The 72,089-nt window shown below is 39.3% G+C and overlaps 8 protein-coding genes across 8 annotated transcripts; 3 read left to right on the top strand and 5 right to left on the bottom strand.

Moving 5' to 3' along the window:
• Window positions 1–12,021: 12,021 nt before the first annotated feature.
• On the bottom strand, window positions 12,022–12,549 carry LOC135707705 (cuticle protein 7-like). Its single transcript, XM_065229616.1, has 2 exons — window positions 12,502–12,549; window positions 12,022–12,423 (listed from the first exon to the last, which is right to left on the bottom strand). Exons 1-2 carry the CDS (start codon window positions 12,508–12,510, stop codon window positions 12,022–12,024), a joined length of 411 nt encoding a protein of 136 aa, XP_065085688.1. The 5' UTR covers window positions 12,511–12,549.
• Window positions 12,550–22,453: 9,904 nt separating this feature from the next.
• On the bottom strand, window positions 22,454–22,982 carry LOC135707798 (cuticle protein 7-like). Its single transcript, XM_065229721.1, has 2 exons — window positions 22,937–22,982; window positions 22,454–22,855 (listed from the first exon to the last, which is right to left on the bottom strand). Exons 1-2 carry the CDS (start codon window positions 22,943–22,945, stop codon window positions 22,454–22,456), a joined length of 411 nt encoding a protein of 136 aa, XP_065085793.1. The 5' UTR covers window positions 22,946–22,982.
• Window positions 22,983–28,646: 5,664 nt separating this feature from the next.
• Window positions 28,647–29,291, bottom strand: LOC135707216 (larval/pupal rigid cuticle protein 66-like). The gene is made up of 2 exons (XM_065229013.1): window positions 29,216–29,291; window positions 28,647–29,159 (listed from the first exon to the last, which is right to left on the bottom strand). The coding sequence occupies exons 1-2, from the start codon at window positions 29,222–29,224 to the stop codon at window positions 28,647–28,649; spliced, it is 522 nt and encodes a 173-aa protein (XP_065085085.1). The 5' UTR covers window positions 29,225–29,291.
• Window positions 29,292–29,568: 277 nt separating this feature from the next.
• LOC135698728 (cuticle protein 18.6-like) lies at window positions 29,569–30,129 on the top strand. The gene is made up of 2 exons (XM_065218861.1): window positions 29,569–29,616; window positions 29,674–30,129. Exons 1-2 carry the CDS (start codon window positions 29,608–29,610, stop codon window positions 30,127–30,129), a joined length of 465 nt encoding a protein of 154 aa, XP_065074933.1. The 5' UTR covers window positions 29,569–29,607.
• A 6,751-nt stretch (window positions 30,130–36,880) lies between these two features.
• Window positions 36,881–37,250, bottom strand: LOC135698799 (cuticle protein 8-like). Its single transcript, XM_065218959.1, has 2 exons — window positions 37,242–37,250; window positions 36,881–37,177 (listed from the first exon to the last, which is right to left on the bottom strand). Exons 1-2 carry the CDS (start codon window positions 37,248–37,250, stop codon window positions 36,881–36,883), a joined length of 306 nt encoding a protein of 101 aa, XP_065075031.1.
• Window positions 37,251–38,339: 1,089 nt separating this feature from the next.
• Window positions 38,340–38,769, top strand: LOC135698887 (cuticle protein 19-like). The gene is made up of 2 exons (XM_065219066.1): window positions 38,340–38,348; window positions 38,416–38,769. Exons 1-2 carry the CDS (start codon window positions 38,340–38,342, stop codon window positions 38,767–38,769), a joined length of 363 nt encoding a protein of 120 aa, XP_065075138.1.
• Window positions 38,770–52,353: 13,584 nt separating this feature from the next.
• Window positions 52,354–52,904, bottom strand: LOC135707539 (cuticle protein 7-like). Its single transcript, XM_065229422.1, has 2 exons — window positions 52,846–52,904; window positions 52,354–52,771 (listed from the first exon to the last, which is right to left on the bottom strand). Exons 1-2 carry the CDS (start codon window positions 52,852–52,854, stop codon window positions 52,361–52,363), a joined length of 420 nt encoding a protein of 139 aa, XP_065085494.1. The 5' UTR covers window positions 52,855–52,904; the 3' UTR covers window positions 52,354–52,360.
• Window positions 52,905–67,005: 14,101 nt separating this feature from the next.
• Window positions 67,006–67,499, top strand: LOC135708130 (cuticle protein 19-like). Its single transcript, XM_065230126.1, has 2 exons — window positions 67,006–67,062; window positions 67,138–67,499. The coding sequence occupies exons 1-2, from the start codon at window positions 67,054–67,056 to the stop codon at window positions 67,432–67,434; spliced, it is 306 nt and encodes a 101-aa protein (XP_065086198.1). The 5' UTR covers window positions 67,006–67,053; the 3' UTR covers window positions 67,435–67,499.
• The last annotated feature ends 4,590 nt before the right edge of the window (window positions 67,500–72,089 follow it).

Raw genomic sequence — 72,089 nt, forward strand, 5'->3', positions numbered from 1 at the left:
AGAACAGCAACAAACATCGACCTTCTGAATCGTCTGCTTGAATCATCTGATCCGTTAATTTCAACAATAAGACAAGCCAAACTGCCTTTGCTCGAAGATGCTCAAACTTTTCTAGTTCCATCTACCAATGCATCGATGCACAGTGGTGCAAAAGGCCAAATCCATGAACTTTTTTCATTAGCACCTTTTACAATGATTTTTTTTCAATAGAGTGTCTTGGGAAGAGTTTTTATAAATGACAAGACCCATTGAATGAAGTTATGTCTTAGTTCGGAACTTCACCACAGCTGACACTGCAGAATCTTAATTTTTAGTTTGACCAGATAGAGAGATGAAGACTTGAGCTAAGTTGTCGGTTGCTTTATAACTAAAAACTTTGTAGAAGACGCCATGTCTCTATCTGCTTGTGATTTTGAGTTATGAAGCGTTTTTTATAGAAGGACCTCAAAAATCATTTTTTTGTAAATATTTCCGAAATTATTTTTTTTAGATGACTATAATGTACTAATGTACTATAATAACTATAAATACACAACTTTACTAAAGACAAAAAGGTTCTATCTGCAAAACAGAAAAAGTTATAGGCAACATCAGCTCAAAATAGCCTAATTTCAAGCATCAAAAAACATCAAATAGGCAAAAAGGGGCAGACGCCTCCTCAATATGATGAAACTATACTGAAAATACTATCATTTCATCAAGTAGTCATCTGTTTTCCGTTATATCCACAGGTCCCAGATAAAATTTTGTAATTTAGATATTTTATTCCATTGATTATTATAATATTACATTTATTTTCATTACCCTGATAAAGAATTTCCCGTTGAAAAAATTATTTTAATATCAGCCTTGTTCAATTGGAATCTCTATTTTCGTTTGACTCCAAATCAGTGTCCTCGAGCTGGCGAATTGATTGTAGATCCAGCATATTTCTAGCATCCTTAACCAAATCCATCTATCGCTTGTCGCTAACATCTCTTAAACTAGAAATGAATGGATTTGACGATTCTAGGAGCCGATGGATCAAATCTTCATTCACTGTCATCCTAGAGATCTTCCCGGTATGGTCGATTCAGTATCTTTAAAATATGTTTATATTAGTTGATTAAACGCAATATTATTAGAAAATATCTACCTCTTTAAGTCTTTATAACTATTTATTTATTGATGGACTCCTTCGTGTAACATAATGCACAATAGTCGCGGAATGGTGTTAACTCTCCTCTCTTAGTTTCATTTGAGTAGCATATGCTAACTCAGACAATGGATATTTGTTCCTTAAATCTGATGTCTTCCATCTTCGCTGCTCTCTTCGAATGCCAGTAACTTTCTGTCACGTTTAGCAGATGAGAATGACGAAGGAATGTCATTAATACTTTTCGAAGGAAGTTTAAATGAGCTGGTAACGTAATAATTGATATTTTTTTTTTTCTTTGGTTCTGTTATGTTTTTGCCATAGTTTTTTAAATAAATAGTATAATTTGTTTAGCTTCTATGGCAGCTGCTACCATGAGCTCAGGTTCAATTCCATGATGAGTGAAAACTTCGTTGCAAACGGAGGCAACCTTTTCATCTCCTATGATTTTTTTCGAAATGGAAAACAGCTTTCGTTTACCGATTTTAACTGAAATCCAGAATCGATAACCTCATTTTATTGTTGTTCAGTATATTTGATGACTGGTAGTTGCTCAAAAACCATTCGCTAGCAATAAAACACAAAAATTAAATGAAAACAGAATATCCAGAAAACAAAACGCAATTCCATTCTAATATGTAAAAAAATATTTGACTTACCTTCTGTGCAGTTGGACATATTATCACAATTTTCAGAACGAATTTTTACTCTGCTGAACGCAAATGCAACGAACGTTTTATACCATAACGCAGTTAAAAACTGGTTATCATGGGTTGCTTTGGCATGTCAAAAACTAACAAACAAAACATGGTGGGTGGTTAGAATGCTGTTTGTAAAACATTGGTCAGCTCATATGGATACAACGGGATACAAATGACTACTAGATGAAATGATAATATTTCCACTATCGTTTCATCATATTGATGAGTAGTCTGTCCCTTTTTGCCTCTTTGAAGTTTGTGGATGCTTAAAATTTGGCTATTTTTTAGCTGATGTTGCCTATATCATTTTCTGTTTTGCAGATAGAACCGTTTTGTCTTGAGTAAAGTTGTGTAAACTTCAAATGATTTGTGCCAAATCAGTTTCTTACCAAATGAGATCAAATTTTTAGAGCCTAATCAGGACCCAAATTAAATTTTGAAATTTTCAAATTTTGCATCAGGTCTAATAGGCACAAGATTTCTGGAGTCATGGCCTGTTGATCAAATAATCAATATTTGTCGGTGTAGATTATACCATACAGGTGGGTTCTTCAGCACACTTAACGCGAGGGTAAAGTGTTTATCTCTACAGAAGCTTGGGAAGAAGAGAAATGTTATCGTCAAATGTATCATTTGATAGGATTTTTGTCGTATTTTTATTAAAAAAAACTACAAGGGCAATGGTGCCGTAAGACTACGTACAATATTGATTGCCCTGAAAAGAACCTTTTGATTTGAATTTCAGCTAGGACATGTTCAGAAATTAAACTCTTGGTGGCGCTGAAAAGGCTTAAAGCCTTTGGAAGATGATGATGACGTGTAGGCAGCTGGATCAGTAAATCGGTTCAATGATTGGGCACTCGCAAGAGTTTTGGTCCGTCTGCTGTTGGACAGGGGTTGAACTGGTATCTGCGACTGGTTGGAAGGCCGCAGAATATCAGTGTCCACCCAGGTGAAGCTCCTCCCCTTTTTAGTTTTTCTCGGAGTTGATTCTCTCATCAAGTAGGTTAATCTTAGCCTTTAGCAGAAAGACGCTTAACACTTTTTTCGGCGAATTTATGATCCTGTTTCACGTCATGATGCTTCTCTTCACGTGTTCAGATAAACTAGTATTTTTATTTATTTTCTCTACTGCGCTAAATCAAACGAGTAGAAATAAGAAAATGATAAATATTTAATCGAATAGCTGGAAAAATCTTAACGAGAAATTCGTTAATCGAACAATTTGACTTTTTGCATCCCTATAAAAAAGTGTAATTTCATGTTTTTGATAGTCCTTCGAAAATGTCGAACTGCAGAATTGCAACCAGCAAGTGTGACCAAAGAACCAAAAGCGGTGCGATGCTAGTTTTCATTGCTATGACGACAACTGTGTTAAGGGGCTTAGAACCAGAGGAGTGAAAGTTAATTCTCTTCATCTATTTCCTCTTTTGATGACCTTCACTAACATATTTCGCACTATTTCTGCTATGCTCTTCTACCTGAAGATCAATGAATGTGTTTACCGTCGAGTTATTAACGAACCAGAAAGTCGATGAAGAGAATAGATCAAAATCAATTGCACCCCTGCTTCCAAGTATGGTTACAAGATTACAACTCTGCAGAGCATTTTGTGTGGTCTTTGGGGGCGTGTGGTTCTGAATAGGGCAATGTTACGCCATAAAAAAATGTTACGCAATTGCATCCTCCCTATTCGCACACGCCCGAAGATCGTAGGCGGTGGCATTCGACTTGTTTCGTCTACTAACGACTCTCTGATGACATTGTTGAGGAAGCAGCATATGCATGTACGTAATTGGTGGATTTGTTAGTTATTTCGACGCTTTTGATAGTTTTTTGTTAAAAATTAACAGTTGAATTGCTATAGATGCGTAGCAATATTTCTGATCAATTGGTGATAAAGTGATTAAAATTGTTCCAGGGGCAGCTGGATTATTAACATTCAAAATCTTTCATAATTTCGTGACATGTTCCATTTTAGGTTTTTAAAAAGAGTACCTCCATACAGAAATCACTGTCTTACGTCAAAATATAAGATTTGTAAAAATCAGCACCAAAGTTTCAAAATTTGCCTCGTTAAAAATTGTGACGGTGCATATAATTCCACGGACTGATTTGAGCGATGCTTTTTATTGCACTCAACAGTGAACCTAATTTCACGCACTTTTATTCAACTGAAATTTAAATCTTATGCTGGTTTCTAATTTGCTGGAAAGTCTTGAAACACTTCAAGGATACTGTTTTGATTGGAATGATGTGGAAATAACAGTCAGGAATCATAAAATAGCCCACCGCTTATGGAATTCTAACTAATAGGGACTGTAGCTTGAGCTTGAGCTTGAGCTTGATTGACCGCCCACAGTTGCTACTCTGTTATTGCCAGATCAGCTGTAATTACACAGAGAACCAATAGATAATGCTTGGGACTAGCAATCATCCTCAATGTGTTAAAACTGGTGATCTTAAATTAGGCAATACCAGCGCCGGCCGCGCCCGAACACAGGTCAAGAAAGGAATGGGAAGGATTGTGTTGACATGACACTCGTTTTGATGGAAGCCGAGAACACCTCTGCACTTCCACGAGGAATCACTGGGATGTTGGATAAGAGGGTTGGGTTTGCAGCAGGGTTCGTTTTGGTAAACGATAAGCTGAATTGATGTTCTAACGATCATATAACGCGAAGGAGCTTGGGACTAAACCCACGGTCTTCTGCTCAGTAAGCAAAAACGTTTGCCACTAGGCAGACGAGCACCTTTTTAATCACCGAGTTGCTGTTATTACCATGTAGTCATATTAACAAATAAAAGGATTGACGAATCTTGAATGTGGATGGGCCTGAGATTAGACTCATGATGTTCTGTTCAGTAAGCAAAAACGGTTGCTCTAAGGCCACCGAGCCCCTCATATCACATAATACCGTTGCTCAAATTTTTGTATCCATTCAAACCCGGAACCAACGACAACAACGAGCTTCGCAAAATACACGACACACATGCGATTTTACCCCAAATCTCTTTGATATGTAAGGACCTGGGACCGCGTTTTCCTGCTCAGTAAGCAGGCCACTGTAACCGACGATCTCTCAAATCCGAAAACGGGTTAAGCGAGTTATAACTTCCTTCTTCCACTAGCAGGTCTGTTTTTGTTTGCACAGACAGTCCCACTAGTTTCCGATACATTTATAGGGGATAGTAGGAGATTAAAAGAATGGAGAAGAGTTATAGAGGTTTTTTTGTAGTTGTTTTGCTGAAAAGAGAGAAACAGAACTAAACGAAATTACACCTGTTGAAAAAAGATAAGTCTATTATTTTGGTTAGTGATCGTTTGGATTTGGGTCACCCCACGTTGTGTTTAGGTTAGTATAAATAAATAATACTATATAGTCATATAAATCACCACAGCTCATTATCTTCAGCGTTATCGGCGTTTCTGGATCTTTAGTTGCCTCTGTGATATACTTATTTGCGGCATACTATTTTGGGAGTGTATATGAGCGTGTACCATGTACGGTAGCTCATCTCTCATCGTGATGGTGGGACATAGTAGACAAATTAGAGAGAAAACAAGGAGGTATTAGTATTAGTTATATGTAAACAAACAAAACAAAAGAAGAAAAGAGGAAAGAAGAGCAGAAAAATAAAAAGGGGGTAAAGTAGATAACAAAGAAAAGAAACGTAGGCAGATTATTAGAAAAGGCATTATCCGAGACTCAGCAATCAAATGTCACTCCCGCCGAGCTCTCAGCGAAACCCCCTTCCCGCCGAGACCCGCACAGCCGAGCTCGATAGAAAAAACTAAGTGTGTAGATAGATTAGTAGGAAAATAAATAAAACTACTTTATGACTCAAAGTGCAATGAATGAGCGTTAGTTTCGGGATCATTTCAGTGTTAGAGTTATGTTAGTTTTGATCCGTAATCAGCCCTGCCGACCCATCAACATTAGTTGCAGGCAGTGGTTGTTAGATAATGCGGCACTGTAACTACTACTATTTTGGAGGTATGATTCGTCAAGTTTATACAACTCAATGTTTCAATTGAGGCAAACTATCTATCTTACAATTACAAAAGCAAACCTAAACTTACAATTATATGCAAATGCAAAATGAAACTTGACAAATCATCGTCAATCCCCTTATTACAGAGCAGGGCCTGACGATTTGAATCTAATTTTGATCATTGAACGGGCACCATATGGTACATTTTCTCACCATGAACCTATCATTTCCAGCCTATCTGAACTATTTAATAAATGGAAGCCATCACATGGGTTACGCTCCCCCTAAGCAGGCCCTCCGCATCCTGTCTCTGTCTTATCTCAAATACAAAATGCCAATGGTATGAATGTATCTATATATAACTTGGAAATGACGTACAATCAAATAAACTCGTAACCCACTCACTTGGTCAGGCTTCAGAATCATCCAGTGGGCAGTGCGCTCTACACGCCAAGTTACCTTTTTTTTCAAATTTACCGCAAATTTGATATTTTACCCATTGAGTGTTGATTAGTCACAATGAAACATTGTGAGAGAAGTTGAGGTTACTAGTGTATTAAATAATCTAGGTCCTATTTAAAATTATATCTGAAAAATCCAAATCTGGCCAACGCCCACCCTAATCCTAAACCTGTTCTAATCCACCTGAAATGACTAACGAATGGAAGACTTTGACTACCCAGCCATGCAATAGTCTCATTCCGTGCCTTATGGCAACTTGATGATTCTATTGCGCTCATCTTCTGGCACCACCCAGGGGAGACTTGGTCCTGTGCCCAATGCTTAACTTATCTCCATTCCACTCAGCTACTCGCAATTTCTTGTGATATAGTGGGCGGAATATTATTATATGAGACAATTCAATGCAGACGTCTTTCCAAATTTGGCAGATCGACAGGTAATCGGTGAGTTACCACGATAGTTGCTATTCAACAACTCGACAACGTTCCATCGTCAACGCATGCTATGAGAATTTCCCATTGCAGACGCCAACGAAATGACGTCATCGAGCTATCGATCAACTACCCTGGTTATCGCCTGGTACCTTATAGCACGATGCTAGGAGGCGAACCGGAAGAATCGATGAGCTACCTCCACCCGGAATTCTAACTAATAGGGACTGTAGTGGATTATCTCATTTGTTTCAATATATAAAGCTGTACTGTCTGCATTAAAGTTGTTGAACTAGATTGGAAAAATAAGCTTGTGCCATTGGATCTAGGTTTAATTGAGAACAACGCCGATAGAGGCGCTTCACTATCATATTACTTATGACGGGACCTATAATATATGGAATCCAACATATAATATCTCGTGATCATGCCTATATATACAAGTTTCCGTGTGGCGCAAAGTTGTTCAGGTGACCAAGTCCTTTTGGAAGGTGCTCATACTAGTTCTGAACTAATACGTGGCGCTAGTGTGCATGCGATCTTCCTGCACAGGCTGTATCTTGAGATCCTGGCCATAATAGGCCATGTAAAAGTCTTCATGTAAGTTGTTGAGATGACCACGGTCTTCTGGATGATATCAGAACTCTCTCACTACGTGGCACTAGTGTGCATGTGAACTTCCTGAATATGCTATGCCCCTGAAAAGTCTGTCCATTTAGGATGATGCTTTGAAATGTGGGTATTTTTTAAACATGGATAATGTATAGCAGGCTGAAAATCGACGTTGGACGCCATTTTGTAATCCAAAATAGTGACCATCTGTTTTATAGCAAATTCGTTTATTATCGGTGAAACCAAACTTTTTATCAGTGCGAACCTCAACCTGAGCTAGGTTTAAAAACAAATGAGAAAATAAACGTTTGTCAGAAAACAAGCAGACCCAATCTGAATAATAAATGAATTCGCTATTAGAAAAACTGGCAAATACCCTTCAATATGGGTATTTTCCAAACAAAGAAAAAGTGTAGAGCTCGAAAATTCTTGGACGGCAATTTGAATCCTAGATGGTGGCCATTGATTTTTGAAATACTGTTAAATACCCGACAATATGTGTACTTTTAGAACGAGGACGACGTGTAGATGTCAAAAATCATTGTCCGCTGCCACGTTTGCGGTAGATTGATTGACTGAATGTGCAGGAGGATTAGGAAATTTTATTAAAACTTATTTAAATACAACAATCTAAAGTTCTGTGGAACAGGTTGGGTAGTCCATCACAAATGAAATAACGAAGCACTATTCTACTCAAGTTTTGATCATGGATTAGGATCTACCTCAGGAATCTATCAATGGTCCAGGTAGTTAATCGTTAACGTCATTAATAATCCTGCTATGAATTAAACCAGTCAAAACCTGCTGAGAATAATCTATTACTTCTTGAAGTACAATGTACCAAGTTCTCTTAAATTGTTGTACATTTAGACTATAGAGCAGTTCCACGTCATATTATAAATCTGAAAAAAAAACTCGACCTTCTCCAATTTGTAACCAGTTGGTTACAAACCATGGATTTTCTTATGCATGAGTTATTGTTGATTGGGAAAATTCACGTTTTGTTAAACCTAAAACAGTAGACATATACATAGCGAGAGGGCTGGTGCCGCTGCCAAAACACTCAAAGGATACTGAAGGGAGGAAAATCGTAGCCTTAACCTAAAAATGGACGCGCATATGCTGAAAAGAGGCTTGGCAAAATTGATTGAAGAGAGCCATCTAACAAATGGAAAATGAAGCAGAAGTAAACAGGCGTCCGTGTGAACAAGACCATAGTGAAGTGCAGTGAAATGGTTTATACCCCCCCCCCCCCTTTTAGGGGCTCGAGATGGAAAGACTGCCTCCGTTCAGGACCAATTGTGCTTTTGTACATCTTGTACACCTCGTACCGTATAATAAAACATTCTCAAGCGGCTCGGCTCGGAAGTCAACACGGCTTCTGAACCTGATCGCTAATGATCCTCTATCATCCATTAGATCTTATGATGGAATTTTTAGAGATCTAAAGGTTAGTTTTAATTATATCAAGGATGTTCTAACGACTTTATGGAAGTCCAGGAGCAGATCCAGTAACTTCTGGAAAAAATGCGAGAATCCTATAGAATTTTCGGAATCTTCAGGAATGTACAGAAAACTCCAGAGAGCTTAAGAAAATATCAGAAATATATCAAAACTTTAGAGAACTTCAGAGAACTTCAGAGAACTTCAGAGAATTTCAGAGAACTTCAGAGAACTTCAGGGAAGTTTAAAGATTTTCAGTGCAGTTCCATTCATTTCAAGACCGTAAGAAGAACTTCAGAAGATTAGAGGGAGCTCCAACGAAGCTCTGAGAACATCAGAACTGATCAGAGAATATAAAAGCAGAAAAAAAAAATTTGAAGAGGTGTTCCAGAATATTCAAATTCTTTTGCAAAGATCTGAGAGTTTCAGGAAAATGTAGGAAAAATTAAGGAAGTTACATGAACTTCAGGATAATATCAGTTTTGTGAACTTAAAAAAAATACAGGAATTTCAGCGAAGATCAGACAACTTCAAGACAGTTCCATTAATTTCAAGAAAATTTCGACAATTTTTTAGATGTTCCTAAATCTTTAGGAAAGTTTAGAGAACTTCAAAGAATATTAGAGATTTTAAGGAAGTTACTTTATAATCATGGAAGTTTTTATCGCATCGAGGATGCAAAGAGAACTTCAGAGCAGTCCCATTGATTTCAAGAAAAAAACAAGAACTGTCAAGGAGCTCCGAGGAAATATGAGATACTTATATTGCATCACCTAGAAAAGTTTAGCATCGCCCAAAGAGAATGTCTATAACGGGTGCTCAATAAAAAATGAGAATGATTTCAGTGCAGTCCAGCGCTCGTGTGAGAGCATCGCGACTAAGTTGCGTCGTACGGCTGACCAGGGTCCCTTCTCCAATATTCATTGACGTTTTTTTTTTGAAGAATAAACATTATATTTCTAATAAAAAATACTGAATTCGTTGAATTTATTTTTTTTACAAGCTGTGTGACTGAAATTTTTTAAATTTTTTATTGAACACCCGTTACGTGGGGTGATGCTAAACTTTTCAAGGTAATGCAATATATAATATTAGTGTTGCAATACTTCTTCAAGCGAGTCCATACTTATGACCGGGAGTGTACATATGCAAGTAATTTCTGATATTGTTTATAAAGAAAGAAGGATTAATTATTTCCATTAAATTCCACTATTAGTAATTAATTACCCTTGACAGATCCACGTATTTCATCTACAATGTGTTTACTTCTTCAGTGTCTTGTACTAATCCTTAATTATTAGTTCAAGGCACTAAGAAGTTTGCACAGTGGTCCAGAATGCAGATGTAGGTGAAATGATATGTTTTGAGCCTGAAATTGAAACTTTAGACTAAAAGTCTCTTTTACAAAGTTGTTTCTTATAGTTAGGCCCTCATTTTTATGACAATAAATTCTAGGGTGGTTATTATTATCATTAAAATCAAAAATCTAACTTTTTTGTTTGAATAAATTAAGGTATATATTCTTCAACAAAGTTAAAATTAAGCTAATTTCAAGCAACTTTGTTGAGAACAATTTTTTTGTATCTCTTAAATTGACCGATTTAGAACTATTTTCTTGAATTGAGTTAGGGTGTCTCTAATAAAAAATAGTTGTGTTGCTCTAGTTTTCTTATTTCAAATTTCTCAGCAAAGGTGTCTTGAAATAACATTTAGATCCTTAGAAGACGCAAATTTTTGCTTCTTAGAGCTTGTCGATATCTTTCGCCGATCAAGAGTTATTGACGTTTTTCTACTTAAAATATGCCCTTTTCAAATGTTAATAGTTTTGATTGCGGCAAAAAAAAAACAGTTTTTTTACAGCATTTTAAAGGGCGTATGTTATTCCCAATAATATGAAAAAATTGGAGGCATATTATTTTTCAAACTCGTGTAAAATCAATTTGAATATATTCATTTTTTTTTAATATATTTGGGTATACCTTTTTTATTAGAAGAGATAAAGACAGCAATAAAACATTTGTCTTAAAGAGTTTTAAAAGTCTCTAGAAGATGACTTTCACGAAAATTTAAAAAAAAACAGTAAGTGCTAAAACCTATTTTTGTTTCAGGAACACTCTAAGTCATCTCCGAAAAATTACTTTAAAATGAGAACGTTAAGAGATAGAAAAAAATATCTTGAAATCAACTTAGCTAAAACTTTTTCAAACAACACATGTTTTAATTTTGTAAAATAAAAAAAGTTACTTTAAAAAATTCTCTAATTTGAAGACCCCCTTGAAGTTTGCAAACACCAAACGAAGGGAAGTTTTAAGTGTGAATAAATTCAAATTGATTTAATACGAGTTTGAAAAATAACAAACCTCTATTTTTTCATATTATTGATAATAAAATACGCCCTGTCAAATACAGTTTTTTTTTTGTTTGACCCAACCAGAGATATTAACATATGAGAAGGGCATATTTTTAGTTGAAAAACATCAATGACTCTTGATCGGCGAAAGATATCGACAAGCACTAAGCAGCAAAAATTTGCGTCTTCTAAAGATCTAAAAGTTATTTCAAGACACCTTTGCTGAGAAATTTGAAATATGAAAACTAGAGCAAAACAACTGTTTTTTTTTAGAGACACCCTAACTGCATTGAAGACGAAATACGCGTATCAGTCAAGGCTAAGCAATTAAGGTAGAGGAAATAATTTGAAATTACTAATCCTTGCCATATTCTGTAAGCAGGAAATTCCGGAGACGAACCAACCCAGGGCTGAAAGTCTCCTTAATAAAGATATAAAAAAATATACAGGAATTCCACTATAGAAGCTCCATGCATCAAGAATTTCTGATTTTCAACTCAAACATACCAATAAACGGGCCTCATAAGGAAGCAACCCACTTTTTAACCCGAACTGACCCAGAAGCCCATCGGAATGAGTATGACCACAGGGAAAAAACAAATATTCTGATATTTTTCCATAAAACAAGATAAAGTTCGCCATTTGAACTGAGAATTTCTTAAGATTACTTCGAATATTGAGTGAGTGGAGATATTTTGAACTTAAAATTTGTATGTTGGACCGAAGTGGGTTAATGCCTGCTCTATTCCTCGTATGGACTAAGAAGGGAAATTCAACCCCCTATTGGATGAACGCAAATCCAGCATGTATATTAACGACAATAGTTTTCTCTTTATTCAATAGCTAACTATCACTAAATTAGTTGTTATCAGTTCTAGTTCACAATTTAACTTAGTACTGGTGATTCTTCGAACTGGTATAGCTATCACCTCCATAGTGATGAGCGGTCGGGGCCGGCACGTAGTGAGCTGGTTGATGCACCTTTGGAGCTGGGCCATGTCCGCCAACTTTCTTAACCTGGATCTGGATTCCTCCATGGGCATCGGATTCGTAATCAACAACGCGATGACCACCATCGGCTTCATCCAGGGTGTACTGTCCCTTCACGTGGTCTCCGTCGCGATGCTCCCATTGGGTCTTGTGGTCACCGGTGTGGCCATCATTAACTCCATATTCGAACTTGTACTGTGCGGGATGATGGGCGTCCTTGTGATCGTAATATTCTGGTTCAGCCACCTGCTTATATGGCAGGGCCGCGGCAAGAGCAGCCAAACAGGTAACGGCTAGGATGATCTGCAAAGAAATCCAAACAAACGAGAGTAAATTGATGCACAGTTTATTTGAATTTATTGGACTGCTTTGCTTTCCTACCTTGTACATTTTGGACCAACGGATTGATTTTTTGTTTTGCTTGATGAAGCTGATTGGAAGCTGTGAGCTGACTGATGATAGGTACCGATGATCCGTGAATATTTATAGCAGGTTTGAGGTGATTGATAAATGCGATCAATTTGGATCAATTTCGCCAAAACGATCGCAATTTGACATCACATGTGTCGTTGGTGTTGCATCTTTTGGAAAAAACCTGCGTGATTGGTCTCTGATGCAAAGGTTTTTGAGAGTCAGCAATTGATGATAGAAAGACTGAAGTTTTTCCTTTGGCATCTAAGGTTTAAAAAAATTGTAAATCGTAAATTCAAGGAAATTGTTTAATCGAGCAAACACGACTAACAATTTGTCTCAATATACAGAGGCTTAGACTGAATTTGACAATGAAGTAAGAAGATCAAATCGTAAAGATTGGAAGTACACCTGTGACATATTGAAAGTTCTCCTGTTACTGCATTACTTCAAAAAGTCAGATGACTCCTTTACTTCAACTAATAAGGAAGCCATTGAAGTGATAATGCAAGCACATTTTCCAGGTTCGCTTCTTACTAGTGAGCGTAATATACACCCATAATTACTGTTGGACAATGAAGAATCAACTAGCTTCCTTTCTGCTTTTTGTATGTATCAGGAATGCCCAACATAGATACTGATAATTTAGCCAATACACAGTTTTGCTCATTTGGACCATTCAAATCTTCCGGTTTGGACGGATTTATACAGTGCTTATTTAAAAAACCAAGAATATAATAATTCCTAGTCTAGTTAAACTATTTAATGCGAGTTTCTTTTATTAGATATATTCCTGGCGGCAAGTCCGAGCAGTATTTTTACAAAAAGCTAGTTAAGTCTATTAAGACAAGTCTTTTCCCAAATCATTTGAATCAATTATTTGGTCCTCAATTTACTTGAAATTGATGAAGAAACTATTCGATGAATACATAAAATTTGAAATTCTCCAGAAAATATCTTTGAACAAGACTGTTTATCAGTAAGGCAAATCAACTAAAGCAGCTTCACATACACTAGTTACATTAATTATAAAATCATTCGAAGCTCAAGAAGTGACGATGGCAGCTTTTCTTGATATTGAAGGAGCGTTTGATAATGAGTTTGAAAATATCATGAGAAAACGAAGGTTTAATGAAAAAATAATTGAATTGATAGCAGAGGTGCTATCAAAAAAAGAAAAATAATTATAAGAAGAAGAGATGACTAAAGCTCTTGGATATATATTTTTTCCTTGTTTTGTTTACTGAGTATCAATGATAACGACGTCAGGAAGGCAGCTCTCACATCTGGAACCTACCTTTTGACCCATCAGCTAACAGACCGGGGACCAACGGCATTTCTTACCCTTTCTAACGAAAGCGTTATCAGATAGGTGATAGATAGTCACGCTTCCCGAGCAAAGCTGAAGCTCAAATTGAAATCAAAATTTGCTGTTATGATGTAACTTATTTTGAATACTCTAGTTGATCTCATTTTGGTTGACTTAACGGTTAACACAGCAAAAATGAGAGCAAAATTTTATACTGTTGAAGCAAACGGAAAACTAATCCTGCTTTCAATAAAATCAATTTGATTACTCATTTTGCATTCATAATGTTTAACTGAATACGGGCCTGGCATAAATGGTTAGCATCCATGCTTCTCTCGCTGAAAGACTTAAAAGTTGAATAAGTCAAATCTCACCCCGGACAAGTCAGGAATGACCTAAAATGTGTTAAACTAAACAAATAAACAAGAATCATTAGTTCAACAACAGATGAACTTAAATTAAATTTTAAACAAGTCGTTAAGAGCAGAACTTCAAGTTAAGTTGCTTTGATTTAAAAAGTTTTGACTGCATAATGAAATCACAATATGATATCAGGCTTATGTCGCGACAATTGAAATCAAAATGAGTTTTCATTATGATAGAAACTGCAAACTTTAATATCTATTTGCTTTCATTTTGTTAACCGACTTTGCTCGGGTTACCACTATACTACCGGCGCCGCTCTCTTGGATACTTAACAATAAATGTAATAGCTCCTACTTGAGCTTTGCTACTTGTCCTTTCTAAATTAAAATAAATCGGTAAATTTTACGAAACTGTCTGAAAGAATGCAAATAGCATTTTGGTGTAAAACTGAAGGATTGTATATTAATCTTATGAAAAGTCTTTACTTATAAAATAAAATGAAATAGATGCGAAGCCATGTTTGAGTAAAAAAGACCTGCTTCGAACCTAATTGGAGTTGGGAACAGGCATGGCAAATCATTTGCATTCATTTCGTGCATTCATTTACATTCATTTGCCCCTAACTTTTTTCATCAATAGAATTCCGCAAAATGGTGTATGGAGCTTTTGTAGGTTTTGTTATAAGCTACAACTTTTGTGAAAACTCAAATCCGTATCTCTTATGCATGATGAACCAGAGCAAACATAGTCCACTACTGTTTTTCAGTGAATGTATTTTACATTCACTGAAACACAGTAACGAGTTCTTCCCGCTCTAATTAATGATGCATAAGAGATACAGATTTAAGTTCTTAATAAAAGTTGGAGTTAATAACAAAACCTACAAAAGCTCTTTACATTATTCTGTGAAATGCTGTTGATGAAAAAAGTTAGAGGCAAATTAATGTAAATGAATGCATGAAATGAATGTAAATGATTTTCCATGCCTGGTTGGGAATGCATCCATTTACGCCGTATACGTTAAAAGCAAATAATAAAAAGATAAATTACGATTATACGAAAAATTAGGTCGACTTAAAGTTGATATTAATTCACTAATATTCTTGAAAACGTAGTTAACCTCAACACTTACCGAGATTTTACAGGAATTTGTTTTCTTATATGAGCAACATCTCGATGTACATATGAAATTAGTAAACGGAAAAAAAGGTTTCATGTAGTTTCCATTGACAATGCATATTACGTTTTTCCATTAACAAAACCGATGATATCTATCTGAATTTCACATAACATTCATGTGATCACATGAGTTCAATACGATAAATCACTTAAATTTCATTTGACACATAAGGTTCATGTGATTTTGTGGTGCAATCCCCAATTATCATTTCATGATAAAGTTTTGTGAAATTCTAATGAATATTTTCCATTGGATGTGTGTTTTCATCTTTGACTTTTTTTTTCTTTATTACCGTGATTTTTAGCCGTAGGCTATTTCATCACGTTATATAGCAGATGGTCAGGCTAGATCTTGCCTCAACAAATAGGTTTCAATTTGACATTAACGTGACGTATAACTGGCTCTGATTACCCAACGAATGAGACAGACAACATTTAAAAAAACTTAATGTAAAGTGAGGATTACATGGGGGCTGTGGTGAGGACTGAGTGCGCGAACAAGGTAGAGCTCCACCGTAGGAGACAGTGCCCCGTCCGGCGAAGAAAACCCGAAGGCAAAAAAAAAGAAAGGTGAAGAAAACACGATCAGTGCAGCCACCGACGGAGGGCTAGATTCGATTATACAAGTGGGCGTCCTTCAGAAAGGCGATCAGCGCAGCCAACGTCGAGGGGTCGTAACCAAGCAGATTCTTAACGTTCTCCGGGAGTCCGTGTTGTTCACGTAGCTTCTGGAACTCCGGGCAGACACACAGCACGTGTTCCACCGAGACGGGGATGCTGCAAATTGAACAAACCTTGCGGCAAGGTGTCCCACCGAAATTATACGAAATCCTCGCATGGCCGGAAGTCTTGAGATGATCCGCTGGTCCTTGTACTTTTGGCTGTCCAGCCAGAGGCGTACGGTTTCCTTGATCTTCCTCAGGAAAGTGGTCCGCGGCTGGAACCATTCATGCTGTCAGGCTTCCATAATAGTATTCGCAATCCAACGCCTGACGTACGTTCTTGGTGTAGCGGGGACGGGATACACTAGATCCCACCAGTCTGTCCGCAGCCTCATTTCCGGGAACACCGCAGTGTCCGGCGATCCACGTAAGTACGGTTGAAGGTGGGGCGTACCGTGTAATGGCTTGTATCCAGGGGTGGCTCGGGGCTTCGGCTTCCAGCGATTGGATGACGCTGTGTGAGTCAGTTAACACGAGGATCGGTTGATCTGCCGGAGTGATGGTTGCGGAAAAGACGGAGCACTCCTCCGGTAGACTTTACCTCGTTGCAGTGTTCGGTTCTGCCACTCCGAGTCCAACTCCAGCCTGCGACCGCGATCTTTCCGTAAAGCGATGAACGTGCCCCGGATAAACCGACCCGAGAAGCTCTGCAACAGAACGTCTCAAAGCTACAGAGTTATCTTCGGCTTGTAACCCACTCTTAATCCGCTTATCTATTTTGACGACGTTTGATCGCCAACTCTTCTCCCATGCCAGTGGACCCTTGCCACCGGGGGGAGATAACGGTTGGCTGCAGTGCGGAGGGCTCTGTTCTCCTCGTTGAGGAGAAAGACCCTTATATTATTTGAGTGTATATTGCTAGAATACGTAGATTTTTTGTCGTTGTTTGTCACATTCGAAAAGATTTATGAGGCTGGGAGGCTGAGTTTTCTAGAGTTTGAGTTATTTAAACTTAAATTTGGGTCGATATGATGTGCCATGTAGTGTGGAAATCCGTTAGCCACTTAGTACTGGTCCTTTTGCACTACATCAGCGGGGGAACGAGCACATCTTAGTGAGAGATTCAACTTTCCACCACCTAAATATGGGGAAATCGACAATCAAAAAAGCAATCTATGAGCTTATTAATACGATTCTAAGCACTTCGTGCTCAAAAAGTGTTGATGAATCACGATCAGGGTTGCTGAAACGATTCAAATAGGAAGGAATATCGAAATAAAGATAATCGAGAAATGTAGAGTACTGTACAACGAAGCCAAGTACGATGAATTGGCGCTAAACACTAACACTGTTGTTACGATTTTACAAATACAGTTTTTAATTAGATATATCAAGCAACATATTAATTAGATTTTGCAAAATAATTACACACCTGGGGGAGAAAAACTTCTCTAAATACAAAACAATTAGCTGATACTAACCTTTTTGCCTTTCTCGTACACCAAGGTGTACCAAAAGGCGTGATATCACTTGAAAAACACAATATCGTTTCAAGACCCGGAGAGACGAATGGCATATACCAATAGACTCATCTCAACGGGATTGGAAAATGTTTATGTATGTGTGTATATAGGTATGTATGAAAGTATGTATGTATGCATGTATGTAAGGTCGTTTGAGTGTTACTCACTTAATTTTCGCAAAGATAGCTTGACCAAGTTGAGTGGAACGAATTGCAGAAGATGTGTTTCAGATCCTCATAGATCGCTTTTGATGTTTCCCCGATCGGAATTATGGTACCGAAGATATGAACAAAAATGAGAATTCCAGATTCCACTGGGGAATTCGCAAAAGATTGATTTATCAAAAACTCATCATGCGACACCCCAAATCACATTATAATTTTACTTTTAAATCAATGGTGGGTCTTAACAATGATCACAATGGCTTCTTTCAGATGCACCGGGTACCTCCGGGAAGTGGACAGATTCTGACATTCGCCGAATTGTTTCGTGCGATACCTCAAATTACACGGAACTCAACATAATGAATAGTGCAAGTATTATATTGATTTTTCTTAACTTATAGATTTCCTGATCCTATGAAAAAGTTCGTTTCCTCTTGGGTACCCTTTGATTTTTCTCGATTTTTTTACACATTTTTACGACTCTTAGTCAGGTACAAACCGGCGAAAATGTCTGCTTCGTTCAGCACTAAAACCATAGAGGTAACTCTAAGACTAGAAGGTCCCGAAGAAACGTGCTCAAGTTTTTGGCTCAACTCTGATACTATCTTCGGTCCCAAGCTAATCGATGCACCCCTCGAAACATAGGAAAATCCACGAACCCCTCATTTTATCTGTCAAACTTTCATAGCGTATCAAAACAAACATAGTATAGTACTAGAATTTCGACTAGAATGGGGTACGTTAATCGATTTGCTTGAGACCAAGTAGTGAGCCAATTTAAAATCGTTAATTTCCACCGGTTGCTAAAACTGCATCCGGGGGTGGGTGTTCTCGAATAAACAGATGGAATAGGATTAAAACACTCTACTATAATATAATACACTGTACTATAGACAGTCAAGTTATAGACCGGCCAACGTGAGTTGACGTATCCAAACAAACCGTCAAATCGTATGGAAAATGTTCGTTTTGGATGCAACATGGCAGCACATTGACAGGTCTATAACTATGACCGTCTATAACAGTGACAGCTCGCTCGTGTAGTGGATTTAAAATCGCGCAAATTTCTAATGCGTGGTCCAAAATGCATCGCACGTGTTATTTGATTAAAGATGTCAAACAGTGTAACCAAATAAATTTTAAAATTTTCCCTTGATTTCTAAAGTCTGTAAATATCTGTGAAAAAACCAAAAGGTCTGTAAATGTCTGTAACGAAAAAAATGTTTGTGAAAAAAATAAAAGTCTGTAAATTCACAAACATATCTGTAAATCTGGCATTTCTGGTTATGACACTCAAAACATTATCTATAGATGATCTATGATATGATCTGACCATCGTAAAACACGTTCGAATATTCTTGTTTATGGTGGCAGTGGAAATAGGAATAGGGCTAATTGACATCTTACCATAGGTTTCTGATGATTCAAGTAATGGGTTAACAATCTGCCAGTTGATTCATCATTATCATATCATACGACACATCATCAAATCATATTTATTATGTGTTACACTTCCACTATTTTTACAACCCAAAACATTCATAACAAGGACTGGGAACTGAACCCAGCCACCTTCAGCATGATTCTGATTTATAGCTGTCTATTAACCGACTGATCTAATTCAATGACATTCATATAAAAAATCATAAATAAAAATGGACACCGTGAGGACAGTTTCAGATTTTCAAAAAAAAAACTTTAGGATAAAGGTAAATCCATTGTCACTATGCAGGGGTTGGCAAGCATTTAAAAAATGTATGAATGAATTCCCTGAATTTCTCAGAACATTTAAAAAGTTCCCGCCAATTTACTGAAGCAAATTGAACTATCTTGAAGTCCTTTGATCTTCTCTCATCTCACTGATGAGCCCACCATTTACCAGACATTTTCGAAACAACCCTAAAATTTTCGAAATATTCCATGTTTCCTTGAAACTTCTTGATAGTTTTTACAATTTTTTTTTGAAGTAAGCGATAGTGCTATAAAGTACTTTGATATTCCTCGAAGTTGTCGGATCTTATCTGAAAGATAAATATACTGCCTAATAATTTCTAAACATGGACTTCTCTTAAGGCGATACAAATTATTGACTGGATAGCTGACAAGCACTGCCATTTTCAATCTTCTGAGTAGTAAATCTCGGACAGTATTGTAATTTCAAGCATGAAATTTGCTTCTCCATGTTTGATGCGTCACACCAAACCTGGGGAAGCAGTTTTGTTATTGTTTGTTTTCTGGTTGCTAATATTTATACTCTAGAAAATGCAAAGTGGCATCAGAACGAAGGCTTCCAGATCGTATAACCTTATGATCTCGGAACTTCTTGAAGGTTCTCTGATCTACGTTAAAGCTCCAGAATTTAACTTATGTTCTCGAAAATGCCATGAACTTATTTGATCTTCTTTAAAAATGTTACCGTATTTTCCCGAAGTTCATGAAGATTCCGCAATTTTTCTAAAACTCTCGGAAGAATGCTAAAAATTTCGAAAATTTCCTAAGTTTCTCAGAAAATATTGAACTGTATTTTTATTGAAGTTGCATTCGCTAGTGATACGTTACAGCAAAGATACCACTAAACATATTGTAATAAGGGCCACCCACATTAGATCCGTTTCCGATTACATAGATTCGACAGTTAGACAATAGATTTAGCTGTTACTTTGCTGCAAAGCGACAGATCTGGACCTAATGAGGGTGGTCAGAATATGCACAACGGATCCAATGTGCGTGAGCCTTTAAAATATCCTGAAGTACTTATATGAAGATCTGAAATAAATGCCAATTTACGATTAATATTTGCTCCAGAACAGTTTCAAAAAAATTCTAAACTTTTTTTTTTGTTTTTCTGGACATTCTTGACATTCTCGAAATTTATTAGAGGAGATCTAAATATTCCTGAAACTCTTGAAATAGTCCTGATTTTTTCCGAACCTGTCCTTACAGATTATTGAACTTCCCCAAATGTCTGGATTCCTTTCCTAAAGTTCTCGGAATATCCCTGAATCTATTGGAACCGTCCTTAAGACCTCTGACCTACCATGTTGGTCTCAAAACCTACACACTTAGAAATAACTACTTTTACATGAGACGTAATCCATTTTGGACATAAATCATTGGTCGTAAACAAAAATTTCATGTAAAACTAAGTGTTCTTAAACCGAAACAACTGCTAGTCGACGAAGAGAACGTTTGATTTAATTGATTTTCACGTTTCTTTCAACTGATTCTTATGTTAAAAGGCCCGCTTACATGTGTCGGTCTCAGGGAACCGAAATTTACATGACTTTTTAGCAGTGTGTAGGCTTCCTGAGTTTCTAGGAACTTCTTTAATGTTTTTACTAATTTCTTCAAGCTCTCTGGACATCTCTGAATTTTTCATGACTTCTTGGAAGTTCCCAGAACTTTAAAAAAAATGCTGTTGCATTGTTTTCTTGATGCTAATGGAACCGTCTTGAAGTAATTGATGCTTGCTAGAAGAGCTCGGAACTTTTCCAGAAGTCTCTTGTGTTCCAGCTGTCTCTTCAAACTACTTCTCATCATTTTAAAAGTCCCTGAAAGTTTCATGAAGTAAATAGCTGCCCTGAAGTTCTCTAATCTTTTCTGAAGCTCTCACATTTCTCCTGATAATGTTCTTGGAATTACACTGAAATTATTGCAACTGTTCAAAACATTTTCGGAACTACTTGAAGGCTCCCGCTGTTATCCTGAAATAAAAACAAAACTGTCTTAAAGTTTTTGAAATTTATGTAACATTCTCGGAAATGCCCGTATTTTTTCTGATAATCGTGGCACTTCACTGAAGTTCGCAGAATTGCACAGCAGTTCACGTAACTTCCCTAAAGATCTAAAATCCCCGCTGAAATTTGGCAACTTCTGAAAAATTCCTGCAATTTTCCTAAATTCAATGTTAAAATGAAACAAAAGTCATTGAAAAAATAAAAAGGGAGGGATGAGCGGGGGTGCATTTTTTCAGGGTACACACTTAGAAGTAACTAATTTTACACGTACAGAGTCCGTCTTTGGCATAAAAGATGAGACGTAAACAAACATGTCATGTAATATTAAGTGTCCCAAGACTGAAAAGTTAGTTGCTCGACGAAAAGTACGTTTGATTGCGTTATATTTCACGTCTGTTATGACTCAAATTTATGTCAAAATTGACGCTCGTATATGTCACTCTCAGAGCACCTAAATGTACATGATGAAACAAGCAGTGTGTATCATCCAGCTTGGGGATGGTCGCATCCGTATAATAACGTTGTAAAACACATACATACATTTTCTTTGCAACACAGTTATTCCGAGTTGTCTCTAATAGGAAACTGGTTAATTTAGATTTGCTCCTGATTTATTTGACGATCACTTAAGGACCACCTACATTAGATCCAGATCTGATGCGGTACGGTAAAGTGATATCTAAATCTATTGTCTAACTGTCACATTTATGTCAATGCAACGCAAATGGCAATCTAATGTGGGTGGTCTCACTTGCTACCATTAAGTGTGCTGCTCCCAGATTAATAGCCAGATTTTATTTAAACTAAATGCATAATAAACTCAATGTCTGCTCTATCCCTGGTGTGGAGAGAAGGGTAATTTGATGTTCCCTAACAGATGAATTCAGAAATCGGCATGTATATTAACAACAATAGTTTTCTCTTTATTAAATGGCTAGCTATCACTAAATTAGTTGTTATCAGTTCTAGTTCACAATTAAACTTAGTACTGGTGATTCTTCGAACTGGTATAGCTATCACCTCCATAGTGATGAGCGGTCGGGGCCGGCACGTAGTGAGCTGGTTGATGCACCTTTGGAGCTGGGCCATGTCCGCCAACTTTCTTAACCTGGATCTGGATTCCTCCATGGGCATCGGATTCGTAATCAACAATGCGATGACCACCATCGGCTTCATCCAGGGTGTACTGTCCCTTCACGTGGTCTCCGTCGCGATGCTCCCATTGGGTCTTGTGGTCACCGGTGTGGCCATCATTAACTCCATATTCGAACTTGTACTGTGCGGGGTGATGGGCGTCCTTGTGATCATAGTATTCTGGTTCAGCAGCCTGCTTGTATGGCAGGGCCGCGGCAAGAGCAGCCAAACAGGTAACGGCTAGGATGATCTGCAAAGAAATCAAAACAATCGAGAGCATATCAATTTAGAACAATTTATTTTAATTTATTGGACTGCTTCGCTTTCTTACCTTGTACATTTTGGATCAACGGATTGATTTTTTGTTTTGCTTGATGAAGCTGATAGGAAGCTGTGAGCTGACTGATGATAGGTACCGATGATCCGTGAATATTTATAGCAGGTTTGAGGTGATCGATAAATGCGATCCATATTTTGATCAATTTCTCCAATTTGACATCACATGTGTCGTTGGTGTTGCATCTTTGGGAAACACCTGCTTCATCAGTCTCTGATGCTAGGGTTTTGTCATTTTTTGGGAGTCAGCAATTGATGCTAGAAAGACTGAAGTTTTTCCTTTGGCAATCTAAGGTAAAAACAAAATGTAAATCGTAAATCGTATAGTTATGGAAATTGTTAAATTGAGCAAACACAACTAACAATTTGTCTCAATTTAAAGAGGCTTAGACTGAACACGACAATGAAGTAAGAAGATCAAATCGTAAAGATTGGAAGTACTCCTGTGAAATATTGAAAGTTCTCTTATTACTACATTATATCAAAAAGTCAGATGGCTCCTTTACTTCAACTAATAAGGAAGCCATTGAAGTGATAATGCAAGCACATTTTCCAGGTTCGCTACTTACTAGTGAGCGTAATATACACTCATAATTACTGTTGGACAATTAAGAATCAACAAGCACTTACTGCTTTTTGTAGGGTAGAGCGCTACTTCGTCGTAATCGCCCATTTCCGTTCTATCGATCAGAAAAGATCAATAATATCAATGATTTCACTGTGCACAAATCAATAATAGGTTTGTTCCGATGCGTTAGTTCATTAGCTTCAACATTAACCCTATTTGAGTGCATTGTATGAATATTTACGCTCATTGTTCTCGAAACAAAAAAAGCGCTCATAGCGAATCCCCTTTTTCTACGTTTATCCGTAGGACGAATTTAGAATCAAAAAGCAGTATTAGATTTTGAACAATATCTCAACAATTTGTGACTCTTTATCAAATCCAACGGAACGTATGGAAAGGTGGATAAATTTAAAAGTCATCTTTGACAGAAATATTCCATTTTTGGTTTAAATTCGTTCAGAAAAGAGAGGTAAAGCACGGGTTGTCCTTAGTAAGACGGAAATTAGACCAAAAACCCTATGTATCAGGAATGCCCAACATGGATGCTGAAAATTTAGCCAATACACAGTTTTATATCCAATTGGCTAAATTTTTATCAACTGACACTCCGACGTATGAATAATTGCAAGCAAGAGAAGACGGACGACGAAGTCGGAATCGGCCCATCCATAGCGTAGATGCTGGTTTTCTGCTACTGCTCATAAAATTATTAGATACATAATAGCCATAAAATTCAGTCGTGTCTCATTGAAGAAATTGCGGAAGATCATACCATGTTGAAAACACTGGTTCTCGTAAGAACACCGACAATTTTGTCCTTCCGACAATAGCAAAAGTAGGGGGTGCGACGCGAACACTGGCGCGGTAACCATAACACGGTGATGAAGGAAATGCTTAGTCAGCCCACAGGAGTGCCAATTTGGGATCAACGCCGGTAAGATCATCATTAGGTCCAGTATGCCATGAAACAATCGACACGACATGGCACAATGAATTGAATACCTCGCTATAGGGCCGACAGTCGTGCTATTCTGCTCCTTGAGTAAAGAAGGATGACACCTTCTTGAAATTGTGAGTGGGCTAATGGTGCGGCTGCCACCGCCCCGGTAAAATCTTGGCAAGTCTCCGGATACGTTCAAAACTCGTCACAAATTGGTGGTTGGTGAGTAGTAGGCTCTGATGTAACATTCCTGACTTACGTCAATCTGGCTCTGAACACAGCCCCCATGAAGGACCGTGTCAACCCTAGCTGTTTCCCTGTTTGAATAGATAATCATGGGATCACGATAGGCGACTACATACAACCAGTGCAGATAGTGGCTCGGAAGAGGGACTCAACAGAATAGCGACAAACGGAAAAAAAGAAAAATGAAGTAAACGAAAAAACGGTAAGAAGCCAGACAGTGAAAACGGAGGAGCGGGATATTGCGGAGATCACCAGTGTTGAATCTGGTGGCCACAGCAATCCCAGCAGCAGCAGTAAGCCCCAAGGGCTCCAAGATCTTGTGCTAAGCCAGATGTTCACATCGAGCAGTAGCACACCCCAAGAAGTACTGCAGATTGGAAAGACCAAAATAATGGAGGTCAGGAGGAGAATCAATAAACTCCATGATTTCGACAAGCGTAAGAGCAACGTCCACAAGGCAATAAAGGTGACTGGTATCAAATCCGCCATGACTACTACCGAACGTGAGCAAGATGCGCTGAGGATGAGAGCCAAGGCTGCCAAGTGCATGGGTTTCGGTCACCAGGCGAGGAACTGCAGGATCTGATATGTGCAGGAAATGCGAAGAGAAGGGTCACATTGCAAGAGGCTGCACGTAGCAACCGAGGTGCAGGCTTTGCAAAAAGAGGACGGAAATGTCCATACAACGGGAGGCTTCGAATGTCTAGCATACAAAAAAGCGATGGCAAGCCAACAGTAATGGAGGCAACCCAAATAAACCTCAATCATTGTGACACTGCACAGCAAGTTGTGGCAGTCGACAACATAAACAAAGTGTGATGTTGCAATCATTGTGGAACCGTATCGAGTCCCTCCCGATAATGGTAACTGGGTGCCGAATAGAGCTGAGATGGCGGCTAGTTATGGGCAGATACCCTATTCAAGAAGTGGCTGCGAGCTCATACGAAGGTTTCGTGATCATTAAAGTCAATCAAAGTTTCATCTGTAGTTGTTACGCACCCCCCCCCGATGGACCTGTTCCATGATGGATTTACCGAGGAGCTGATCGGACGAAGACCGTAGTCATCGAAGGAGACTTTAAGGCTTGGGCAGTGGAGTGGGGAAACAGATGTTCTAATGCAAGAGAACACAGTCTGTTGGAAGCTCTGGCAAACCTTGAAGTAATGCTGTCCAACGAAGGCACCACCAGCACTTTTCGCAGAGATTTCCGGGAATCGATTATCGACGTAACATATCCATAGGGACCATCAGACGATCCGATATGGCATCGGCCAACGGAATACTGTGGCAGTACGGAGGACGAGAACTTGTGACCGGAAGTGGAAGACGAAGGCTTTCGACAAGGATCTTTTCGTTGAGGTACTCCGTGTGAACAGGAACCCGTTGATCTGAACGTGGACGAGCTGACAGAAACGTTAGTGAGAGCGTGTGACACGACCATGCCGAGAAAACTGGAGCCAAATAACAGACAGCGTCCAGTTTACTGGTGGAACGAGGCACTTAGAACCCTTCGCGCTACTTGTCTCAGAGCCAGAAGACGTGTTCAGAGAGCAAGAACAGAAGCAGACAGAGAGGAACGAAGAGGAGTGTTTCGAGCGGCCAGGGCCGCACTTAAACGAGAGTTAAAGCAGAGCAAGTCAAACTGTTTTAAGGAGATGCTGATGCCAACCCCTGATGGCGAAGATCAGAGGTCAAACGATGTCCGCTGAAATGTGCCAGAGAAGCTGAAAGTCATCGTGGAGGGACTTTTTCTGAAGCACGGTCCAACGAACTGGCCACCTACACCGTTCGGAAATAACGTCATTACCTACACCGTACGGAGATAACGTCGAAGTCACCAACGAGGAACTCGTAGCAGTGGCGAAAGGATTGAAGGTGAAGAAAGCTCCCGGCCCGGATGAAATCCCCAACGTAGCGGTGAAAGTGGTGATCCAAGCGTCCCCGGACATGTTCAGAATTGTGCTGCAGAAATGCCTGGACGAGAGTCACTTCCCCGACAGGTTGAAGATACAGAAGGTAGTGTTGCTGCCGAAACCAGGAGAACCGCCGGAGGATACCGGATCGTGCAGACCTATATGCCTGCTGGATACACTCGGAAAACTCTTGGAGAAAATCATCCTAAACAGGCGGACGAAATACACGGAGAGTGAGCACGGTTTGTCGGAGAGGCAGTTTGGATTCGGGAAAGGGAGATCAACGGTGGATGCGATTCGGACAGTGGTCAAGAGAGCTGAGAAGGCGTCCAAACAGAAGCGGAGAGGAGATCGATTTTGCGCCGTGATAATGATCGACGTCAAGAATGAGTTCAACAGCGCCAGCTGGGAGGCCATCGCCGAAGTACTGCATATACAGGGTGATTCGTAATAACTGTCACTTTTAAAATCGGTCATAACGATTAAACGCTTGTATTATTTTTTGATATCAGTATATTCCAGATATATTACATATATAACCTTCAACTTAGCATACTTTAATTCAAATCTCACTCCCTTTACCTTTAATTACCAACCACATTTATCACGAAAACGAACCACAGCTGGCACGCAAGTTTTAGTTCACTTTTGAAGTCCTGGCGATGCGTCTGAGCACAGTTATTGAACGGATTTTCCACGCATGGTTCCTTTTTACCTCTATAATGATGCGAAAAATAAATGTTTCATTCTTTCGAAGAGATTTCAGTGTCTAAAAGATAACACACGATTTTATACAAATTTATGACATGCTCCATTTTCACGTCCAAGACTGCTTGAAATCGAAAACGAATGAAATTTCAAATCCTACTATCAATACAAGCTGACAGTGGCACACACTTTAAAACAAAAATACTTGAACATATACCCATTTTACCCATTTAGAATTGCATATTTCTGAAATCGGTGACAGTTATTCTGAATCACCCTGTAATGAGGGCCCCTGACTATCTGTGCAGGATCCTGAGGAGTTATTTCCAGAACCGGGTTCTGGCCTACGAGACAGACATGGGACAGAGATTGCTTAGGATCACAGCGGGAGTTCCACAAGGCTCCATCCAGAATAACTCTTTCACTCCGATACCAGTAGACAACAAAGATCATGTGGTGGAGTGTGAAGCGAGAGTGATGTATCAAATCCCACATACTAGGGGAGTTGGACTGTCTCTATCACATTACTCCTATGTAATCTTGATGAAGGTAGCATCAAGTCTACGGTACTATAGTGGTAGAGCACCCGTCTAGCGTACTGGGAGGAGTGGATTCGATTTCCACCTGTAGGCAGTGGTTTTTTTTGTACACCATTCTCGCAACATCTCTCCACGCAAACACATGGTCTTGCCTTCTAATATCGTTTTCAAGAAAATACGAAAGATACATCGAATTTTCATTAAGCACATCGACTAAGACCAGTAGAAAATAAGCATTGAAGCACAATTTTTAAATATTTATGGCATCGAGTACTCAAATGCATCTTACATTCCAAGTGATTCAAGACAAAGATACCCAATCAGAAATTGTAAAACTTATTTATCCATAAAATTGAAAGCGTGTCATAATTGCCAAATTATTAGGATTGTTTTTTTTTCTAATGATAGGCGTAAGAGGGGCATAGTGAACAGGTGAGGCATAGTGAGCATCCCGTGCACCAGATTGGACTTCCGGTCGTTAGGAACAAATTGGTTGGTGGTAGGATCAATATCAAAATGATATTGAACCTACTACCAGTTGATTTGTTTCATGCAGCTGGAGATCCAAAGCCAAAGGGTGGGATGCTCAATATGCCCCACCTGTTCACTATACCCCTCCTTCCCCTATTAGTGATGATATTACTTTTCATGTCATGAGAATAGTGATGTATCCTTTTAAATGAAAGCAAGACAAATCATAATTTATATTATGCTTTGACATTTTTATTGATTCGATAATTGTTTCAATACTTCCAAATTAAATTAATTTTGAAATCAATTTCCATTGCTTACTAATAGTTTTTCTGTTTGACGTAGCTGGTGGCATACATGTCTCCGTTCCCGTTCTTCCATCCATTACCATTTTTGTTGCTACCGCTGGAGCTGGCCTGTTGATCCACCCAGCCATTTTGTTGTTGCGGATATGACTTTCCATTGGACTGCTCTTCAAATCCATGTCCATTGCCGTTCTTTTGATGATCCTTTTCTGCTGATCGAACAACGAAAGGAGTACCGTAGGACTGCGGATGAACGGCATGACCTATGCGTTTCACAATCGCCTGGAAACCGTGCCATTTATCAGCCTTGTACTGAACGTAGCGCTTGGTGCCATCGGCTTCATCCAGAGTGTAGCCACCCTTGAGACCGCCATGTCCATCGCTGACTTCCCACTGGCTCTTGTGATCACCGGTGTGGGGATCCTTAACACCATACTCGAATTTATACTTGCCATTCCAGCCCCAGTCGTCCGAGTGGTCCTGGCTGGCCGAACAGATGATTGCCAAACAAGATGCTAAAGTTATAATCTAGAATAAAGAGGGAATTGAAGTTCGATTGCGTTATATTAACGAAACAAATATACCTTGAACATTTTTATGATGTTATTCTGCAAAAAAAAAGGAACAAGAAACTTGCTTGAACCGAAGTCAATCGGCGACTGATAGCTCCCTAATCTTATCAGTTGCCTTTTATATGTTTGTCCTTTCATTTTTTTGAGTGAAATAACCACAGCTGTTGAATTCCATTGAGGAAAATGTCATCAATGATCTCTAAGTGACTTACAATTGCCTTGCTTATCGATTAGAAAGCAATCAGTTCAGAAAACAATAACATTAGCATTAAAATTCAAAAACTCATTCTATATAATTGACCCTACGAAGGTACCACTTATATAAAAGGCCTGAGATAAGATCAAAGTGTTATCAGTTGTGAACTAGTTTCGGTTCTGTCAACTTTCGAAGAGCTCTGATAGCAATGTTCAAAGTGAGTTCAAGACTTCGATCGCAGCTGTCCTGTTCTAATACATCATTTATCCTATAGATAACCGTCCTGTCTGCATGTCTGCTAGCATCGTGCTTGGCTGGGAACGATCACTCGGACGATTGGGACTCCGGTGCAAAGTACAAGTTCGAATATGGCGTCAAGGACCCCCATACCGGTGACCACAAGAGCCAGTGGGAAATCAGCAACGAGCACGGTTTGAAGGGTGGCTACACTCTGGATGAACCCGACGGCACCAAGCGCTACGTTGAGTATAAGGCCGACAAATGGAACGGTTTTCAAGCGATTGTGAAACGCATTGGACATGCTGTACACCCACAATCGTACGGTGCTCCGTTTGTGGTTCGGCACGAGGATCAGCACCAACAGAACGGCAATGGATATGGCTGGAACGACCAGCAGGCCAGCTCCGGCAACTATAATCAGAATAATGGATGGAAAAACGGAGGCGGTGAAATGCTTGCCACCAGCTATGCGAACCAGAAAAACTACTAGCCACCGAACGAATCAACCTATATGTGTACCTCAAACTCTAAGATAAATGATTCTCGAGATCTTGGTTCGGAGCCAAACGAGACGACCAGGCGTAATTAGTGAAAATGGCTATTTTGTGTTCGTTTCTTCGCTTTGTTAGCTAGTTTTATGTAATCAGATGTAATTGAATATGTTTTCTTTGCAAATATAAGCCCACTCGCGGTCTTGCTATATACCTGTAGTATGTGTGGACCGAAGTGGACCAGTTGGAAAAATGAAGTATCATGAGTGAGTTTATTTTTATTTTTGCGCCGTGGACATTTGAAGTTGCTGGTGGTAGGATGGCGTTAATGTCAATTGGATGGTGAACAATGAGTTGAAGCAGATATAATCCGCAGTGAACCGATGTCACTTGCGGTAGCTTTAGTTGATTTATTGGGTATAATGGGGTGGCATAAGGGTAATCGATTAATTGACTCGCTTGATCGAACTGAGAGCAGCTGGAAAAGATCGAAATTTCTCTCTGCCGCAGAACCTGTTCGACGTGAATTTTGAGCATGGCGTTGAATCCAAATCGGTGCGGAATTAAAAAAAAAATAATACAGTTGAATTTATAATAAGCATTTGTATTTCTTAGATATCGTTATCCAAGCAGGGGGAAATACATCAAGCTATTGATGCCCCGGTGCTTCATTGAGAAAAAAAGCATTTAGAACACCCTCCAGTTTGATCCATAACTCCAAAATATGATTGATGAAGGTTTAGAGGTTGTGCAAATGGTTTGCAGTTTAGGTTGCGCAAATGGTCAGTGCTTGTTTATCGTTGTCACGGCATCCACATATTCAATTTTGACAGCATTCCGACAACTTGAACCGGAGATAGAGCGTTAGTAATGAAAATCAAAAACTTACCCTACAAAATAGTCGTTATCTCCATACAAACTTCAAACCATTTTTGTGACCTCTAAACCTTCATCAATCTTTACCTTTTTTTGCACAGGCTCACATTTTGGGGTTATAAATCAAACTGGAAGGGGGCATATTAGATCGCAAATATTTGTTTCAAACTGAAGCACCCTTAATGCCCCTGCACTTCTCTTCAGTTCAATTAGTCGGCGTTTCTAGTTCGCTGATCGTCTCTCCACTTTCACTGTAGCTCAATATTTGAAAAGCTGTCCTGTTGACTGCATTGTACCTGCCCTCGTCTCTACGCATTTCTTAAACATCATTCTCCATGTTGATGATCACATCGCTAATGGCATGCATATCCATGGCAGCAGGCGAAGACCACATGTCTCGGCGTTTCCACCACACTCCGTGCAGAGGGGGTGACCTTGCGTTTCCGAAACGATGCAGGTACTTCCTGAAGCAACTATGACTAGAAATTTTGACCGGTAAATCAGTTGATGACTGTTTATAATCATCATTGTGAAATGATTAACCCAAATATGCCCTCAACAGAATTAAAAATATATTTCAGAATCCTGCGAAGTCATACAAAATAAGTTCTAATGTTCATATGTAGTCTACGATTTTATTGATTGACGAATTAATAAATAAATAAATAAAAGAAAGGAATTGCGTTAGGTGATAGTTTACCTCTGCAAGCTTTCTGTTCACCTGGATCGAGATTGGTATTGTCCTATGAGTCCACCAAAGTAAAATTTTCATAATGAAAACGCTTTGCTAATGTCATTTTCTTGGACAATCATATAAATATATATATATTTTTTTAATCTGTATGAATCTTGAACATTACCTTTCCCCCCTACCCTTACTTAGCATTTTCACATGGTTTCAGAAACTACCTAGTTATAGATTTTTTTTTTCTGAATGTCACAGACCGAAAGCTTTTGGACCAAATTATACAAATTAAACTTATAAAAACTAAAATCTTAAAGATTGTTGGATTTTATTTTTTCAAAATACTGCGACGTGGATGGATATTGAGTCTTTGATATTCCAATACTCTGAAGGGAATTTCAATTGTGATTAGTATTCCAGGGGAATTTTATGGAGAAGTCAGTGATTTTCTGACGACAATTTATATGCAATTCTTAAAAATATGTTTTGCGTCACTTTCAAGATGCTGTAACATTTTGCCTTTGGGTTAATTTTAATGAAATGTAGGGTGAGATGGCCTCAGCGTATATTGTTTACACTGCGTGAGATTCATTGTGAAATTTCTATTAATTTTGAAAGTGTTGCACACTTACCTTGGTGTCCGACCATTTTGCCGAATGCCGTTTGGTCCAATACTTGAAAAGAGATTTCCAATTTTTAAACACACTAGATTCCAAAACGGCAGCCTTAATAACGATCAAAAGCTGAAATTTACTACCCGAGTAGGAGAAAATAACTAATGAATACCTTATTACCAAAATTTGGTGTTGATCAGCATGACATAAGAGGTAAAATACCAACAAATTGCATGCAAAATACTCTGTAAATACCCAAAAATGATATTTTGGTACAAAAAAAAAAAAATAAATAAATAATTATGTAGTATTATTTTGGTATTGCATTTGCCAAATTTCGTATTGGAATGGTATTGTAGGAAATTTTTTTGTGTGTTATATTTTGATATTTTATCTCTTATGTCAGGCTCATCCATACCACTTTCCCTTCGCTTATACACTGTACACAAACATCATCCTCTGATTGAATGAAACCCCAGACCATTCAAAACAAATCACCGAAATCGCTTTTTCGAATGATGCCTGCAACCGGATGACGGTTGTTTTGAAATCAGATTATTTTCCTCTAGTCTGATGTCTTATGAGAAGTTGTTAAGCAGAAAGTTGGCCACCTTTTGGGACGATTCAGTTTCCGGTAGGACACAAGTCTGATCCTGTCGAAGATCCGGAATATCCGTAAAAGTGGTCAATTCATGAAACTGATCCTAGAGCTCCGCGGATTTTTCGAAACCACTCATAAACGTCTTATAAGAAAGAATTCGGGATTGTGACCAGAATATGGGCCCTGGGGATTACGGGATGGTTCACGCGAAGATCTGGAACATCCGTAAAAGTGGTCGATTCATGAAACTCATCCTAAAGCTCCGCGGATTTTTCGAAACCACTCATAAACATCTTATCAGAATGAATTCAAAGTTATAACCGAATAATTGACCCTGGGGACTATGGAATGATCCACTATAATATCCGAAAAAACCGTAAAAGTGGTCAATTCATGAAACTGATGCTAGAGCTCCGCGGATTTTTCGAAACCACTCATAAACATCTTATCAGAAAGAATTCGGAGTTGTGACTGGAATATGGGCTCTGGGGACTACGGGATGGTTCACCGGAAGATCCGGAACATCCGTAAAGTGGTCAATTTATGAAACTGATCCTAGAGCTCCATGTTTTTTTTCGAAACCACTCATAAACGTCTCATCAGAATGAATTAGGAGTTGCGACCGAAATATGGGCCCTGGGGACCACGGGATAGTTCACCGGAAGATCCGAAACATCCGCAAAAGTTGTCAATTCATGAGACTGATCCTAGATCTCCATGAGTTTGCGAAACCGCTCATAAACGTTTTATCAAAATGAATTTGGAGTTGTGACTGGAATATGAACGCTTAGACGGAAAATGGACCATTGGGACCATGAGATAGTTCACCAGGAAGATACTGAACATCCATAAAAAAATTCAGTTCTTGAAACTGAGCTTAAAGATCCGCTTTTTTCGAAAGCACTCATTGGCGTCTTATCAGAATTAATTTAGAGTTATGACCAGAAAATTGACCCTGGGACCAATGCTCAATGGTCCAAAGCCGTATTCATGAAGACAAAAATATTAGCAACAAACCTCTCGTAAAAACATTGTTCTTAATACTTTTAGAACTTTTTATGACGCATATTTTTGCAGAAGTCACTAATTTGATGTCTCCTTTATTTAAAAGTTATGACTATTTTGTGATAAAAAAAGAGATTTTTTAAAATTAAATTAAATATTTTAAACAAAAAACGCTTTCACCGTTTGAAATCATGAAGTGAAAAATGTTGAATGAATCAAAAATTAAATCAAAAGTTTGAAAATCGCTTTGCTCCATTTAGAGACATTGTCATTTAAATAGAACCATTTCTTCGAAGAAAATCTCCATTAATTTTCCAATAATAAATAAAAGATAGCAGCTGGTTGCTTCAGCAAAAATATACGTCATCATAAGTTCTAAATGTAACTAAAACAAGGTTTTTTTACGAGAAATGAACTTATGAAAAGATATTCGAAGAAATTTGTTTTTTAGGGCCCATCCTAACCTGCTTGTTTAAAAAATCAAAACTCATGCACCATAAGAGATAGAAATTTGGTGTCTTGAGCAAAATTGCTTCGAATTGATTGTTGTACAACTTTTAGAACATTGCAATGGTCTATCTCAAAGAATAAAAATAAAAAAGATTTTATTTTCAAATCTCCATTTTTGTGGACCACCCTTATTTCACCAACATAAGAAGATCGCCCAAACAATATGAAGAAACTTTCCCGAAGACACTATATACCTCAAACTGAATGTTTGGGCGCAAACATGTTTGTCTTCCTAAATACGGCTTTGGGACCATTGTGCAGTGGATGGTCCTCCAAAAGATCTGAAACATCCGTAAAAAGGCTCAATTCATGGAACTGATCCAAGAACTCCGTTTTTTTTTTCGTAAACTCTCTTAGACGTCTTTTAATTATGAATTCGGAGTTATGATCGAAAAATAGACGCTGGAGATCATAAACGCTCCTCTGGAAAATAATAGACAACTCATCAGAATGAACTCAGAGTTGTGACTGGAAAATGGACCACCGGGTCCATTGGATGGTCCTCCGGAATATTCGGAACATCCGTTAAAGTGGATAGGTCAAGAAAACTGATCTAAGCCAATTTAAAAGTATCGTAGTTGGTAGTACCGCCACCTGTGGCGCGCAAAGTCAATTCCTTTGCGTTTGACGTTTACACACTACCGTCATCTGTTCAGTGTAGTGCCCACCACAGTGTACTCAACAGATGGCGGTAATGTTTTGGAGACGATGTTTTACAGTGAGAAATATTCAATGTGTTATGTCTGTTTGTCTGTGCTTAGATTGTGTGTTGTTATGTTTTCAAGAATTAATTTGTTAGTCTGATCAACCTCAGGGTAATATTAGAATTATTTAGAACTAATAAAATCTTTCAGACTTATTCTGGTACTCACAGCAAAAAAATAATTTTAATATCACATCAAAGTAGATGCACTTCAATCATGTCGAAAATATGGTGTAATATTACTTGCCAAAAATGATAAAATTATCATTAATACAGTGCATTAACTGACGTTACGCTACTTTTACTGCATTTGTTTATTTTGTGACCATAAAAATTACATGAGATTTTCGACATGATTAAAGTGCATCCTCTTGGATGTAATATTAAAATTTATTTTTTGCTGTGCTGCATAAAATAGTAAGTGCTGCATCGACTATTATAAAAAAAATCCATCTCATCAAAATTGCTTGATTCTTTGCGTCTCATACTTTTTTAAAAAAAAAGTTACAGTTTAAACATATTTTCTGCAGTATTTTAAACAAAATTTAATTCATATTAGAAATTATGTGTGATGGATATTTAAACTTTAGGGGCACATTGTGCCAATACTTTTGCTAACTTTGTGATGCTAACAAGTTATTTGCTTTATATGATGCATTTAGACATGTATTTCATTACTATTCTGGTTCTTTCAATAAATTCCAGATGATTATACTGATGGCGCATCAATTTGATTTCAATAGCATTATGTTAAAAACAGGACTTTTTAGACAGATTTTTCCAGATTTTATATTATAACTGGTCCTGATTTTTCTGAAAATAACATGGTAACGCTGATCACTATTTGCCTATTATAGAATTGCTAATATGAAAAGTAAAGCTAAAATGAATTGATAAAATTAAGAAATTTTATGCTAAATACAATAATTCACTTTCCAAAATTCGGCCGTTCAGCTCAATGGCAGTCTTCGGAGAATTTTCATGATTCGGTAGCTCTGAAAACTTCTTAAGACTTTAGAAATCGCTCGAGATCTTGAACTTCAAAATATCAGTGCAAATTTGAAGCTCAGAAAATCTGTATATCAGTAATATTTTACATGATTCTTGATACTAAAATATTTGTTTAAGATCTTTAAAAAATGGTTTGGTATTGATGCAATGAAGAGCAATCCCTTTAAATTCGGCCCTTGTCATCCTTGCCCGATATCGCTACCCCCCTCATGTGGCCTGCACTTTACGTATGGCCTGCCATATGCATTTAGCTAAGCACCACTGTTTTAATTAAATGGTTTTCCTGCTGTTTGAGATTATGGCGTTCCTTCTGAAAAATGTCCACACAGCAAAAAATAAATTTTAATATTACATCCAAGAAGATGCACTTCAATCATGTCGATAATCTAATTTAATTTTTATGGCCACAACAATAAACAAATGCAGTAAAAGCAGCGTAATGTCAGTTCATGCACTGTATTAATGATAATTTTGGTCTTTTTGGCAAGTAATATTACACCACATTTTCGACACGACTGAAGTGCATCCACTTTGATGTGATATTAAAATTAATTTTTTGCTGTGCACACTTTTTCTCATCCATATCAGTTAAATAAAACGCACTTTGTTGGTGAATTGGATCAATTAACGATTTAATATTAAACAACAACTACAATATCACATTCGTTCCAGAAGCAAATGTTCCAACCATGTGTGTTGGTTTGGTACCCTCGAGCGCGTATTCTTTCTTTCTCTCTATGCAGCCCTAGTGATGTCCGTGGGCGACATTCTTCACGACGGCCTCGAATCCATTGTGATCATCGGCCTTGTAGTCTACGATGCGGTGGCTACCGTCGGCTTCCTGCAGGGTGTACTGTCCCTTGACGACATCACCGTCGCGCACCTCCCAGTGGGACTTGTGGTCACCGGTATGGTCATCCTTGACACCGTATTCGAACTTGTACTTGGGATGAGCGTGGTGTTCCTCCTTTTGGTGGCCGTGATCTTCTCCGTAGTGCTGGGCAGAGACAACGACGGCCAGGCAGGCGAGAAGGGCAATGATCTGGAATTGAATTGTGAAATTGTCAGTATATGTAACTGCTGTAGGGTTTGATAGGGCAACTTACTTTGAACATTTTTTCTGTCTGTAATTAGATAGAATGTGATCGGATGAAAAGCTACTGTGCAACTGATACTTTGGTGTACTGCAGATTGATGTATTTATACGCACACAAGAGACGAGCTTCTGGTGGGCACTAATAGCCGAATCTTGCCGAGGGTTCATTCATGAAGGGGCCAGTTTTAGGCAGCTGCTGGCACTGGCTGGTGGAGTAGCAGAGGCACCGGCGAGCAAAGTTCGCGATAGAGATTCTTCTCTCCGACAATGATTGGTTTTCGAGCGGTAGAAGCAAGTTGCTAAAAAAAATAATTGAAGCCAATCACCTCCAAAAATCCATATCCACTGTAGCATGGGAGATGTGCGAATCGAAGAGAAAACCTGCGTGGTAGTGAAAGAGAAGAGGCTGAAAATCATTGGAGGAAAATTGAACCCCTCAATCAAGGAGATTCTGTCGTTCAAAGGCGGACCCATGCCATTTGACCGCCGTCGAGCGAAAAGTTTTTCGTTGTGGTCGGGCGGTCGGTAGAGCTGTGCGTCGATCATCAAAAATCCATTATGTTCACGAGGTATTGACAGCTAATAGTTTAAAGATTAGTAGCTTTAGCTTCTCCAATGATGTGGTATGGTGTGACGGCACACAAGTCTAGCCAAATCGAAAGCAACGTATCGTATTTGAACGTTCTCATTTTGGTGATGAAACGGAGATGAATTCACCTCGCTAATGGTATAGTTTTTGTCTTCTGCTACACTTTTTGTGGCAGACTTTTGCGACCGGTCATTTTCAGCCCATAAGCACCCGAAAATGTTCAAGAACCTTAACAAAAAAAAAAATCATAGCGAAAGGAACAGCAGCTGTACAAGTACAGTGTAATAGTCGAGCATGATTACATGACAAAAAAGTACCATGTAAATGAATACTGGCATGAAAATAAAACAGAAAACAAATCACCGCTCTCGCCACACTCGCTTCAAGACCAAACAAAATAAACTTTCGTATAAATATTCAGTGCCCAGCTGAATTAGGTATCAGTCTCGTAACAGCACTCTACCAATAGGGTCAGTCAGTTAGCCTTTCGAACCAAGAAAATCAAACAGGAGATCCAGCATGTTCAAGGTAGACGCTTTGGAGAGTATTTCATCTAAATCGGTTCTAATCAGATTCCCATTGCAATAAATTTCAGATCATCGCTCTGGTTGCCTGTCTGGCGGTCGTCGTATCAGCCTATGAACACGAGGATTACCATTCCCATCCCAAGTACAAGTTCGAATACGGTGTAAAGGATGCCCATACCGGAGATAACAAGGAACAGTGGGAGCACCGTGATGGCGATGCCGTACAAGGATCGTACTCTCTGCACGAAGCCGACGGCACCCACCGGGTGGTGAACTACAAATCAGACAAACACGTCGGTTTCCAGGCCCACGTACAGCGAGCTGGACATGCCCAGCATCCGGCTGTGTACGGTGAACATCACGATGGACATGCACATGGACATGGCGGCGAAAGCTACGCCAACATTGATCAGCATCACTAAGAGATGTGGCTTTCTGTTGGTGTTGTTTTCTTAATGCTTGCGGATTTCGAGAGGTGCACGGGTGGTGCTGAGCATTTTTGCTTGCAGTTACGTTAATGTAGGTGACACACTGCTCGTGTTGACTGTGTAATAAAGACTTGTTAAGTTTAAATCAATGCACTGGCTTCTTGATTATGGGGAAAGAAACCTGAATAGTGCCAATGCTGATTGGTATTTGTCTAACTACTGTTCATGTAATTGGAGGCATTTCTACCATAAAATAGAGGACACATTGGGTCAAAATAAGAAAATCGGGTCGTCCTTTTTTTTTTATAAAGTGTCTATTACAAATTTTAATATTTTTGAAGGGCTGGATTATTGCTCAACCCACCTTTATTTTCTTTATTTATTTTTATTTAATACATCCATCTGACAATAAGTCTTAATGAACCAGAAGCCATAACAAATACTAAATGTATCTGGAGTTAATAATACGTCTCTGGAATTGAGCAGCAGGTTCCCCAAACTCGAACAACTCTTCAACTGTAGAAAACGTGCGAATCATACTCGTAACAGGTTCATGTTGTCCAAAAGAAGAGCGGTGTGAGTCTTGACGCAATAGGAACGTTGAGCGTAGAAATCTGCTTGGCGCACGAAAGTTCAAGCAAGAGAGTAAGTGGGTAGAGTCAATTTCACCACTTAATAACTTCGCGACGAATGTTGCCTGTTGAATTTGTCGCCGTCGTTGTAACGTGTCCATGCTTAGCAAGCGACATCTCTCAGCATACGGAGGTAAGTTTAGTGGATCTCTCCAAGGAAGTTGTCTTAATGCTCGACGAATGAATGTTTTTTGGATACGTTCTATTCTGATGTTCCACGAAAGTTGGTAGGGAGTCCAAACAACAGATGCAGTCTCGATAATCGGACGAACGAGTGAACAGTACAGTGCTTTTAAACAGTACGGATCCGAAAAATCTCTTGAGATTCTTGATATAAAACCAAGCTGACGATTAGCCTTAGTGATTACCATTGAACGGTGTAAGTCAAACGTAAGTTTAGGGTCCAGCATTACACCTAGGTCGCTTACTTGTTCTACTCTTTCTAGTACAAATCCATCAATTGAGTAATCGAATACGATTGGCGTTCTTGTGCGATTAAATGTCATGACCACACATTTTGATATACTGACGGAAAGCTTGTTTAAGCGGCACCAATCAACAAATTGGTCTAACATTGCTTGGAGCTGACGGCAATCCTCGACGTTCTTGACAACAATGTATAGTTTGAGATCATCGGCGTATATGAGCACACAACCACTCGGCAAGAGGAGCGTCACATCGTTGAAGAAGATTGTGAACAGCAATGGTCCTAAATTGCTGCCCTGGGGAACACCGGAGGTTGCAGCAAATGGTGATGAAGTGCACGAACCCAGCTTGACACGAAGTGTTCTGTTGGAAAGATATGATTTCAGCCAATCAACCAAACCATCCGAAATTCCCAGGCGAGACATTTTCCGAAGAAGAATACCATGATCGATGCAATCGAATGCCGCTTTCAGATCGGTATAAACGGTATCTACTTGAGCCCTATTTTCCAAGTGATTTATACATGTTGAGGTGAACTCCAGCAAATTTGATGTAACTGAGCGTCCTGGCATAAATCCGTGTTGCGTTGCTGAAATGTAGCTCTTGACATGAAACAAGATAGCATCGTTCACAATGATCTCGAATAATTTTGAAGCTGCAGATAGACTTGTTATGCCACGATAATTTGTCACGTCACGTTTGTCGCCCTTCTTATGGACAGGGAACATAAAGGAATGTCTCCATATTTCGGGGAAAGCTCCTTGGTGCAACGAAGCGGTAAAAATGCGAGCTAGGGGATCAGCTAAAACAGCAACACAGCGGCAAAAAATGATTGCAGGTACACCATCAGGACCCGGTGAAACAGATTTCTTCAACTTCCTAACAGCTTTAACGACATACATATTGCTAACCACAAATGTACGCAAATCGATGAGACCCTCAGGAACATTGCAAGCCGCTCTTTCTACTTCATCTGCGTTGGCGGCTGAATCCGAAAAAAAAAACAGAACTGAAGTGGCGGGAAAATAGATCACACGATTCGAGCATAGAAGTAGACTCCAAATCGCCAAAAAATACGGATGAAGGAATATTCGACGATTTTCGCTTGGAGTTCACAAACTTCCAGAAGCTCTTGGGATTTCTACGTAAATTGGTCTGGACACGCAAGACATATGACTTGTATAGGGTTGAATTAAGCTTACGATAGGCGTTGCAAGCGCGATGAAAGTTGCGTTTCGTTTCAGAAGTTCGATGTCGGCGAAGTTTACGCTGCCAGGAATTTTTATCGCGTTTCAAAAGCCGCAGGCGAGGAGAACTCCAAGCAGGAGATATAGGAGGTTTTCGTCTTGGAGTGTTATCGGTGAGCCAATTGCAAATTATGTTGCAAAATTGTGCTGCCATATCGTTGACGTCATTTGTTGCCAGAATACTGCTCCAATCACAGCTCATCAGGAACTCGTTGAGCATGACGAAGTCGATTTTTGAGTAGTCGACCGTATGTTCACCTTGATTCGACATACATATTTAAATTAGACAATTGCCGTAAGATATTTTTTCGAGATATTCTTTTACCGTTGCACAGTGGGGCCAATCCGAACAATAATCATAAACTCAACTTTGAGTTTTCATACTTTTTATATTTTTTCTTTATTTTACTATGCTTGAACTTGCAGACGTACCAAATTTTGAGGTTAATCGGACAAAAATGAAGCTTCAAGAATTTTTTAAAGTTGCTATGGTAGGTAAATTTTGCAAGAAATCATGATTAAAAAAAAATCGTTTGAGGTTTGCCACGTATTAGGAGTTTTTAAATATCAATCATCTTTACATCTGAAGATGGTTTTTAATAGCAAATTTTCTCAGAAATTCATCGGAACACTTAGGTTTTTTGTAAATTTAAAGTTTTAAAAGTAACAAGCAGAAATATAAGAACATGATTTTTTTCTATATGCCAACTAAACTTTCACAGCGTCATGAACCACACCTATCCCATTTGGTATAGAATTTCATTTAGTTTTCGAAAAATATATCCTCTTTTTAAGCCGATTTGCACCAAGGTACATAACATATGTGGAACTCGATCATCAAAATCAACCCCACTTCAGTAATGTCAAGTGGTATAGAAAGACATCGATCTGTCAATTTGATTATAGGGTAGAGCGCTACTTCATCGTAATCGCCCATTTCCATTCTATCGATCAGAAAAGATCAATAATATCAATGATTTCACCGTCCACAAATCAATCATAGGTTTGTTCCGATGCGTTAGTTCATTAGCTACAACATAAATCCTGTTAGAACGCATTGTATGAATATTTACGCTCATTGTTCTCAAAACAAAAGAAGCGCTCCTAGCGAATCCCTTTTTTCTACGTTTATCCGTAGGACGAAAGAAATCTAATGGCGTTTCAATGCGTTTGGACGGAATTTAGAATCAAGAAGCAGTATTAGATTTTAAACAATATCTCAACAATTTGTGAATCTTTATCAAATCCAACGGTATGGAAAGGTGAATGAATTTAGAAGTCATTTTTGACAGAAATATTCCATTTTTTGTTTAAACTCGTTCAGAAAAGAGAGGTTAAGTGCGGGTTGTGCTTAGTAGGACGGAAATTAGATCGAAAACCCTAACCAGCTGTAAAATAAGAAAGAGAATCAAGCGGGTAGTCAATCCTATTAAAATAATTATACTCTGGTTTATAATTCTATCACTTCTTAACACTTCTGAACTTATGTCTTTTTTATCGTAAACTATTTACGTCCTTTATCTATAACTTTATAGCTGGATTTAACAAATTCAACACCTTGCTTCACACAGGAAAATATATTTTATCGTTTGCATTTAAAAAATTTGACATTTTTCGCTGATATTTTATGTAATGACCTGCAACCCAACGATAAATCCTGAAATGTCATTGTAAGCTACCATATGTTTACTGTTTACAGCCCAATTTTGAAAGCGATACGTATTGGTTTTATGTGATTATTCTAAATTTGCCCGTGAATATTTTTTTCAATTTTCTTTCTGTAAGTATAGATGAAGAATGTACGTACTATTTTTTGATAATCTTTTTCTAATTGTTTATAGCCAATTGCATCAACTTTAAATTTCATTTGGATTCGTAGTGGAAAAAATACGACCGCGCAAATTAGGAGTTTACTGCATATAATTTGAAGTCCAGAGAGAAGCAGAAAAATTTTAAAACAAGTGTCCCGGTTTATGCGGAAGATATGCAGTATTTTGAGGTGACCATCGTTCCATTCACAAAAATTTCTCAAGCAGCATGATAAATCAAATCAAGCGCTTCGATGCTTGTGATAACCAAAGATTCAACCATCCATATGTTTTTTTTCAATTGCGGCCAATTGAGAAAAAAAGCTCAAATCCCAACACAAAGATCTACTCCAATTATGTTGGTTTATGTTGGCAAAAAAGGTTATCTTCCATTTAATTCCACTTAATTAATTTGGGTATCTATGACAGATACGTATTTCAACTTCAATGTGCAGTCTTCATCAGTGTCATTCCCACTAAAGAACTTATCAAAATTTAACCCCCTTAAGTACTCATCCCCTAGCTAAAAAATTCAAGATCACAGGTATGAAAATGAAACTACAATGTGTTGAATCGGAACCTACCTAACTAATAAAAACCAAAGATTTAAGTAAACTAAAGGAGAAAAGTCTATGCAACTCTCTAATAAGGAAAAGATGAAAAAATTGATCAAACAGGCAAAGGAGGAGCTTAACAGGATCCTACAAACTATTTCGACCACTATGGCTTAGGTCCCTGACTGGGACTGCCATCTAGTCCTTTCATAGTTACCAGGAACGGCTATTTTTTCTAGCAACAATAAGCATTATTTACAAACGAAAGTAGTTGTTTGGATCTATTTTACGTAGGGTAAATGTACTAGTTTTGGCGCTTGTGATCCAGTTTTTGGCTTTAGGGTCTAAATCAAATTTGAAATAAATTTTCATGGTTTTAGGAAAAAACATGCAAAACCATAAGATCAAACCGTCAATCGAAAAAAAAAAAAGATGAAAATAATGCATGTGAAATTTAAGATAGGGTCAATTCTAGGACTACTAGTGCTCAAAACTAGCACACTCAACCTTGTTTATGTCTAGCTTTGTAAGAAAAAATCTACTTTTTTTTTCAATGCAAACGTTAGTTTCCATCAACAGAATATTTCGTGCTGAAATCATAACATTCATAAGCTGACTTACTAAAAGCACAGTGACCAATATTTCAACATACGACAGTCAAAATTTTAGTTACTCATTAAACGCAATCATCAAATCTTCGAATTGAATGTTTACATTCAATTATCTTAATTTCCGTAATAAAACCAATGTATTTCACCCAGGTCGAAGAGACGAAAAATATTGCATCTGTAAATAGGCAAAATTACTGTTTAATAACGATCTTGATTGGCTTCTGATCGACTTGAAAATAATAAGGCTTGTACTCGAAAAAAATACACCATTTTTATCCGTGTGTAACTTTTTTATCCGTGGGTAAAAATTTATGAAAATCTAGGTATAACTAGTTTGGAGTGAATTGTTTACATGTGCAAAATTTCATAACAATCGGTTCAGTGGTTATTGATGTGTCATCGAAACAAGAAGAAAATCGACGGAATCAAGGAAAATTCGACTGCGACCATGAGATGGATCGGAAAACAACTGGGAATCACCCATAAAACTGTGTCTCGGGTGGTAAAATCGTTCAAGGAGTCCCAGACGACCGAGCGGCGGGCTGGAAGTGGAAGAAAATCGAAGACAGCTGACCCTGTGAAGGCCCGGAAGGTGTTGGATTATTTCAAGCGTAATCCGAGCCTTTCGATTCGCGACGTGGCTCTGAAGGCAAAGTGTTCCGCCTGGTACGTTCAGCAAACCATGAAATGAGCTGGGTTTCGTGTATTCAAGGTCCGGAAGGCACCGAACTGGCGTGATCAACAAAACACGGTGGCCAAACCCCGCGCAAGGAAGCTGTATCGAGAGTGGTTAACGAAACCGATGTGTGTGGTTATGGATGACGAAACCTACATCAAGTCAGACGCAAAGCAGATACCGGGGCTGGAGTTCTACGTTGCCAAATCACGGTTTGATGTTCCGGAAGACATAAGGAAGAAGAAAGTGGACAAATTCGCCAAAAAATACTTGCTCTGGCAGGCCATATGCCAATGGGGTAAACTGAGTAAACCGTACATCACAATGGGTACCATCAACAGCGAAATTTACCGCACCGAGTGCCTCCAGAAGCGTCTGTTGCCCTTCCTGCGGTCCCACGGAGGCGAGACATTATTTTCGCCAGACCTGGAATCATGCCATTCATCGCGCGATCGACGATGGATTGGTACAGAGACAATAATGTTGTTTTTGTACCAAAAACCACCAACCCCCCAAATTCACCAGAGATTCGTCCGGTGGAAAGATTTTGGGTCATAATGAAGGCCAAAGTTCGAAAATCGTCCAAGGTTTTTAAGAACGAGCTGGAGTTTTTCCTTTTTATTTAATGTCAGTCTCTGTTCCGCAATCTAGTGCCAATCACCCACGGACATCGATTGCCATCCATTGACGGCAATCGAATGTACAGGAAGGCAGCTTCCACACCTGCGTAGGATTTCGCACCCATTCAACACACATGGGCCGGGACCAACGGCTTTACTTCCCTTCCGAAGGCAGACGTGACCAGAGATTTTTATTTCTCAGAAAAATCCCACCGACCTCGGCTGGGATTGAACCCAGACCCATTGGGGTGTTAGAAAGCAGTCACGCTTACCACTACACCACTGGTGCTGGCTACGAGCTGGAGTTGAAGAAAGCATGGATGAAAGTTACCAAAAAAGTCGGCTCCACCATTGCACAAAATGTAACGAGGGGTCTTAAGGGAAAGGTTCGGGCTTTCAGCGATGGAAAGGAAATTGAATAAAATAATTATGCCGATACATAATCCATATGTATTAGTTCATTCCCTGAAAGTTTCAAGTAAATCCTACTTAAAATAAATTTTTGGCGAACACTTTTGTCTGGTGCATTTTTTTTTCGAGTACAGGCCTAAGTGAAAAAAATGTTTGATAAGCCCCTGTAGAGCTCGTTAAAAATTTACAATTTCCAAATTGCTTTTTCGGTCTCTCTGTAACGCTTTACTCCTATGGTTAATTCTAATCAGCAAACGTCAGTCTGTGCGTGAAACATGGTGGACATTTCACTGCCGGTAATCGCAAGTCAGTCTCATCTGCATTTTTATCAATTTTGAGTAAGCATCATTATTCAGTTTATCTTTCTATGTTTTTTGAGATGTGCTATTGAAAAAAGGTGGTTTGTTCAAGAAAAATGAAAAACAATACCAAGACAAATAGTCCCACAGCGAAAAGTAACCGCAAGTCAGTCCCATTAGAAAACAATATTTAAAAATGTTAGACAGCACATCCCATCATGAGATTTGTCTCAAGAAAGATTTTGTCCACTTCCCCTAGGGTATCTGATGTGGCCAATATAGTTCTTACGATACTCAGTTTGGCCCCCAATGGATATAGCTTTGAATTATCATGTGATTTGATGCTTATGATGCTGTCAGATGTGAACACTCAGTGTCGATATCATGAAAATTTTATTTTGACAGATCGATGGCCAACTATACCAGTTATACCACTGAGGCAACACAAAAAGGGGTCATCTTTTAGTCAGTTATTTTGTATGGAGTTCCACATATGTTATGTGACCATGGTATCAAAGTTGATGATTTCTATAATATTTTTTTTTAAATGATACGCAAGTAATTTTGTCAAATATATTTGTAATACATCGTAGATTTTTTTTTATCCAGCATGACACTTCCACTGAACATCCAATGCTGAATTAGAATATGAAGGAAGAATGAATGTATAATGTTGTTTATGTAAAGTACGATGGAAAAAACTTAAATTTAAAAACAAACTATATTGTTTCTTTCCTTTGGATGAAGTGCCAAATTTACTTATCATTGCTCCCTGCCCTCCGCCTCCTGGCTACGCCCGTGGTAAACACTGATTAAAAAATGACTATCTAGACCAACAATTGAAATAGGTGGAACAACCAAACGTAGACAATGGCTTTAAACAGAATCAAAACACTCCCACGCAAACTAACAATGCCATTCGATAAAGGAGGTTTGCTCTATCAGATAGCGGTTTTAGATTGCTTGGATGTGCATTTATAGTTTGACAACGAAGTCATTCAGTAGTGTTTCTCGGAATTTAAATGCTCTCCAGTTGCTTTAATCAATGTTTAAGTTTCATGCAGCTGAAATGGGTTCCAAATCCTCTGGTGAGTTATGTTATGCAATGAAGTTATGTTTTGTTTACCATTTGTATTTTCCAACATTTAGAAATCGAGAAGTTCATTCGTGATCTGGTGAATTGCGATGCTGAAGCTACAATCAACCTGTTCTGGCGTGAATTCCACCGTTGCTGGCAGAAAAGTCAACGCAAATTGGACCGATTCATGCTAGTTAGTCATGAATGGCTCGAAGATGTTGTAGTTTTCCAAGGACCCTCTTCTTCATCCGCTATCACCGGCCAGCAAACGAGTTCGACGATAGTTGTGATCGTAGCAAACGCCGTAAGACCGAACTTCTGCGCAAGAGCAATAGTTCAGGTGAGCTACTTTTTGCTGAGTTGGTTGAAAATGCTAACATGAAGCTTTAGTGTGATAATTTATTAGCTAGAGAATGATCTTTAGAAGAGGGCAGGTGGATAGTTCCGTTAGAGTACGGCAGTATGAAAATTGAATAGAAGTTGAAAATGAGCGAAGGGCCATTAATCCAACAGTTTTTAAAGATGGACGCACATCTTTTGCCTAACCCGTACGATGTACGCGGAGACTTGAAGTATGTCTCCAAGTCTACAGGCAAAAAATGTGCGTCCCTCTTTTGCTCATAAACTGACTGCGGCTGTGGAATAGTTCTAGCGACGTTTTCATCACTACCTATTTAAAGCCCCACACACCATCGACTGGAAATGCTCTCGCAACGTGGGGCTTTAGATAGTGATGCAAACGTCGCTAGAACTATTCTACAGCCGCAGTCAGTTTATGAGCAAAAGAAGGACGCAAATTTTTTGCCTGTAGACTTGGAGACATACTTCAAGTCTCCGCGTACATCGTACGGGTTAGGCAAAAGATGTGCGTCTATCTTTAAAAACTGTCGCATTAATCGTTCCGTGCGAAGAGCATGAAAATTTGAAGTGGTTATCAAACCTTTTCTTTCTTGTTGGAATTTTGTCTGCATAGTGGATCACTCTGGAGATGAGTTTTACGGATACGGTTGTGTCTAAAGTTTGCTCTCTGTTTTGTGCGTGCTTTCGTCTTCATAGTTTTCGGCTACATTTGCCGGATTAGCGCTGGCACTCTGCCTCCCAGACGGTTATACGTGTGTGGTGGATTGGTGGTTTTCTCGCTTTCCGAGAAGTTTTAGAATCGAGAAAGAAAAAATGATTCATCATGTTTGCAAAATTGCAAGCATCAGAAGATTTGGCGCTATCTGCGTGGTTTGATTTTATCTCCCGGACTAAAGATTTGTGGCATCGCGAGTGAAAAATTTTAATTTCAGTTTATTTACGCGGTGATGAGAACGGCGCTGATCTATTGTTAGGGTCAGTGTTGGGAAAATATCAAAAAATCAAATCTCATCAATGCTCAAGATCACGCTTGATTTTCGTAGACAAAAATCAACAAGCATACAGCTGCGGTTGATTTTGCAAGCTGTGATATCGCAGCTCGGAATATCAAGCTAACTAAACTCACCAGCTGCAAATCTCAACAAACTGTGGTGAGATTGAGTTTAATGATTTTTGCTTTACACCCGAACGCAAACGAAATTTGCATAACGGCTGGCAGCAGTCACTTCTTGTCTGTCATCGGTGAACAGTAAAAAGAGATAGCATACTTACTATACTTTCTCTTTCTAAGAAAATGATGTGCAACGGAATGATTTTTGTGTCTAGTCAACTCTCCGGTTGATTTTTGCACGTTGTGAATAGTCTCGCAATATCAAAGGAGCTTGTAAAAGCAATATCAAGCGTGATATTTTGTTCCAGTATCACGCGTGATATTGAGAGCGTATGAGAGCGGAAAAATATAATTTGATTGATGATTTTGCCAACCCTGGTTAGGGTTTTGCGATGTGCATTGCTTTTGTGCACAGAGTGACTTAAAGAAGAAAAGTGATATTTGGTTGTTGCGTGGTTGGAGCTGCTGGAGGACGAATTGTTTAGGGATGACTAGAGAAAAATATGCGTGGAAGCATCGGGAATGCGCTCCCGGGTGTAGTGATTTGGTGAATACGTTCCAGTTGAAGATTGTTGAAAAGTGTATTTGTGGTGATGCAAATTATGGTTTAGATGACGCATGGCTTCAAACATTTTGTGTATCCAAATAAAACATGTAACATACTAAATACGCACAGGGCATCGTCTGCTGACCATTGCCACGGGTATATCGTGGGAGTCCCAGGTACCCGGTTCAAGCTTTAGTTGGCGGCGGTGGCTCTTCTTGTGATGTTTTGCTGTACCTGTTGTGGACATCTAGTGCATCCTGTTCCCTTAACTTGTTGAGGACACCCTGTCTTGCCTCAAAAGTTACCCTTTTTGAAGTACTAGTCTTCACAACATAAAGGGCACCATTACGGAGCATGAGATTTGATCAAATTATTCACAGTTCTACTTGTCCAACACCCCCGGCTCGGTGAGGGATAGAGGATGACACACATACACACATATAATGGATCATTCTAATCATCCATGAGCATAACAAATTGATTGCTAAAATATATTTCATCAGAAGGGGGTCAAGAGATTGAAGAAAGTTTCTTCAAATCGACTTCCAAGTAGATTACTGTAAGAATCCAGTGGCGCCGGTGGTGTAGTGGTAAGCGTGATTGCTTCTCACCCCAGCAGGGCTGGGTTCAATCCCAGTCGGTGCCGCCGGGATGTTCTGAGGCATAACATCTCTGATCACGTCTTCCTTCGGAAGGGAAGTAAAGCCGTTGGTCCCCGGTTCATGAGTTTGATGGGTCGATAGGTAGGGTCCAGGTGTGGGAGCTGCCTCCCTGGCGTCGGTAGCATTGGTGCTCAGCACGGAAAACAAGATCGACGGAAAACAAATCAAGGAAAAAAAATACTATAAGAATCCGAAGGATCAAAGACAAATTTTCCAAAACGATATCGAAGTAGGTTTACCTCGGGTAGGGTCAAAACAAGGATCGATGAGGAATAAGAATCGAACAAAGTAGAACATTTGCGGGTAATATTTAGCACGGCGAATGCTGTTCACATTTGTTGTAGCTTTAGGTGGTAGTAACACTTCCTTCAGCAAAAAGCAAATAGATTCACACGGCAATAGAGCACGATGTGAACTTGCCTACCTTCCGCACTAATTATAGCTATTATGTGCTTATTATTAGTGTGTGTCACGTCATCATTTTTTTTTCATATATTATTAGGTATTTACACCTTAACGCTTTTTGGTCATTCGTGACTTATCTGAGGGTGAGATTTGACTTTCACTTGGTTCTGGTAATTATAGTAAGATTCGTAAATTGCTCCAATAGGTCTGCATACATATGGGAAATGGCTCTAATGTTGGCCTATGGATCTAATATTGGGCCCATTGCTTAAAATCAGCTAGTTATCAATTTTATTTAGATTATCGCGTCATTGGGACGGTACTAAGAGATATTTTTTGTCGCTATTAAATATTTAGTCGATTACTGATTGGGCCCACATTAGGAGCATTTAGACCGACATTACATCCATTTCCCCTATTTGCTAAATTTAGTATAGTAAGAATTTTTGTCAAGTTTTTAGAAAAATTGCATCGTTTCTAGAATCCACCGACACCTCAATCCATGATTCAGTTTAATAGCGACCTAAGCTTTGACCAGCATAAATTTTGGAATCAGTGAATTGCAGGCATCTAAATAAACATGATTGGTGCGGTGAACCATCTTATTTAAAAACATATTACTGTACTTTTACTGCTTACATACTAAACCAGTTCAGTACAAACAACAGCATTCAGAATGACAAAACGTTTTATTCTCTTTACTACATGGCTACCTATCACATATCAAATCCTGACAAACGTGTAGAAAGGGATAACAGACCACCTATTATCTGCATTGTATAGTTGTCCAGAGGTAAATTTTTGCAGGGATAAAATGGTATCTCGATTTGCATTACTTTTGAGTCGTCGTGGCTTTAGAGATGTTGTTTAGAATGCTTATTTATAGAATTTAAGTATTTTTTTTTGTAAAATTAATTAGTTATTTCATTGAAAAATTAGTCGAACTCGATTATTTGCAATTGATATAATTCACTTTCATCGTCAATTTCTTGCAAACGACCATTCAATCACTCACCAGCATCGGACAGTGAATCCAACCCTAAATGGTGAATGATGGAATTGTAGTTTGAGATAAATCGACGATGGAATTGGAAACATGTCAACTCCCAAGTAACAATTTAAGCTGCAGATAAGCTTGTACAGGTTAAAAATTGCCTTATGCAGCAAATTTGTGCCTGTATAAGCTGGTCTGAAGCTAATATTGTTGGGCTGCGTATAATCGAGTCCGAACTGTAGTATGTTTTGGAAAGTAAATAGATGTTTGAGAGCAATTCTTTTGATCATTTTTAAGATGAACTTTACAGAATTATGGATTTATTGGATGCTATAATGCTATTTTGTACTTGTAAAATGCATGAATAGATGAGGACGGCCCCGGAGAAGTGATTATCGTGCATATCTCTTACGTCAAAGTCACGAGTTCAAATCTCATACCCGGATAATTCACTAATGACCCAAATGTGTTAAAGTGACTTGATATTAAACGTATCAAGATAAACTTTATAATGTAATACAGGCCATAATGCGAACGAAGATTAAGTTACAAGAAGAGGTTGAAACGAATGTGTTTTACACATAAACCTGTCAATTTCGCTTTCAGAGAGTCACAATCAGCAATTTTATGATTCGTAAGCGGTCATTTTGACTGAGTGCTCACGAATCATAAAATAGTTAATTGTGATGCTCTGAAAGCGAAATTGACAGGTTTTATGTGATAAACACATTCTTTTCAACCTCTTCTTGTAACATAAACTTCGTTCACATTATGGCTTGTATTACATTATAAAGTCTATCTTGATACGTTTAATATCAATTTACTCTGTATCACGTAATACAGATTGCATTGTGAACGGAGTATAACAAGTACAAATTACCATTATAGCTTCCAATGAATCACTTATTCAGAAAAACATGAATCGTGGTAATTTTGATTTCTGAGCAATTTACCATTTCGCCATTGACTTCTATGACCGACTTCCTGCTGGTATGAACTCTCTCAGATTCCGTTTTTTGTTTGTAAGAAATAAATATATGTGACTGATTGACCCTTTTCACACGTTTGTCAGGAAACATCGACCAAACCAAGAAACGATCAACGTTCCTATTCAAACAATTCGGTCTCTTTTCTAATCTTCAACTTAGTACCGCTGCTTCTTCAAGCTGACGTAGCTATCACCTCCATGTTGATGGGCGCTCTTGCCAGACTTGACCGGCACAATTGGCACCGGTTCATGCACCTTTGGAGCTGGGCCATGTCCGCCAACTTTCGTGACCTGGATCTGGATTCCACCGTGAGCATCGGATTCATACTCAACAAGGCGATGGCCACCATCGGCTTCATCCAGGGTGTACTGTCCCTTTACGTGGTCTCCGTCGCGATGCTCCCACTGGGTCTTGTGGTCACCGGTGTGGCCATCCTTTACTCCATATTCGAACTTGTACTGTGCGGGGTGATGGGCCTCCTTTTCTTCATGATATTCCGGTTCAGCCACCGGCTTGTAAGGCAGGGCCGCGGCAAGAGCAGCCAAACAGGCAACGGCTACGATGATCTGCAAATTAAGCGAAACGAGATCGAAATGATAAACAATCAAATTTAATTTATTGGATTGCTTCGCTTTCCTACCTTGTACATTTCGGACCAACGGGTGGATTTTTTGCTTCTATTGATGAGGCTGATCGGATGCTGTGAGTAGACTGATGATGGGTACCGATGATCCGTGAATATTTATAGCAGCTTTGAGTTGAACGATAATTATGATCTTATTATTTGGTTCCATTTCGCCAAAGCCATCGCAATTTGACTCCACATGTGATGTTAATGTTGCATCGTGTGTTTGTGTTTGTGTGTAATGAGCTTGAGATATTTGATCCGACATTTCACCGCTAACGTAGTGCATTTCGTTTGCCAGCTTTGCACGGGTGTTGTCTTCTTTGAATGAAGCCCTCTAGAGAGCAACAACTTGCCAAGTGGAAGTGATTGACTGTAACAATAACATCCTAGTTTGGAAACAGTTTAGGTGGTTTGATTTGAGGAAGAAATGTTGATTCACACTTTCCGCTTTTTGTGTAAGATAAACACAAACTTGTTAGAAAAGCTTCCTGATTAAAAGTATCAATTATTGTCACTTAAACTTATCAACTTTGATTTTTGTGATGAGCTGAAATAATTTACAGAAGCTAAATGCTGGGTAAATGAAAAATTGTAAATACGACGCAGCATGAAACGAGTGTCCGTTCCATTTGATCAAGATATTACTTGGAAGCTTAGACCACAGATAAAAGTTAGTTTTCACTAGTAGACATATACAATTAACATCATTGTTAGGAGCAGGCATGGAAAATCATTTGCATTCATTTCATGCATTCATTTACATTCATTTGCCTCTAACTTTTTTCAACAACCGAATTCCGCAAAATAGTGTAAAAAGTTTTAGTAGGTTTTGTTATTAGCTACAATTTTTGTAAACAATTCAAATCCGTATCTCTTATGCATGATGAACCAGAGTGAACAGAATGCACTACTGTTTTTAAGTGAATGTATTTTACATTTACTGAAAAACGGTAACATGTTCTACCCGCTCTAATTCGTGATGCATAAGAGATACAGATTTGAGTTACGGGCAAAAGTTGTAGCTAATAACAAAACTTACTAAAGCTCTGTACATCATTTTGCAGAATGCTGTTGATGAAAAAGTTAGAAGCAAATGAATGTAAATGAATGCATGAAATGAATGTAAATGATTGTCCATGCCTGGTTAGGAGCCACTAAAGACCCAGTTAATGTTTAGGTAAAGTGTGACAAAGTATATGTAGATCAACCCAAGAGAACTTTAGCAACTTGATTTAAAGAATATGTGACGGAGGTTATTAAGGTCAAAAAGCAAGAGGAAACAATATGATTTAAAATCAAAGGTTGCAGAACACATCTTCACAGAGGACCACCAACTATCGATGGAGGACATCACGATTTTACAAACCGTAACTACACCATGGAAATTGGATGTTGCAGAGAGTCTCAAGATCAACAAACAATGAAATTCAACTTTACTCAACAGGGATCAAGGAAACGGACACAAATGGCTTTTCAAGTTATTACCTAGGACACACCAAAGTAACATTTTAAGTTGTATTAAATACTACAAAGCTACAATAAAACAACATTCATAAAACCCAGGGCAAGGCTGTTTTGCCATTGATGCATCCACCAAAACCTCATTAAGACTAAAATCTGTCTAGTTGGCCCACCCTGCAGAAGGTTCTGAAAGATGTATTCTCGGAGCTCTTCAAGATTGATTTACGCGCCAAATCGAATCGAAGCTGGCAGCACCCTCTCAGATTTCAATAAAATTTTCTGGATGTGTAGACTTTGACTAAATAAGCCACTTTGCATACTCTGTTTTTCCAAAATTTATCTAGACTAACATTTGAGAATGGCCAAACTTTTTCTGCCGATTTTTTTCAAAAAAATATTATGGAAAAATGACAACTCCAACAAAAATATGTTGTATGAATGACTTTTAGGAAATTGACCAAATTATTGAAAAAAAATACTGGAAAAAATTTCATTTGTGATCTACACTAAAAAAAATCGATTTTTAAAATTTAAAGTTGATTTAATAAAAATGGCCATGTTTGATTTGGATGAAACTTTGCCTCAAGATAGGTAATTGTGTTTACTACCATCCGTCCATACATTGCAAGATGGGCACTTTTAAGGAAAAAAAAGTTTTTCTTACAAAAACTTTTTCATGTTTGAACTGATTTTTTAAACGTACCATTTTTACACAAAACTAAACCAGTGAAGCTCAAAATCATCTCAGAACCCAATGAAGCTCCATTTGAGTTTCAATTTTGTCTAATCAGCAACTAATCACTTAGATTAATCGAGAATTCCATATGAAAAGGGCTTATATCATTAGAAAATAATATAATTGATTATATTGTCTACTACTGAGGCAAAATCCGATACTCCTACAGCAACTTAGAATTCTTAGCTCAAATTATCCATAAAAATAAGCTATGAATAAAATTTAAATTGAGATCTTCTTTCGAATCAACAACGATTTGGGAAGTCAACGTATCGCATCATAATTCTATATGCCCTTCTGTTATTTATACCTAAACCATTAACATTATATACCTACCACTTCATTCTACCTATGAGCACTATAAAACTAAGTTTGTTAGTTAGGGAATTTTTTGATGACAATGATATTAGTAGACCTATGCCTGGAACAAATGATTTTGTTACCGAGTTTAGAAATGGACGAAAAGAACACGTTCAAAAACGCCTGTTAATGATGTCCCTCAAAGAAGCGTACATGATTTTTGTTGATAAATATAAAGATATTAATATTGGTTTCACTGTATTTACACAATTGCGACCAAAACATTGCATTTTGCTTGATTCTACTGGTATACATAATGTATGTATTTGTACAATTCATGAAAATGTAAAATTAATGATCAACAGTTTAAGAATTATGTCACAGGATGCAATAATAGAAAAGTGCTTTGTAATATTTCTACTAGAACAACTGATTGCTTTTTCCGTGCTTGCGAAAAGTGTACTTCCAATGAACATATTGAAGAGGAACTTACTTTGCTATTAGAATCAAATGACAAACAAGATGTTGTGTTTCAACAGTGGCTGAATACTGATCGTTGTAATTTGGAAACGATTATCAAGCCTTGTTGGCCATCCCTAGTTGGCTGCGCATCTCCACAATCCAGCAGGCCCCTCGTTTGATCGAGCGAAGGCAAGCGCTGCTAACAGGTCCCGATCAGCTGTGTTCACTCCAGTGATGGACAAGTTCGCAAAAAATCACTATGACTCGCGAACTTTTCCCTTGGAGAACTTCGTGAAATATCGCGAACTTTTCCAACACTGGTTCACTCTTTGCAATATTGTTGCAATTCCGTGAATACCGGGTTGGCGTCACTGGGGGCATACGGGAAATGTTTCACCAGATCCTTATGCGGTTGGAAGATCAACAGTGTCTGCGGTTCTTCTGGACGGACAAGACTGGCAGAATCCAGGTCTACGTAATGAATGTAATGTCATTCGGCGCTAGCTGCTGCCCAGTATGTAAAAAATATTAACGTGGACCGGTTTGCTGGAGAGTTTCCTGAGGCAGCTGATGTTATAAAGAAGCGGCATTACGTGAACGATGCGATGTTTAGCACCGAGACGCCTGAGCATGCCATTCACCTTGCGCAAGAGGTTCGGCAAGTACATTCTGCAGGTGGCTTCGAAATACGCAACTGGGTGAGCAACTCACGCCAGGTGTTAAACGCGCTGAACGAAAGCAGTACTACGGAGAAGAACATGGATATGTCGATGGGACCGATGGCTACGGAGAAAGTGCTAGGGATGTGGTGGTGCACAACAGCCGACGAATTTGTGTACAAAATTGGATGGAATCGCTACAATCCCGATCTGCTCGCCGGTCGTTGTCGACCCACAAAACGTCAGATGCTCCAAGTCCTCATGACTATCTTCGACCCCCTTGGACTGATTTCTCACCTCCTGATGTGTTTGAAAATTCTTCTTCAAGAAGTGTGGCGTGCGGGAGTTCAATGGGACGAAGAAATCAGCGATTCTTTGTACGAGAAGTGGGCCAGATGGTTGAAAGTGTTGCCGCAGGTGGAAAGCGTCAGAATTCCACGGTGTCTTCGATCTTCGGTGATCCCCAGTGATTGTATAGCCGCCACCATGTTCCTCCGTTTCGAACACAATGGTGTCATCTGCTGCTCTTTAGTTGCAGCCAAGACAAGGGTGGCCCCCTTGAAGTTCCACTCCATCCCACGACTGGAACTGCAAGCAGCTCTCATTGGAGCTAGATTAGCAAGGTCGGTTACGCAAACCCTTCAGACTACGATACATCGTGAATTCTTCTGGGCCGATTCTCGTGACGTGCTCAGCTGGATAAATTCGGATCATCGACGATACAGCACGTACGTGGCACATCGTGTAAGCAAAATACTCGACGTTACAGAAGCGGAAGATTGGTTTTGGGTACCGTCAAAACTAAACGTTGCAGATGATGGTACCAAGTGGGATACGCAACCTGATCTTACTCCCGAATCCAGGTGGTTCAGAGGTCCCGATTTTCTCTACCGTAGCGAATCGGATTGGCCGAAAGTCTCGTCAAAGTCATATCCTACAGACAACGAGTTGTGACCCTCCTTCATGGCACATCTCTCCTTGTCCGATCCTATGATTATCGTCTCAAAATTCTCTAGCTGGAAGAAACTCATCAATGTGGTTGCTTATGTTCACCGTTTTGCCGGAAACTGCCGTCGTAGGAGTACAAACAACCCAGCTGAAAATGGACCACTATCTAGAGACGAACTGTATGCTGCTGAAGGTTTTCTGTTTCGCCTAGCTCAACTAGAAGGTTATGCCGATGAAGTAGCCTTCTTCTTGAACAACCGCAGTGATACACCAGATAGAACCCTTCCTAAACGAGCCGTTTATACAAGCTGTCACCCTGGTTAGACGATCGCAGGGTAATGCGAATGCGGAGTAGAATAGCCGCATGCCAGTACGCCACCGAAGAAACAAAGAACCCAGTGATCCTTCCTAACGACCACCCTGTAACCTCCCTGTTAATCACCCACTACCACGAAAAATTCCACCATCAAAATCACGGAGCCATAGTGAACGAACTTCGTCAAAAGTACGTCATTCCTCGCATTCGCGTTCAGTATGCAGCGACAAGGAAGGGCTGCCAGCGGTGCAAAAACGAATCCTCGATTCCACAACCTCCAATCATGGCGGACCTCCCAGCGGAACGGCTAGCTGCTTTCACATGCCCTTTCACTCATGTAGGCGTCGACTACTTCGGTCCCATGGAAGTTGTTATCGGAAGAAGAACGGAGAAAAGATGGGGAATGATCGTCACCTGTCTTACGACACGGGCGATCCATATAGAATTGGCCAACTCACTAAGCACCAGCTCATGTATAATTGCTCTTAGAAGTTTCATGGGCCGACGCGGAACTCCAAGAACTATTCGGAGCGACCGGGGTACCAATTTCATTGGCGCCAGCCGTGAACTCAAGAACCTGCAAGAAGCAGTCGACTACGAACAGGTTATGAAGGAATTCATAACCACGGAGACGAGCTGGACCTTCAACCCACCTCTGGCTCCCCATATGGGTGGCAGTTGGGAGCGACTAATCTGGAGCCTGAAGAAAAATCTGATGGCCATCTGTCGCTCAAGGAAGCCATCCGAAGAAGTGCTGAGAAGCCTACTCACGGAAGTTGAGAGCACGCTGAACTCCCGACCACTCACTCACGTGCCTATCGATAACGAGTCGTCACCAGCACTCACACCGAACCACTTTCTTCTGGGGTCGTCCGATGGCTCGAAACCGTTTACCTCGCTGGATGACAGTGGCACCCTTCTCAAACAAAACTGGCGTACATCACAAGCGCTGGCAAATCAATTTTGGAAGCGCTGGCTATCAGACTATCTCCCGGACAGTACAAGACGGACGAAATGGTTCGTCGATTCGAAGCCGATTGACCGAGGCGACGTAGTGATCATCGTAGACTCCAACCTGCCCCGGAATTCCTGGCCGAAAGGTAGAGTCATCGCAACGCAACCAGGCAAAGATGGTCGAATCAGGTCAGCTACAGTAAGGACATCGACTGGCTTATACGATCGCCCTGTGACCAAACTGGCGGTCCTGGATGTTCGACGCGGAGAGGAGCAAGCCGACCAGACGTCCGGCTTACCTGGGGGAGTGTTGGCCATCCCTAGTTGGCTGCGCATCTCCACAATCCAGCAGGCCCCTCGTTTGATCGAGCGAAGGCAACCCTGGCATGCGATCGCCTGTGACGGATAACTGACAATGAGAATGTGGTAGGTCTATCATCGATCAGGGTAAGTGTCAGTTAACCAAAAACAAAGGCCATATAGCCAAGTAAATCTAAAAGGCCGTGCGGTATAAGATTGTGCTTAATACTAAATAATAGTTTATTCTTACATTACTACCTAATCTAGTGAGTATAATTAAATAAATTGAACCTATAACTATCCTAAACCTGAATTAATAGCTTCTAGGGTACTACTGCTAAATAGAGCTACTATCTAACCTAAAAACTAGCCTACAGAGTTGGAATCGCGGTAAGAAAATAAATAAAATAGAATTTCTTCAAAATCTAAACGATACAAACATTACAGCTAGTCGCATTCTACTCTCAAAAACAGCTAAAATCAAACAACTACAGAAAGGGGACTAAACGTGAGTAAAAATGAAACACTTACTACAAATCAAATTTACAGTTAGAGCTTACACCGATAATGATCGCATACATGCAAATAAAATTACTATAGAATACACTTATAGATATATACAAAACACATTATAACTTAAACTATGTAACCTATTTACAGGAAAATTATAATATCTCTACGAATTCCTATACTCTGGGTTCTGGTATTACATTTGCGGAAGAAATCCCCTGTCCACCTGTTGCCTCTCGCAACAAGCCTGTTGATGGATTTGTTCCGTATCTCATTGATAAAAATTACCAAACTTATAACGCATGACTTTATTTACAAACAACAGTCATCTTTTCTACGAAATAAAAAATGAATCATTAAAAGAAGGCGAAACTCTAGCAATTTGTGATTTTTCTGAAAATTATTCATTCATTATCCAAAACTCTGCTCAAGGATATCACTGGAATAATTCTCAAGCAACAATACATCCATTTGAAGTTTATTATAAGAAAGACAATAAACTTAAAAATGTTAGCTTCATTATCATATCAGAAGTAATGACTCACGATACAGTTGCAGTACAGTTGTTCATCTCAAAAATGATAGATTTTATTAAATAATCGATAGATTTTTCTACAATTACTTTTATGTCAGATGGGGCAGCATCACAATACAAAAATAAGAAAAACTTTACTAGTGTGTGTAGATTTCAGTCAAAGCATGGATTAGAAGCAGAATGGCATTTTTTTGCAACGTCTCATGGAAAAGGTCCCTGTGATGCCATTGGTGGCACTCTCAAGCGAATGGCAAAGAGAGCTAGTCTTGCTCGAGATTATGGAAACACCACAACAACTCCACGAGAATTATATAACTGGGCAGTTGAACAAACAGATAAAAATATCACAAAACTACGTTTCGAGTACATATCCACTGAACAGTACATCGAAATGTCAGAAGAACTCGAAGAACTATATAACAGCACTAAGACAATATCTAGCACAAAGTAATTCCACAGTGTTGTGCCTATATCTTTTGACAAAGTAGCGGCAAAAAGGTATTCTAATTCAGAAGATGAACCAAAAATATTTAACTTGTTTGAAAAAAGGAAAAAATAGCATGTATGAAAATAGATTTAAAACATTGAAAATATATAAATAAATGATATATGAAAAATATTGTCTTTTTTCTCTCACATATTATCACATATTATAGACAACAGAATAAGGGAATGATATTTTTATTGACAAGGTCTACATGTCCAAATAGTTTTATTGAACTCTGAGAGGGTGCTGCCAATTCCAAATACGATTTGGCGAGAAATGCATCATGAGCCCCTTTCATATGAAATTCTCGATTAATCAAAGTGAACTTAAGTGCTGATTAGACAAAATTGAATCGCAAATTGAGCTTCATTGGATTCTGAAATGATTTTGAGCTTCACTGGTTTAGTTTTGTGTGAAAATGGCAAATCAAAACAAAAAATCAGTTCAGACATGAAAAAGTTTTTGTAAGAAAAACTTTTTTTTCTTAAAAGTGCCCATCTCGCGATGTATGGACGGTTGTTTGTAAACATAATTACCTATATTGAGGCAAAGTTTCATCCAAATCAAACATGGGCCTTTTTTTTAAATCGACTTTAAATTTTAAAAATCGATTTTTTTCAGTGTAGGTCTCAAATGAAATTTTTTCCAGTATTTTTTTCGATAAAAGTCATCCATACAATACATTTTTGTAGGAGTTGTCATTTTTCCATAATATTTTTTTGAAAAAAATCGGCAGAAAAAGTTTGGCCCTTCTCAAATGTTAGTCTAGATAAATTTTGGAAAAACTAAGTATGCAAAGTGGCATATTTAGTCAAGGTCTACACATCCAGAATGTTTCATTGAAATCTGAGAGGGTGCTGCCAGCTCCGAATACGATTTGGCGCGAAATGCGTCTTACTGCAAGAAAGTTATATGACGAAAGCATTGAGAACCATTTGAAAACGGTATTTAAGCTACAGTAACAGCTATAAACCCTTTCTTGAGCTGTTTTCCCTAGCTGCTTGCTAAATCCACTAGACAAGCATCAATCAAGATAGAAAAGAATTCATAATTACCATCCAATCTTATCAAAATAACTAAAATAAAAACTAATTCCTTTGGTTTGTTTTCCGTCGCACACCTGGACCCTACCTATCGACCCATCAACTCATGAATCGGGGACCAACGGCTTTACTTCCCTTCCGAAGGAAGTCGTGATCAGAGATGGCCCAAAATTATCTAAAAAGTTCTCATGAAGTGGCCTAGTTTTAGGTGTCATATTAAATCTTATGTGAAATGTACGTGAAAATACCGAAAAAAATTAGTCCGCCCTTGGAAAACGTCGATTTTACTAAGCAAAGATATAAAGATTTTCGTATTTTAAATTTTTGCTTATGGACCAAAATAAATTTATATCCAAAGAAGTGTATATTGAAAATCGAAGATAATGGAAAACCATCAAAATAATTGTATGTAATAATTGTAATCAAAACGTTCGTGGAATGAGGACTAAAATCTACTTGTTTTTCTAAGCTGTTGCGGAGGTTGATTATGATTTAATCGTACTGACGGAAACGGGACTGAATGACCGGATCTATGCATCGCAACTTCGGATCACTTTATTCCTTCTTAATGGAGATTCACCCTACGGACATAGCTGAAAGTCGCTGAGTGTTCAAGAGTAGCCCAAATTGGAAGAAAGGTGGGCAATGAGTGCATTCCACTCTATCATTATTCTACGCATACGATCAGGATTAAGGGAACACCAACTACCAACACATCACAGAAGACCATAGATCCACAACAGGAGCGTTATGAGAAACATTAATTCTCTAGCTTACCATATGAAGGTCACATGAAGATCGGCTTCGTCTCTACAATATATTGAACACGAAAAAATCCAGACACATTGAAAACGCTATGGGTCAACCATAAATGCTTCCACTGGATTTGGTGTATTTAATCAATTTCATAGTGCCTCCTATAAACTGCAAAACCATGCTCCGTATACGTTGCGGAGCTCGCAGCTATATTGTACGCAGTAGAGCGAATTGCCTCACTACCTTCTGACTATTATTTCATTTTTACGGATAGTCTTAGCTCATTGGAGGCTATTCGTTCAATGAGGCCGATGAAGCACTCTTCGTATGTCCTGCCTGAAATACGATCTAAACTGAGTGCTTTATCTAACTTCTCCTATACTATCACCTTAGTTTGGTTCCCATCTCATTGCTCAATTCCGGGTAATGAGAAACCGGCCTCGTTGGCTAAGGTGGGCGCTATGGAAGGCGATTTTTTGAGCGACAAATCGCCTTCAACGAATTTTTCTCCATTGCTCGTCAGCAAGTCCTCATCAGTTGGCAACAAAAATGGAATGATGGTGAATTGGGAAGATGGTTACATTCTATTCTCCCGCGACTTTATACGCGTTATATCAAGACTTATGTCAAATCACTGCTCGTTAGACTCGCACTTCTATCGAATTGGGCTCTCAGGCAGCAATTTATGTGCGTGTGGCAGTGGTTATCACGATATCGAGCATGTTGTTTGGTCGTGTACTTTACACCGTGTTGCCAGATCTGAGTTATCCACATCCCTCAGGGCCCGAGGAAAACAACCCGCGATACCCGTTATAGATGTCTTGGCGAGCCAAGATCTCGACTATTTGAATTTAATTTATGTGTTTTTAAATCGGATAGATCTGAGGATTTAGTAGTTTGTGCCATCTTGTGTTCTCCCAAGTTGTTAGCTGCCTATCGGTGTACCCCCATGTATGTTTTTTTTCATTAGAGTGTCACTTAGTTCGAGATCAAGAGCACATTGCTCTCTAAATCTTGTGTTCACAATCCCTACCCTGCCATCTATTTGTTACAATTTGTTACCCCTAACCTCGAGATAGCCGCGAGTAATCGGCCACCGCTTTACTAACGATAGTTTTAAATAATGTTGTAATCTAATCAATGAATATTGGCGCCTGAAAACGCTGCCATTAAGGCATTTTTTGAGTAAAATTACACTGGATCAAGCTAAGAGTGTATAGAATCACAGTAGACATTGGTTGTCAGAATAAGTTCATTTGTTTACATCATGGCTTCACCAGAGCAAGCACGTCGCGATTCGATCCTGCACGCTCGAAACAAAAATTTCGGTCTATCTTCTCTTGACAGTTTTCCATCAAATTCCTGGGCAGGAATTTTATACCTTGGTTGACCGGAAGAGTACCTCGGAAGAATTTAAAATCAAAAAGAAGTCGAAATTACCCACAAAGTTCCTTGTATGGCAAGCAATCTGCAGTTGTGGGCTTAAAAGCGAAACATTCGTTACTTCTGGGACCATGAACCAGCAAATTTACGAGGAGGAGTATCTACGGAACTAGACTACTGCATTTTCTGGAGCAACATAAGGTGGTTTTGGCCGGACTTGGCAAGCTGCCACTACTCAAATTCCACTAGAGCGGGAATGGCATCACAGCGGTTCCCAAGAAGATGAATCCAGTCAATATTCCAGAACTAAGGAATACAAGTCAATTGTGAAGCACATACTGAAGAAAAAGGGTGGAACTGCAATTGACCTGAAGGATTTCAAACGGTAATGGAATTTGCCATCCAAACAAGTGGGAATAGGACTCGTGCAAAAGATCATGGGCCGTGTACGAAGAAATGTTCGAGAAATGGCTTATGGTAAGAAGGAAGACTGAAACAATGGTCTTACAATAAGCATAATACTTACTAATGTATAGCTGTTACATGGAACTATGAAAAATAAAACGCATTTTAAAATCCCAACAAGATTTTCGTGTCCGAATTTTTCGTGTTCAACCTTATGTAATGTAGGAGAAATGGCTCTAATGTTGGCCTATGGATCTAAGATTGGGCCCATCGCTAAAAATCTGCTATTTATCAATTTTATCTAGATGAACGCGTCATTGGAACGGACTTATGGATATTTTTGGTCGCTATTGAAAATGTAGTAGATTGATGAATTTATGTATGAGCCTATATTAGGGACATTTAGGCTGACATTAAATCCATTTCCCCTATGATACGTTTGTAATTAAATTGAAAATCAGAAGTATTTGTGTTGAAACAAATGCCTATGTTACAAATCATCCCTCGGAGATTGGAAAACCTGAGAAGTTCCTAATATGTATTGGGAGTCACAATAACACGCATAGCACGATAGTGTAGTGACTCTGCATCCAAAGACAACGAATGTCTGTAGAAAGGCATTATCCAACACTAGGAATCACCGTTCTTCACATTGTCACACTGTCAAATCAGATTCACATATTTGATTGATTTATAACACTTGAACTTTCAGAGCTGATCAAGAATGTTAGGTTCTCAAGTAACCCTCTTTAAAATAATAATGCTTGATGATTTTTTTTATCAATCCTATAAATTCAAGAGTGAATGCTGAATTCATTTAAAAAGCAGCATGCTTCCATAGCAGCTATTAACAATGGAAGAACTATCCGTTTTATAAACTATCCGGCCAAAAACTGGAGCGCATGTATGGTCAATGAAGAAACAACTGATGCTGAAACTGGTGCTGAAACAAGAAGTTTAAAATAAATTCTTACCATTATTTTGATGCAAATTTTACAGATTCGACATCATTTTACCATTCAGAATGCTTTAAACTTCAATTCTATGATTTAAGTTTACACACGTCATTCAGGTTGCGAAAACTAAATATGCTTACTAACTAGTGTCGAAACTGCCTCACTTCCGTACACACTTTAAATGGTTTGTGGACAGTCAGTTTTTAACAAAATGGGTTGAAATTTTGGAAGGAAGATCAGGACCCGATCTGGAACCGTTTGAGCACAGCGGAGCGAATAGTTCGTATTTTGCATCACTCTACTGGTCACTCTTCCACAGCAGGAAATGAATGGGCAAATGCACTAGCACGTACTGGCACGTTTCTTGATTTCACAGGACCTGAGCCAGCTATTCCGATATTTGCACGATGGGTGAAGCAAAAGATCCAATTCCTGTATGGACCCGGTAAATGTTCAAATGTTTTTGAAAAAAAAACACTTTAACACATCTTAGGTCATTTGTGACCTGTCCGGGGGTAAGATTTGATCTCATGACCTTCAACCAGGGGTTGAAACAGTTGACATTTTTAACTACACTCACTTCGTTGTCGTGCGCGACAGTCTGTTTGTATTTGTACTCTCGTGCTCTACAGTCGTCTCTCTTACACAACACAGACGGTAGAACAACATTCTAGCAAAAAGAAAATTATAAAATAACTATCATATTACATGTGTGATTTTGTTCTAATTCCTCAATTTGGTGTAAATCAAACCATTTCTGATCAGAAATGTTATTACTAGGACATCGTTGCTTGCTATTTTTAGAATTAACACAAGCACAACATCAGTAGCTCTTATGATGAGAAAAACTATAATATATACATTCGTGACGGTCTTCGGCGACAGTTCCGTATGACAGAGCCTATCATATGGCATTTACAACGGCGCCGGTGGTGTAGTGGTAAGCGTGATTACCTCTCACCCCAGAAGGCCTGGGTTCAATCCCAGTCGGCGCCGCCGGGATGTTCTGAGGCATAACATCTCTGATCACGCCTTCCTTCGGATGGGAAGTAAAGCCGTTGGTCCCCGGTTCATGAGTTGATGGGTCGATAGGTAGGGTCCAGGTGTGGGAGCTGCCTCCTGGCACGTCGGTAGCATTGGTGCTCAGCACGGAAAACAAGATCGACGGAAAAAACAAACCAAAGGAAAAAAAAAAAAAAATCATGTGACATTTTAGTTTGGTACTGTAATTTGATAGCTTGTTTTGCAAGTGTCGGAAACAAAGGCAGTCGATTATCACAGAAAATGCGTCGACTACGATGACCGCTTACAAGGCTGCCTTGAGCATTAAAGACATTGATTACGCTCGGTCTGTCCCCAGCAATTGTACAGTGCCAGTCACATAACAAATCAATGTAAATAAACAGGTGCTGTAAAAAAATCATCTTTGCACGTACAAAATGGATAGCAATTTGAAATTTTGAGGCAGAAGTAAGCAATAATGCATAAATCTAATGATGTTAGATTGCTTTTGATAAAACAAACCTCGAAATATCAAATTTGTAATTTTCGCAATATCGACGAAGGGGATCAGTATGATATGTAAAATCTTTCTGAGATCCATTTGACTTGAAAATTTATTTCCAATTCAACGAAAATTGGCGGGCTTATTAAAAATTAAAAACCCCGTACAGAAGCATCAATACCAATAGCTTGCAATAGTTCTCAACCTCACCGCCACGCAATAAAGCTATGCATTCATATATGAAGCCGTAGCAAAACACGCAAGGCTATCGTTGATTAGATTTCGTATGCATAAAAAGCATACATGTCCAAATTTCAACGATAAGTGTAGGCAAGAAAATTGATGAAAAACAAACCACGATAGTTGAATTGCTCGGATCCCATGCGTGTGTTAGCTAAATCGTGGCTTCATATATATACAGCATCCATATCAGCTAAAATTCATCAGTAACCTCGAAGCATTGTACAGCAGCAGTTCCAACACAGCCTCATCCAAAAGCATCAAAATGGTCAAGGTATTTTTTTTTGGCACAAGAATGTACTCTCCATGTCCACCCTCTAACTGATTGATTTTCCAACATCGCTTACAGATCATCGCTCTCGTTGCCTGTCTGGTCGTTGTAGTCGCTACCAGCGATGATCATTCGCAGTACAAATTCGAGTATGGAGTCAAGGATGGACACACCCACGATCACAAGTCCCAGTGGGAACACCGGGATGGCGGCGTCGTGAAGGGACAGTACACTCTGGATGAAGCCGACGGAACCCACCGGGTTGTTGACTACACCGCGGACCATCACAGCGGCTTCCAGGCTCATGTACAACGTTCCGGACATGCCCATCATCCTCATGGCGAGAGCTACACCAATATTGATCAGCATTATTGAGATGTGCGAAAATGGTGAGTGAATGAGAAATAAAGAGGATGCCACGAGATTGTTTAGGTCGTAAATGATTTGTTTGGTTTTTAATTGTGATGCAGCGTTCAATCAATTATCCATCGGCTTCGTTTGGTTCCACCAATTATGGCTCTGGTTTTAGCTGTGAAGGCGAATTCATACTCAAATTATTAAGCTTTCCTTGAGAGTTTGGTTAATTTGCATAGTTTCTTTTTCTTGATGTTAATTGAGATCCTACAGTTTGTGTCTAGGAGTGCGACACATCTAATTCTCAATTGGCAGTAAGTGGGAAATTTTATAAAATATTGAGGGAAGTCTAGTGAAATTACTGAAGTTCAGAGATCTTTTGGCAGTTCAAATAACATCTGGAAATCAGGAAGGTGTATACTGTTGGGATAGTTCTTAAATGTTGAAGAATTCGTTTCGATAATTTATGGGCAGTTCCATGAACTTCCGGAAACATCATAGAACTTCATTGAAAATCTAAGAACTACACACATTATTTCTCTTTAATTTCTGGAAAATTGAGGGAGCCATAAAGAAGATTCTTAAATTTAACGGAAGTTCAAAGAACTTCAGGGAATTTATGATTTTCTATGTAATCTTAGAGAACTCCACTGGAGTCCAGAGAACATCTGGAAAACTTCGAGAACTGCTTAAACTTTTGGGAAACAGCGGCAAACGGAAAGCCAAAAGGCTGGGTGTCCACCTAAACAACGGTTTTACACGGGACTTACAAACGATCGCAGAGGCGCTTGGCGATCACTTCGTGGCCCTATCTGCAAAGTATCCCGAAAAAGCCTTGACAAAATCACCATTCCAGATACCTCGTCCATGACAACAATCAACGCCACATTCCAAGCTTCAGAAATTGACCTAACTCTTAGCCGATGCACCAATAAATCTGCAGGTACTGACAAGATCGGTTACCCCATAATTAAAAACCTACTCCTAGAAGCAAAATACATTACGTTAAGGATCCTCAACATTATCTGGCTGGAGAATAATATGCCCTCCAACTGGACACTTAGTCTGGTAGTACCTTACCTTACCTATCAGACTAAGGCCTTGTTGTCCTCTGCTGTCCGAAGAAGTCGTCTCTACTCTACTCGATCTATGGCCACACTTCGCCAGCCTCGTAGTCTGCGCAGGGTTTGCAGGTCGCCTTCTACTTGGTCGATCCACCTTGCCCGCTGCGTGCCTCTTCTTCTTGTTCCTGTTGGGTCGCTTTCGAGAACCATTTTCACTGGGTCGTCGTGCGGCATTCTTACGACGTACCCAGTCCACCGTAGTGGCCCAATCTTTGCAATGTGGACGATGGATGGTTCTCCCAGCAACTGGTGCAATTCGTGGTTCATTCGCCTCCTCCACGTTCCGTCATCCATCTGCACTCCACCGTAGATGGTACGCAACACCTTCCGTTCGAAAACACCAGGGGTGCGTTGGTCCTCCTCGAGCATAGTCCAGGTCTCGTGATCGTAGAGGACCCCCGGTATAATCAGCCTCTTGTAGATAGTCAACTTCGTGCTGCGGCTAATTTCATTCGACCAGAGCGTCCTCCGGAGTCCAAAGTAGTCACGTTTCCCTGCCATAATACGTCTTTGAATTTCTCTGTTGGTATCATTCTCGGCGGTCACCAGTGAACCCAAATACACGAACTCAACAACAATCTCATCGATTTCGTCACCGTTAATCTGAACTCTTGGTGGGAGGCTAACATTGTTTTCCCTAGAACCTCTTCCTCTCATGTATTTCGTCATCGATGCGTTGATGGCAAGTCCAATCCGTCTAGTGGTACCCATTCCAAAAAATGCTGTTACCAGTCCAACTACAAAGGACTTCCGCTCCATCTCACTGACTTGCTGTCTATGTAAAATTCTTGAGTGGATGGTCAACCGCCGTCTAATGAGATTCCTAGAGGGCAATATACATTTGGATCATCGGCAGCATGCATTCAGACCAGGTCATGGGACTGGGACCTATTTCAGCGAGCTCGGTGATGTCCTTCAGGATGTAATGAACAATAGCTCCAACGTATAAGTCGCATTTCTGGACCTTACTAAGCCTTACAACCGTGCGTGGTATCCACGGGTTATCCAGCAGCTGGTGGACTGGGGATTAGGAGATAGAATCCTATTTTTATCAGGAACTTGCTCCGGGGTCAGACCTTTCAGTTGATATTAGGCAATCATCGGTCTTGGAAGAAACTTGTACTCCGCAGGGCTCTGTAATTGCGGTCACCATCTTCTTGGTCACCATGAACGGGCTATTCGATGGACTCCCATGCCGATGACATTGTATTCTTGGCAGTAGACCTCACCCTAAAGGCTCTCCGAAGAAAGCTACAAGCCGCCGTCTCCTCCGTTCATAAGGGTTTGTGTTGTCAGCCGAGAAAAAAAGTCATACGTATGCCGCTTTTCACATCGCCCCATGCCAGACACGTTCAATCAAGCGGCGCTGGTGGTGTAGTGGTAGGCGTGATTGTTTCTCACCCCAGCAGGCCTGGGTTCAACCCCAGTCGGCGCCACCGGGATGTTCTGAGGCAAAATATCACTGATCATGCCTTCCTTCGGTGGGTAAAGCCGTTGGTCCTCGGTACATGAGTTGATGGGTCGATAGGTAGGGTCCAGGTGTGGGAGCTGCCTCCCTGGCGTCGGTAACATTGGTGCTCAGCACGGAAAACAAGATCGATGGAAAACAAATCAAAGAAAAAAAAAGACCCGTTCAAATGTGAGGGTATCCCTATCCCTTTACGGAACAACGTTCGAAGCACTTCTGGATCGAAAACTCAGCTTCACCCCTCAATTCAATGAAATCCGGAGCAGTTGCCGTACAAGACTGAATTTGATCCGTACCCTCTTTGGCCCACGTCGATGCAGAAATAGAGAACTCACCCTGAGGTTCGTCAACGCCGTAGTAAACAGCAGAATGTTCTATGGGATCGATATTTTTCGCACAGCCACTGAACTCTTTATCGCTAGACTGAATACCACCTACAACAAAGCAATATGCACTGTAGCAGGGTTGCTCCCTTCTACCCCCGCAGACTCGGCTTGCGTGGAGCTTGCAGTTTTTCCATTAAAGTACCAGGTGGCAGAAACACATTAGAGTCGAGGACAATCAGTTTCCCAGAGAAAATGACAGGAACTGTAGAGATCTGCCTCCTCAGAGAGGGGAACAGACTTCTTGAGACCCTGGTCCATCAAAAACTCCTCCAAGAATTAAAAGTCCACTGAAATGGAGCCAGGGGATAGGAGGACCCTCCACTTTTCGTTGATTTCTCTGTAGCCAGGCGCTTCAAAACCGGAGACTTCTTTTCGGCTACCTGACCAATGCTCCGAAAGTGCGGCCTTTTTCTACGCTATTACTATGAACGCCAATAAACCCATCTGCATCTTATCAGACTCTGCCAGTGCTCTTTCGGCCCTACAATCTCAGTTCCCGAGGGAATCCAAGAACAATGACTATCGAATACAATTTTCTTCTGGATACCAGACTCTTCAGTAAAGAGGTCCCTTGAACCTTGAGTTCTTCCACAAGGCAATCTTTTATTAGGAAGGTGACAAGGCAGTTTAGTTTACTCATAAATCGAATAAAGTGCAGGAACTCAGCTATGAGTAAAATTGCCTAATGTTTTCCACGTTTTTCCAGCTTTGTCCAGGAAAAACTTCCCGAATATGAGAAAAGTAAAGATTGGATTCACTCAGTCTATTGATACTAGTCCTAGACTGAGTAAAACTTTCGTCAACTTTCCTCATTTTTGCAATTATGCCGCATGCTGATTTTTGCAATTATGAGCAAACTAAACTCAAATTTAGGTCGTTATCATTCACCGTGCAACACACAACAAGGGCTTCTCCTCCACTTTCCGGAAAACTTGTGACCATACCATGATATTGGTGGATTGCCCAGGGTACAGTAATCTAATATGTCTCTACGGTATATCGAATAGCATAAGGAACGCCCTATCGAATAACCCATCAGCCGAAGGAGCGGTGATCTGTTTCATTACAGACGCCAAAACTTTACAAAAGTATTAACCTCAAGGACTGACACGATCGCCAACAACCCACTATTGACACTGAATACCGAAACTCAAACAAAGTTATTACTATCTAAACCAAGCCCGCAAGCTCAAATCTCATTCGTTGAGTCTCCCTGCGAGAATAAACTCGCGTGCGAATATGGCAAGCAAAATTAATGCTTGAGATTCTCATGCATATTCACGCACTCACCCCCTGCTGCACAAACAAGAGTAATAACAATTAATAGCGCCGACATATAAAGAAATAAATTTTCGAACCTGGCAACTCAGCGGTGATTTTTGTGACGTTGAATTTCGGCAGGCAAAACTCATAGGCGCATAAACTCATGTATGAGCTTTGAGTTTTTGAGATTTTCCGAACACTTCTCAGGAGCCCCCCCTCCACTCTAAAAAAAAATCTGTATAGGGAAACATCCTTCCGAGGCCCACCTTCTTGTAGGGGACCCCATTCTGGGGCCCCAAATACTCAACTCTGTTATTTGGGGCACCTTGGGGGGTTCCCATAGATGAACCAGCGATGGCTGAAAGTCTCTTTAATAAATATGGATAAGATAAGATGTATGTAAAATATATTAAGCACGACACTTTCTACATATTT

The sequence above is a fragment of the Ochlerotatus camptorhynchus genome, unplaced genomic scaffold, assembly GCF_037179485.1.
Source record: "Ochlerotatus camptorhynchus isolate MF236.1 unplaced genomic scaffold, CSIRO-AGI_Acam_v1.1 ptg000002l, whole genome shotgun sequence".
NCBI lineage: Eukaryota > Metazoa > Arthropoda > Insecta > Diptera > Culicidae > Ochlerotatus > Ochlerotatus camptorhynchus.